Below are 72,089 nucleotides of genomic sequence, written 5' to 3'. Positions count from 1 at the left end.
CTTTGGTAGTGAGAGCAAGATAGCAATGACAGAAGTAATTAGTGGTGCTGCTCTGGGTGAAAAGGCACAGCATTCTTGTTTAACCTTGGTGTTACAGTTTATTGAAGGAATTTATCACTTTGTTTTGTGCTGAAGTTGAAAAGGAGAAATGCTATTGCAAAATTTTTGCATGACTTCTGAAAGAAATTCAACGTGAAAGTTCCTTCTTCCATATAAGCTGTTCAACTTCATGAAGGAAAAGGCTAAGATTTTACTGCAACTAAATGTAGTGGCAGCTTCTAACAGTCTTGAAGTTGTTTGTGAGGAGTTAGTCAACACCTGAAAAGGTGGCTGAACAGACCATAAAACTGTTTTTCAGAGGAACAAGTTATCATAGCATTTTCAGTCTCAGGTGTTATTATTGCTCAGCGTCTCAAAAACTGGACACCAAAGTGTTCATATTAGTATTACATTTGAAGATGGTGCCATTATGAAAAATCTGAAAACGGCAAATGTATGTGCTCCAAGATTATTTAGGTTTATATCAAATTTGAATTAACTGTGAGCAGAGGAGATGGAATTATAATTGCATCTGAGGTACTGTAATAATATTTTGATTCTTGTGTCTTTGCAAACAAGCCAATGTTTGTAATTTAGAGATTGAGAAAAAGAAGATTGTAAAATACAGATTGTATTGCATGCAGATTTTAAATCTGTAAAATACAGATTGATTTTTACAGATTTAAAATTTACAGTTGTTTACAGATTGTAAAATGCAGTCAGAATTTTGGTGGCTGTTTGATTCAGTCTCTATGCAAACATATGTATATGGGGCAGTCAAAAGCTGCTGGAGAGCTGGTATATCTGAAAAGTTCAATTGAGCATAAGGACTCTGTTCTGAAGAAAGAATTCCAGTGCTGATGGTGGTAGTGATGGATAGAGTGCAGGGGGAAAATCAGTTACCACTCTATCAGTGTTATTTGTCCAATTTTCAGTTCATGCTTCCCCATATACTACACTTCTGGGATAACTGAATAGCAAACACAAAGAATTCTTAGAACTTAAAACATATAGTGTTCCCTGAACTTTAAAAACAAGTTTTAATGTTATCTAAATGTACTTCCCCCCACCCTCTATATAATGTGGTTAGAAAATGGGCCAGGCTGAGAATGCAGTGTTGGTATTCCGTGGGCTTTTCCCCCTTCCATAAGTGTATTTAGTAAGTAGTTAATTTATGTGACATCAGTTGCAGAAATGCATGTAAATAAAAAAAAAGGAAAAAAAAGGAATACTTTTCCTCCAAACCGATGAGTGGGTATCATTCTGAAAAGATTAGAAATCATGCAGACCAGTTTTTGGAAAACGTGTGAAATCACACAGGCAGTATGGGGTTCTGTTTTGTTTCTGAGAATTCTCCTGTAATGATTGCAGCTGACACTTTGGATGTGTATGGATGCTCCTGTGAATGCTGATTGCAGAATCAGGATTTAAGTTAGGGGTGCAAAGCAGGAACAATAAGTCCTTTGAATACAGAAGGACTTAATTATACCACCAGTAGAACATGACACCCTGTGAGAACTTTTATTTATTACATTGTTCTGAAAAGTGCAGTCTGCCTGTGTTTTAAGTATTTCATATACAGATGAAATGGTGAGGTTCCTAAATTAAAACATGAACACAGTGTTCACATGCAGATTTCATTAGGATAAAAAAAAAAACACATACAATTACAAAATTTCTTTGATCTTGTTTTCCTCATAGACTGCTTTTTGGAGCCTTTAACTGTGTTTGTCCTAATAATGCTCTGTTTGTTTGGAGAAGAACATAGTCATTAATGCATTTACAAAACTTATTATTGGGATTTTTAAATCAATTTGTTATGAGGGATGTTCTGATTAGAATGAAGTTACAGACAAAATGTAATAGGTTTGTTTACTCTAAACTCCAATACTGATTGTTTTATAAACTACAGGTAAAAAGTTATGTTTCATGTCTTAGTTTACCATCCAAGCATTTTTCATTTTCTTCTGTAGAAATGCTTATGTTATCTCATCTTTCTCTGTTTTCACATAATTGGTCACACATTGTGACTTCTTCATTTCTATGGTTTACTGCTGTTTTTCATAAAAAAAAGAGTGTGAGAGAAAGTGGTCTTAAAAGTGAAATTTATTTTCTCTATTATATACTTAATCTGTATTAACATTGAATTGGTAAGGCTTAGTTTTGAAAAGGTTTTCCCTAAATACTCCAGCAGAATGGGTTTGTTGTGTAGCTGCAGAATTCAGCTCTTGCTGCCTACTTCCAAATGCATACACATGCACTATACCATTCCAGCTAATTCCCAAATAGTTGCTTTTGAAATTCTTGCAGTAAAAAAAAAAAAAATCTCCCTAACTCTAGTGCTTCAGAAGTTCAAATTTATTGTATTAATATCATGAAAACTCTTAAGAACAGCATCAAAGCTCTATCAGAATGGTCTGAATTCTGTGGCACTGTTTACTATATTTTGTTGCAATTTTCTTCACTTTTTTCCTTCACTTACTGAACAGATTTTCAGCAGTGACCATGCCTAAATGAGATCCAGTCAGAAAAAGTCAGTTTTAAAATTAATGTAATCTGAACTTTTGTCTGAAAAGGCTCCCTGTCCTACTCAAATGTCAGTAGCAGTTATCTGTAGAAGTGGAAGCAAGCAGCCATGACACTTCTAGATTACTTTCTGAGCTTTCAGGACTTGGGTTGTTCTAAGACAGATTCAGTATAGTATCCATGGATGGATTTTTGTAGAAAGAATATCTAAGTCTGCTTTCTTTAACATATCAAATTCTTTAAAGTCAAACATTTTAATTACAGTGAATTTCACAATCTAGTAGTGCCTTCTGAGAATCCTAATATTCTATATCAACCAGGTCTCCCTGATTCCATGCTAATTTAGTTTGTAAAACTTGGTCACCTTCTGAGGCATGACATCCCTCACAAAAAAAAAGTTTTCTTTATTTCCCAGTATCTAGTGTTAATTGATGGGCCTTTTGTTTCTGATGAGTATTGTAGTTTCCTAGCTGCAAGAATTCCTCTGTCATCTTTGTGAATAAAGATTTCAATGTAGGCATCAATTTAAGTTCCTTCTAGTAACTGCTAATGCATTATTTAATTTAATTTTTCTGCTGTGGTCTTGTACTTAATGAACTGTAATAATCAGTTCAAACATCATTTGCACTTACGATATCTATGTCAAGTCTCAGTTCCATTGTGCTTCAAAAACATTTAATATAGCTTTTATGCGTGTAAGAATTGGCTTCTCAAAACTTCTGTCAATTTAGTACCTTCCAATTAAGCTTCATCAACCATCTCTCTGTTTGGTTTATGTGTGTCATAGGGAGCAAAATCTTGGTCACTGATATTTTATAAAGCAGCTTAAAAATTGTATTCCAAAGACTTCTTTGCTGCTGATTCTGGTGATGTTACTGGAAGCGATTGTGGACTCGAAGTCAACAGCTCTTTCCCAGCATTTTCTAAAAGATCATCTAGTTTTCTTATAAAATTCTGTCTTTATACTCAACAGTCATTCCACCACAGAGCATTCACTAGCATCAAACAACTTACTTTCTTGAACAGGTCATATTTCATACCTTGCTGTATAACCTGCCTTCTATCCTTTAGAATCCCTGTTAGTCTCTGCATAAGAAGGATGTAAGTATCATCTACATTTGGGACCATTTCTTTTTTCAAAATTGTCTTGAGGCTCCCTTAACTTGGGAGCCCAGAGTGCTGAAAGTATTAAGAAATGTGTTTGGTGTACTTCTGTGTAGATGTGGCACTTTGGGACATGGTTTGGTGGTGGACTAGGCAATGCTGGGTTAATGGTTGGACTGCATAATCTTAGAGATCTTTTCCAACCTAAAAACTTTTATGATTGTATGAGTCTACTTGACTGTCTAGAATATTTTAATTTTGGCAAAACCAACTTCAAAAACCAGTGTTTCACTTCTTCAGTTCCTCACTTACCTACCTCAATGCAGTGTGTAATCATGTGTGTAGTGCAGCATGATGGGGTAGCCCCTGCCCTCTGATCTTCTGCTGCCAATTGTTATAATCATCATTTGCAATTTTCAAGTTGGGTAGCAGACTTAATTTTCTTGTTTCATTGTTACTTTTTGATTTTGTGAATAATTAAGGGCTGGAGATGTAGATCCTTTATGCCCCCCTTCCTTGTGAAACTGAGCTCTGAATGCCATCCAAACTCTCCTTTAAATTACTAGGAGATTCTGTCCTGAGACTCAATTTGCTAAAGCAGGGTTGCTTGCTTTAAAAAGAATAAAAAGATTTATAAACCAAAAACCTAGTGTCTGTGTTTGGACCTTAGCCAGACTCCTGAGTAAAAAACGAATTTGTGGAGTGTGTGTGACTCTGACAGGAGGTAGCTCAGAACCATGGAGAGCTCTTTTAAATTCCAGTATGGGGAATAATGGGCATACTTGATTTTTTGTTATTGTTGCTAAAATTAACCTGAGCTATTCAAAAGTGAAGGAAGCAGAAGGGCTAGAGAAAGCCTACACTGAAAGTAGGAACAAGAACATAATACCTGTTATAAAAGAGTAGGTGGGAAAAGCCTAACTTGCAAGATAAGGATTTGTGAGATACTACTGGAAAACAGCTAAACATAGGAGCCACTGGCTACAATAGTCACATCCTTATTATAATGTGTTCACCACAAAGGAAAATACTTCTTTGCTCACAAATAATGAGTTTATACACAATTATTCTATGAAGTAAATGGCTATGTGGCTATATAGGTTTGCTTAGGAAACAGCAAGAATAACATTATTTTAGGTTTTACCTACAAGTGCTTGACTTCCAAATTGATTCAAATGGTGATTTAAAATGCTGCATTTTGTTACTTATTATCAGTCTGAAATACTTGAATGGGATTTCACTAGAATTACCTTTGAGAACATACACAAATTTAGCATTTAAGTCTTTTGTTACTGTGAAGTATTAATATTGCTTTAATAATTACAGAAATTTTATAAGGAAAATGAATTTAAAATCTTATTTTTAGAATGATTAGCTTATAAAAATAAAGTATTCCTTGGTAAATAGCATCAAGCTTCCTTTAATTTCTGTAGAAGAAGTTATGTATATCTGGCCCCACAGATGTACAAAAATGTAAAAGAAAATAGCTCACTCATTAAAGCTGATAGTTGCTAACACTCACCATGGTTTGACAGCAAAAGTATGTATTAGTGATAGTTGTTATAAATATAAATGGGAATTCTGATTAACAGTGTAAACTTAAAGTGTTAAGTTTAAAAGGACATAAAAGGAGCTAAGCAAGAAGTTAATACTTTCAAAGGTGTTTTAAAGTCAGTAAGTTTTAAACTCAGCTGTCATTTTTCCTCAATAATGTGTCACACCAATTTTGAGAGGAAAAGGCATTGGCAGCATTATGTGAGGTTTTGACTTGCAGCTTCACAGCTCTGTTTTATTCATAGCCTTACTATTGTAAAAAGTGCATTGAGTTTTTAATTTCCTTCACTTTTAAATAAATGAAGAAATCTTAGATCATTGGTACACGTGAGCCATGGTGAGGATCACATGCAGAAAGCAATCAGCTTTTGGTGGCATGGAGCTCTACAAAAGCTGTAAACCAGTGTAAATTAGACAGCATGAACCTATATCCTAATGCAAGTAAATTGCTTCCCATACTTGAGTTAGCTCATTAGGTGCCTTTTTTGGTGCTTTTAAGTATGTAAAGTTCTGTATCCCAAGTAAAACAAAACTGGAGTGCTGAGGGAAATTTTTACAGGCTAGGATTCACACATTTTGGCACAGTGGAAGTAAAATTAAGGCAGATATTTCTTTATCGTATGGCGGCATTACTATCTGCAATCCCCAGTAAAAGTTGTGTGATAAAAGTACTGCATAAAACATGGTTCAATTTGAACTAGAAAATGGTGATACAGAGTAAGTCTGATTCTTTATTTTAATGATGCCATTTGACATTCTTTCCCTTATGTGGCCCACTCAAAATTGTATTCTGGCATTTCTGTCAAATCACCCAGTCTCCAAGTCTGCCATATATAAGAAGAAAGTCTCTTAGCTCTGTGACTCCTTCCCCCCCCATCTGAATACCATATAGCCTTCACTGTGCTTTGATTTTGCAAAACCTCCTGGTTGCAAATATCACTTCAGTTTTCTTATGGCTGCCAAGTGTCATGCATTTTTGCATAACTATTACAAACTCAGCAGCTCTCTCATCTGCCTGTTTTTCATCTTGATTTATAAACATCCAGCTGAGTTGTGAACAGAATGATGTTAAGTTTCCTGGTTATTAGATTTTTGCATGTTGCTTTGATGCCAGCCAAAAGAGAAAAGATCTTACCTCTGATCTTGCTTCTGATATTTGCAGCCATTAAGGAATGACACGGGGAAGCAAGTGGAAAAGAAAATAAGGTTTAGTGGAGTGCTTCAGCAGAAAGAAGAATGGAAAAGTCATATATTACCTTAAGGTTGTCCATTGTTTTTTCCCCTCATTCTCTGTTCCTTTCCCAAGGTATCCAGATTATTCTACTGATAGGGAGCTGCATTTTCCCCAGGAGCAGGCAGCTGTAGTTTGGTTCCACATGAAACAGGATGCAAGTGTTCTGTGAAGTTCTGTTAAGAAAGAGATGCAACATTTCTGTTTGTTAACTCTCAAATGACTAATAGGGCAGAAAGCCCTATTCTGTTCAGCTTCTTGATTCAATTACTATATATTTTTTAGGGCATTTTTGGTGCTTCAATTAAAGGGGAATGAGCGATTGGGAATCTGTTACTTAATGGATCATCTGTTTCAGTGGCTGTTTCCTTTATCTGTTTTGCACTTAAATGTTTAGGAACTACTTTCTCCTCTCTACCTCAGAGCCAAATATATCCAGGTGGAACTCCTAATCCCCAGATTTTATTATGTATTTATTTGTGAGTATAAGAAACATTTCAGTGTCAGAAATTCTCTCTTTTTGTAACATGTAAGTTATGTCCTTTTAACTTCCATAGTCTGTTCTTGTATTTCATTCCTTCCAAAGATTCTCTTCTTTTTTTTTTTTAATTTTTTTTTTAATGAGGCTTCTGTAAGAATTGTCAATAGATTATTAATTTACCATTATGGAGGAAGATCATGCTTGATGTTAGAGTTAGAGATTTGAATTTTTATTATTCATCAGCTGTGGTTATATTAGAATAGGATTGTATGGAGTCAATACAGTAAGTAAACAAGAAAAAATAAACCTTTACTATCATGTGATTGTCCTGCTCATTTTCTGAGGTAATTTTTTTTTTTTGTCTTGCAAAGACATTTCATTAGTTCAGATTAAACGAAGGTAGCTTCTCACTTCACTATGTTTCTGGTCGATGTATTAACTTAGTAGTTAAAAAGGACTGTAAAAATGAAGACTGCTTTATCCATTGCTTATTAAAATGAGTCCATATATATAATTTCCTTGGAGGAGTGCATTGTTTCTGCAATTGACTCTTTTATCTTTCTAAAAGAAGTATCACAAATAAGTTTTTGTCTGTTTGACAGAAAATCTTGTATATATTTGACAAGTATGCTGCTCTTTCAAGGTACAATTCCCTCTTTTGTTCAAAATAACACAAATTAAAAAAAAAGAGAATGTATCTTTTTTAAAGCTTTCAAATGCAGTATGTTACAAGAAATATGAGCACTTAGTTGTTACTGTATCTAATATGAAGGAGTTTTTCCTTCCTTTTCCTCCTTTTCCTGTTTTCAAACTTTGCTACTGTTAATGTACTGGTGATTCTCTTGCCTAGTTTAGAAAAGTAATTACATCTGATTAGATTTTTAACTCCTGATGAACACCTTCAAGGTCAATGTTCTATGTATAGATTTTGCCAAAAAAAGCCCCCAAGTGCTGTGGATATGGACTTCTCTGAGCCACTGCTGTTGTGATAACTGAAGCTTTAGATGTTCATATAGCATAGTTTTGAGGAATATTTTGTCTCTGATACTAAAAGTACCTAAATTGGTGTTTTGTTTGTTTTTTATCTCTGACCAGAAGCTATGTAGTTGAGGTAGGACTAGTACTTAACTCCATTATGTTTTTTGTTATTGTGTGTGTGTGCTTTGGGGTTTTTTTCTTCCATGAGAAATTTAGTAACTACAGGGCATAGGACTCTGAGCTGGCCATAATTTTTATGTGGCTCACCTTAGGCATTCTCTGTGTAATTAGCTCCTCAAAGGAAACCAAATGTTTTTTTTAATTGAAAAAGCGCCAAGTTTTATTAGAATAACAGGATAATTAACACTTTCAGTATTGCAAACTCAGTGAATAGGGAAGAAAGAAGTAAAGGGAAAACATTTTTACAGGGTTTTCTCTGCCCACATCATCATTGTGAGTGCACTGTTGTTTCTACTGCTCACAGTGAATTCAGTGCCTTTAAGCCTTGAACTGCATGAGGAAACCTTATGTTTCTTGTGAAGATAGAAGGAATTTCCTCGAGATTTTGGAAGTTGTATTCTTTTGCTATGGAACACTTTTGAAGAGCTGTTCAACTTATTTGTATTTTGTTTTCTCCAAATCTCCATATCTGTGATTTCTCCGGTGATTATTCTAGTGACTTTTACTGTTTTGATTGAAAGAAAATTCTTTCCAAGGTTTCCTTAACATATTTATTTTTTTTATAAATGATAAAAATACATACATGATAAAAGATGTAAAAGAATATATGAATGCTCTTCTATTAAATCTATTAAATTTAAGATTAAATATTCTATCTTGGATTTTCAAAGTTTTGCCTGGTATTTTGAACAGGGAGTAATGCTTAGAGATGGAGAAACAATTATTTGACAAAACTGCTAAATGGCTGAACTGCTTTAATTGATTATGTAGATTTATATCTTTCATTCAACATGTATAACATCTTTCAGCTGCAAATTTGATGGTATCTGTAAATATTAATGAATCAACTTCAAACATAATTTTGAAGTTGGCAAATATTAACAAGGGAAGTTGGGGCCTGGTGAGACTGACTTGTAAAATTTACTCACTAAATCAATACAGACCCTAAAATATTCTTTGATTTAATGCTTTGGTTGCTAGATCACATTGTATCTCATCTAGATATAATGAAAGATGATGGTTAAAAATATTCTGATTGAGTGATTGATCTTAATGGATAATCCATGATTAGCTAAATAACGAGTAGAAAATGTGGTATTTTAAAAGAAACCGTTAGATTCTTTCTCACTGTTATGATAAGGAGTAAATCAAAAGGAATTTGTTCTTACAGAATGCGAAATTAAAGGGACTTTTTTTTTTTTTCAAACAGTTAATAATTTCACTGATTGCTGGAATAGTGGGATTACATGTTAACCTCCAACCTCCATGATGCAGTTTTGTTTCCTTCTTGCTGTCACAGAGAGGGTAAGGTGTTCTTGATATGTGTTACAAAGTTAGGATTTTTTTAAATATACTGCTGTTTATGTGACCAATAAAATACATTGTACATTTATTTGCATGTTATGCCTTTTAGAATAACACATTTTACACACCAAAAGCTGTAAAAGTTCTTTTATTTCGTGGAATGACATCATAGCTGGCTTTGGAAAGTTTCTTTGGGGATCTTCTAGTCCAGCACTAGTGATCAAAGTAGGGTTGATTGCAGTGCATTGCTTGGGTCTTTGCCCAGCCTCCATGGATGGAGATCCACTGACACTTTTTGCTGCATTTTCACCAGTGTGACTATGTGATTTACTAAATGCAAGGAATTTAATCCAGTGTAACATGTTGCATAAAATAAGCTATCATGAGGACTTTTAATAATGAACTGGATTTTTGATCATGAAAAATAACTAGCAATTGTCCTGCAGTTTAATTTTTCTAGATATTTTGAATCCATGTTTTCTACTTTCTACTTTTTCAAAAATTTTGCATTTTTTGCATCAAGCATTTGCACTGATTATAACCACTCGTTTTTTCTGTTTTTTTGAGGAATCATTTTTGTTAACATCTGATTGATTGATTGATATTGAAACTTCCTAAGCATGTGGTTTTTTGTGGCTTTTTTTTTTTTGGCTTAATTTTTGTTTTGTTTTTGCTTTTTTTCTTAATGGTGGGTGTTTAGACTTACAGAGGATAAAACTCCAGAAATTTCCTGGGTAATTTGTACCATTTTGAACAGCAACGAGATAATGTAAAGGAATATAATAAAATAGAAAGTAATATTAGAAATTATTTTGGATTGAAAGAACTAAGACATTGTTCAGTGCTTCAAAGATTATTATTCTTGATAACAGCTCAGATATTTGTGGTAGTTAGGGATTGCTGATGGCAGAGGAGGAGGCTTATAGGAAATAATTGCATACATTCCTTAAGTACTCTCCTACATGGTTAAACTTAGACTTGTTAGGGAAATTGCACTTATTATTCTCTCAGCTTCAGTTTTTCTGCTACACACCACCTTAAGGACTTGAAAAAAGTAGTAGCCACCTTAGTTTGGTGATTTCTGTCATGTTTTCACTGTCAGTCGTTTTGGGGAATTTATTGATGCTACTTTGTTTGCAAATGCAGCAACTCGAGCTGTTGATCATCTCTCCATTTGTATTCTACCTGTGCTCATCCTGTTGATTTATTTTGGTTGCATCAGTAAATATTGACTTCCTAAAACAAAAATAAATTTGGCCTAAGATTACTAATTAGTCGTTTTGAATATTTGTCTGTTTATTCCTCTGCCTTCCATTCTGGAGGCCTTTTAATTTCATATTTTTGCAAAGTTGTTTTCAGGTATAAAATGCGATGCAGTTAAATTGAAAATAGTTTCTGTGCCACTCAGTTGAGCATTTTACATCAAAAACACACTGTAAGCTCCAAAATAATACCAGAATCTTCCCCTACATTCCTCTCCTTTGAATGTTTTGTTTGTATTACAATATGTATTCTGCTAAGCATCCAAATGAATCTTCAGATGAGTCTTCTCAAGCCGATCTTGCTTTTGGACTCGAGGTTTTAATTACTCAAGTCCTAGCAACTTAATTTCTTCATAATCTCTGTAAGTCTGAAAAATCATCAAGCTTCTGCACTCAGTGCCAAAACCTCTTCAGCGAAATTTCAGGAAGGATAAATCACATAGTGTCATTCTCCAAAGCTTGTTCTGGTTGGTTAAGATTTTGTTTTCTAACCAAATGTGTGGGCCTGTAGCTTTCACACAGTTAAGTCCCTCAGTACTATCTCTTCCTTCTCAAATGTTTAATTTGGGAATAATCTGCAGATTGTATCAGATGTGTAGACTGTATTTACTCATGTACAATTATAAGGGACTGTATGAAGAGGTTATCACCCAAATTGCTCAGAGCAATCAGTACAGTTATAAAATTAGACTTTTACAGAAAGAAACAGCAGTAGAGAGATGTGGATGTACGAGTAAATAGTGAGCAAGTCTAATGATTATGTCTACTTATGGCCTCTGATACATGTGAATAGAAATTAAGAAAAATGAAGTAGATTTCTACAATAATTATGTATATATATGGAATACTATGAATTTTGTGCCCTTGTTCTAGAAAAAAGAGGAAGTGGATAGTTTATATGGGGAGAAAAAATATAACTAAAACAGTGAGCTTGACTGGGAAACTAAATAAACTTCATTTTGGATACTTTTAGAACACAAACATTAATACATGGTCTGTGAATGGGTTTCTTTCTCTGGTTGAAGAAAACAATAGATATAATTTGTATGTTAATAAAGGTAATTAAAAAGTTATAGATGAATGAAATGCTTTCCAAATTGTTTCCACTCACGATTCTAAAAATGTTTGCAACTAAATGGGAACAGGTCTCTTGGGATTGATATATGTGAATGCTAGAATTAGAAATAATTACCAGTCCTGGCTTGATCAGAGTAGTATGCAAAGCATGGGAACACATTTCAGAGAAATGACGGTTAACAAAGTAGAGGTAGATAAAAATGGGAAATTAGATAAATACAACATAGATTTGTTATCAAAGATTTTTTGATCTGTATCATTCTGGCTTTACATATTAACTGTTTCAGTGAGGTCAATTTCCCATTGAAACACAGTTGGGGAGATAGTGTGTATTTATCCCCTTCAGCATTTCTTCACACATAGAAACTTCTATATTAAGTGAGAGAAACTGTGGATGAAAAATAGAATCATTTGTTGGAAAAGGAAGTAGCTGTGGGGATGAAGTGACAGGAACTTGTGCTGCAAGGAAAAGTATCAGCCTGGAGGACAGACCCCTATTAGTGCAGTGGCTTACATGTGCTATCCATCTTGGTGGTTTTCAGTAGTGACAATGTCACAAAAATGTAGTTGTTTATAATGAAATATAGGTCACAAAATAGAGGAGGGTTCTTATGGAGTCAGAAAAATATACAAGCTTTTTTTACGTGGGATACTGGAGTGGTAGAACGGAATAAAGTGTAATAATATGAAGCTAAAAGGATGAAAAATAAGGATTTCTGTATATAAGATAGGAGCTTATAAATTTGAAGAGAGAGACATACAAAAAGTTTGGAATGTATTATGTCCTTGTAAAATGGTTGCTGACTGCCAGAGCAATGCAGCCATGAACAGAGAAATCCTGTTTTGGGATACATCACTGTAGGCAGGTCCAAGACAGAAAAGCAAATATTTGGTTCCTATGAGAAACCAGCAATGCCTTGTGTTACATGCAGAATTCTGATTCAATTACTGTGTAAATCTTCATAAAGAATGCATTGCATACACCACGAATAATATTTGTAAGGTTTGCTTATTTTTATCAAACACTACAGAAGGATTTACTTGTTACTTTTGTCCTTTGATCCTTAGTTTTATTTTAATATCCTAAAAGGATTATTTCTTTGGGTTCTAATCCTTTGTCAGAGGCTGTGCCATCACATTATTCTCAAATAGGAACTGGAATCAGAAAGTTGGTTTTAATTTTCATTTTTATGAGCACACAACAGGCTAACATTACTTAGAGTAGAATGCTTCCCTAAGAGGGTAATTTTTGTTAGTGAAATCTTAAAAATACTAATTTAAGTTTACTTTTAAGGGAAACTAACTGTGTTGTGAGAATTCAGTCTAAGTTGTATGTCTGTGTAACATGCTTTTTGAGTGTTTCACATATAGTGGTAAGTCATTGTGATAGCTCTTAGAGTGGACTGAATTTCATGTTTTGTACATTGCACGATTTTAGGTGATGTATATGCCTTAAATGTAGTGCTGTGTATGTTATCTATAGTGATGTATGTGCTTTACTTCATGAGTAATTTTTTCCTTTTCAGCTTACATAAGGTACACTTTTTTGGCTGAATCTAGGCCAGTAGGTGGTTGAGCCAAAAGTAGACTTGCTTAGTTTGCTTTAATTTTAATCTAAAATAACTTGAAACTGTACATTGCCAAGAAAAATCATAATGCTATTCTGGGGCTGTAGTTCTGTAGGAAGCAAAAATACACAAGGAGAAAATACTCACTGTGTCACTGAATTTACTGTTGAAAGCATGTTTGAAATAGTACATGAAAAAGAGCCTTATTTAAGTCATAGAAGATGTCCTTCCTTTTGAAATTATGTAGTATTGGGCTATGCCATTTTCTAATTCTTAAGTACCTTTTAAAGCTTTAAAATAACTTGAAGGCTTTATGGGAGCAAGATGAAAGGTAGAACTTTGTTTTTGACTAATAATTTTTGCTGTAGCAAAATAACTTCAACCTGGATGCACATTATTTCTCATTAAGATATTGGTGCTGTGCATCAGTCTCTTTTTTTATTTATCATCCTAATCAAGTCTCTTTAATGTTTCATTTAGTCATCCTCACTTAATCATTTGGTGCATTCCATTGCATTGGAGCAGTGTTATTTTTTAACCAAATTTTTCCTATTAATTCGGCAACCAAACATTTTCACATTCTTACAATCAACTGTGGCTTACATGTGTAGTATGCACAATTTGATTATCCAATTAAGACTTGAAGCAGACCCTTATTTTTACGTAAATATTCTGTCTCCACTTCATAGACTCTAGGTAAGTTTGTGACACTAACCACATTTTCCGTGCTATGCACTTACAATAAATAAATTTTAACTTGAGTTCCTTTCTCACAGTGTTATTTTTCATTCAACTGATGTGTTGAACATTATGTATTCTAAATGATTTATGGTAGCCACTACTTACCAGACCTATTTTATTTCATTAGATAATGCTACACATTTTGTAGTGATTTTTTATAATAGACCTACAAGATTAAATTAAGCCTGAGGAATAGCTTACTGTACGTGATACTTTCAACTTAGCATTTGCTTTTAATGTTACTTCATTCTTATTCTACAAAACTTTTTCCTGATATTGGTTTGATGTCTTTAGTAGCCGAAGTAACAAATCAATTTGTAAGGAATAGTGGTGAACTTCTACATTTAAAAACAAAAAGCATTCATTTTAATCAATATCAATGTGCTGTTTGTTTCTCATTATGTTGAGAAAATTTTATAGATATCTGTAGTCTCTTCATCTTCTCTCTTAGGGAGCCAGGAGACCTTTTAAATTTGTGTATGGAAGGTTTTGCACTGTTAATGTCATACCAAATTGCTTTATTTCATGGCAGCTGAAAGTTGTGTCTTTACAAGCATACATTCAGGAATGACTGAAGGTTACCAATTTCACTGTGGCATCTGCAGCCCCACACTGACACTGGAATTAAAGCTAGCTTTGGTTTGCTATACTGGTGTAAGCTGCTTCTTATACTGAGCTTTGCCTTTCCATCCGTGCCTTGCAGCTGTGACTGGGATTTCTGTGGTTGGTAGCTGGGCTCTTATAAATGGGAGATGATTTACCTGAGGTATCAGGTTGAAAAGCCCTCTTAGCTGTGTGTAGTGATGAAATTTGTTAAGAAAATTAGCTTGAAAAATTGCTCTAGATCTGCTGGGGAGAATAAAGGGAATACATTCTTTTTCATTCCGTTTAGCCAGGGTAAGCTTTTTGAAAGACATAAGAGTTTTTTTAACATTATTTTAGAGAGTAGCATTGTAAAAATGTAGTCAACTGTTCTCAGGATCCCCGAGAAAGGAAACAAGAACTGATCTAAAATTGAAGGAAAAAAACCTAGCTAATTGCCAATATACTATGTTTTGATGTGCTTATGCCCTGGAAAATGCAAGGGTATGGGTAAATCTAATCAAATGTAAGATAAGCAATCATGGGAAATCTCAGGGGATAACTAACTACTAAATTAAAATTCATGGCTTTCTCTGGTAAAATGGAAGTAACATAATATTCTTAGATAAAGGACCTTCACTATATAATTATAACATAAAATTATAATAACACTAACGACTGCTATTTAGCTATTTTTCTGTCTCCTGCTTAATAAAATATATTTATTGGTACTGCTCTGCCCCACCTTTTAGATTTGGTGGGCTCTTATTTGGACATTCAGTGTCAGATGGTGTTAATAACCATGGTATGGTCCATGACAGGTTTGAATTGCTGCATTTCAGGGCTGCTGCTGTGGGTTGTTTTTTTTTTTTTTCCTAACTCAAGGCTCATATTTTCATACTTAACTTTACAGTATGAAACTTCATAAACACCTGTAGAAAATTAAAAAAGTATAAATATTGCCATTACATCTTGACTTTCGGTCAGGCAGATAGCTGTGGCATTTGTCTGCATGTGTAGATCTTTCAGAAACCTGAGAGAAGCTATAAAAATTGAACAGTTTTTAAAACGTGATGATTTTTACTTTAATTTGATTTATCTAAAGATCTTGTGTGAACTTTGAAATAATAAATCACAGAATGACAGAATGGTTTGGTTGGAAGGAACCTTGAAGATCATCTAGTTCCAACTCCCCTGCCATTAGCAGGGATGCCACTCACTAGATCAGGCTGCTCAAAGTCCCATCCAGCCTGGCTTTGAATTCTTCCAAGCACGAGGCATCCAGGGATACTAGATGTCTCATCCCTGGAATGTCAAATACTGTGGCATAATGTCAAATACATTGACATTTTGCACTCCCAGAACAGTATAAAATGAAAGAATTAATGTGAAAGCCACATTACAGTACAAAGTTGATAGTTAAGTGTTGTTGGAACTCCTGTGTAATTAGATACACCACATTTGAGATGCAGGCTTTTTAATGTTCTTCTTATTCATTCAGCTAGTTTGGCATCTGTATTTTATATTTAAATCTACTGTGACCTAACTTATGAAAAGAACAATGACATCTCCAGAGATTTATCAGTGATAAAACCTGTGAGGACTTTGTTGCATTTAGCCCAATGCTGAGCTGATATTTCATAGAATTACCAATCACAGCTAAAGTCCATTCCTAATGGGCCTCAAAGGTCTTCTCTACACTAATGAACTGATTTTTTCCCCGTTTTTTATTTTTTTCTTATTAAACATCTTTATGACCTCCTGTTCATTGCTATCAGAATGTTTAATCTTGTTTTCCAAACACTTATGAATATGTCAAGCTGTATGAAGTCTGCCATGGGTGCAGAAAGGTCCCTGCTCACTCTTTCCACTTAAACCATTTGTCTGTTCTTACGGTACATTTCTTCTCTTTCAGTGGGGACTCATGATGATCTTTCTTCTTCCATTCAGCTTAGGTTTTTTGGAACATTTTGGGGACCTTGTGGAACGCCATTTGAAAGTCCACATTGACTAAATGAGTTATGTAACAATTAGAACTGGTTCTGTCTTGCCTGTATGTTTGTTTGTATCTTCAAAAGAACTTCAAGAAATTTATGGGGCACAATTTGTCTTTCTAAAAGTAGTGTTAGTACTTTTTTCCTTCGTTTGCTTTCATCCTTTTGTCGGCAGATTTATTTAATCTTATTATTTCTGCCAGTTTGGCTGACACAAATATTTTTTTTTTCCTGGCCTGTAATTGCAGAGTTCCCTGCTGTAGCCCTTAGAAATAATTCTGTTTACTTTTTAAATTTTGCATTCCTGTGCTACAAAGTCGTAATAAGTAAGAGGTTGCACAACTCTGTTAATAATTTAACTATTGCATTCTTATTACATTCAGAACTGTTGGAAGAATACCCTCCGTTCCCGATGACTTGTTATATTGATTTTGTGGATTTTGGTTGTCTGATCTACTAACACTGTTGTTTGAGACAGACCAACGCTGCCCCTGATAAAGAAGATACCTGATCTGTAAATCTGCTTAAGCTCATGCTTTATGAAAAACAGACTGAAGAAAAAAAAAAAAGGTCAATATTTTGCTTGCTAATTATTCTGTAAACAATTGTGTCCCATCTTAACAGTCATAAGTGGGTTTCTTTTTTTGCCTCTTTTAACCATATACAAACTACCCTTCTTCTCAAAATAACAAGAGAAAAATTTTCAGCATTTTCAGTGCTGTTGAAAACGCTAAGCGTTTTCAAGGTTAGAGTTGCTGTATCTGGAAGTGTGTGCTCCAGGCATATTTCCATAATTGGGAGAGTTTGGAAGTTATTGCAATTTGGGAAGATTTTTTTGCTCTAGGCTTTAAATGAGTTGTAACAGAATAAAATAACTAAATGAAATTAAAAAGAAGTTAAGGTGAAAGAAGGGTGAAACAGAAAGGAATAATTTGGGAGAAGGTAGATGTGGATGGTATCTCAGAGGAAATACAGTGGATTTAGAGATTTGAGAATTCAAAAAATGGGTTGCTTTGAAAATTGAATCAGATTGACATATATATGCCCTTTAAAAGGTGGAAATGTTGCCTTGCTGAGAAAGAGGAAGAGAGGGGAGAAGTACTTAAAGAAGGCTCTGGACATGCTGTCAGTTAAAATGTGATCTAGATAGATGAGGAAATTTTTCTCTAATCAAATAATATTTTGCCAAGTAGAAAAGGAGTTGAGGTGATTTTGCACTTTTTTAAAATGGCATGGTACTTTTTTGTGAGAGAATGTATTACCTTTGGAGCATTTTTGGGGTTTTTTAAAATAGTTTTAATACTAACTTGTCAAAATGGGTTTGATAGGTTTTAAACAGCGGAGAAGTGTTTCTGAAGTCATGCCTGATTTTTAAATACTTGCAAATAGCAGAATATAGTGTTAAAATGGCTATAACTCTTTTTTTAGAATGGCAGTCATGATAAAAAATTGGACAAGAAAGTTAATAAAAGTGAAAAAAATGAAAATGTATTTGTAATTAAATAAGAGCTTATTTGTTGATAGTAAAGGGAAATGTTAAGCTTATCACAGAGTGACTTTTAAACTATTTTCATGTCTGAAATGACACATGAAATGGTAAATATTTCTCTTACAAAAAGCAGCATTTCTTCTGGCCATTTCAAAGCCAGGATTAATTGCAATTCTTTGTCATTCATTTGTGAATTCAGCATAATGTTCTGTGGAAAGTTAAAACCTTTTTTCTTTGTCTCTGTGACAGAAAGTAATAACACTGTCTGTTGTCGTTCTTGGATGTTGATGACAATACATTTAGCTCAGTTGTATTTTTACATATCAGAATTATAATTTCAGATTTATTTTTATTTCTTTCCACAGAGTATAAATGAAGAATGACGCAATATTAATGTTTTCTATGTACAGCCTTACAAGAATCTTCTTCAAGGAGTTGCAGTAAGACAAATACTGAAAAGAATTTTTCTCCGGTACAATGTGTTGAAGCAGAGGAACTGGAATTGTGCATCTTTGTATAAGCTAAGAAAATGTTTGCTATTTTGTGAGTGGAGGCAGCTCTGGAGTGAATTGAACTTCTGAAAATGCGGCCATGGACTGGTTCCTGGCGTTGGATTATGCTCATCCTCTTTGCTTGGGGAACTTTACTCTTTTATATTGGTGGGCACCTGGTACGAGACAGCGAGCACCCAGATCACTCCAGTCGGGAATTATCCAAGATCCTTGCTAAACTTGAACGGTTAAAGCAGCAAAATGAAGACTTAAGGCGCATGGCAGAATCTCTCAGGTAGGATCTCAAAGTAATTAAAACTGTTCAGAAAACGTTGGAAGTATGAAATACCAGAATTTAAATTGTAAGGGTTGTTTGTGGGAGTTTTTGCAAAATTATATTTCACATTTAGAAGTATATACAAGTGTTTTAATCTATGCTATAAGTAGCTGAAAACACATTGCAAAACCTTTTAATAAATAATGTGCATTTAGTTATGGTCTAATGTAATCATTACTTAAGAGTCGTCTAATGGTGTGGCCGTGTTACTGTCACACGGAGTTCTGTAGGTGATTCACCCCTCAATGCCAACTTCAAACAAGTGCAATTATTATGACATTCATACAAATTAGAACATCTAGCTCTTTATACTTCTGCATGCAGTAATTGGAAGAGCTCATTTTAAAATTGCTGAAAACATGTGTACAGCTTGTTGGAGATAAATGCTGACTTGCTGAAGATGATCTGCAATAGATTGCTGCATTATACAAATTCTTTTATCTAAGTTTTCTTCCTTGCCTTGCTGCTAAACTTGTAGAAATACTTGTGAAACAGTAGGATCATTTATTTTTTTAAAATTACATGGTCATTGAAATATAACCCATTCAAATTACACAGTGACTAGAAGAGAGTAAATGATTTTACTTGTGGCAGGGTACTGTTTGCCTCTCAAGACGGAGGCAGTAGAGACACAAGATGCTAAGTAGAGACTAAACTTTATTTTAGGCAGTGATGATTTTTCTAATGATGACCTTTCTATATTTCACTAACCTTATCTCTGTTCAGATAAATAATGCATTTTTGGTGGGCAAGTTTTAAATAATAGCTTATACTGTTGTTAATTTCCCATGATTTATAAAACTAAAAACATCAGTTTATATCTACTCTAAAGATGCTACAGTATTTCAACATTCCTTCTCTAAGATTCCATTAATGATGTCAGGATGCTGGAATTAGATGCAAAACTGTGTTGACTGGACTCTCTTCAGCTTTTTTGTGAATATGTTGTTTAATAATACTTCTGAGACCTTTCCTCAGAGTGTTTTTATATCATAACCACAGGAGAATCTGAAATTCTAGCATAAGAAAGCCTAAATGGCTTTAAATACCAGTTGAAAAGCCATACATGTCCAGGTTCAGTAGTCAGTGCTCTCCAGGAGTGAGCCAGCTTGAGACTGGAAGATCATTAGGTATAGTTTTTTGCTGGAAATAATTTGAGACTGGTGAAATACTGGACTTTGAGGGACATGATGCATGACATGACAATATAGGGCCTTCTCATTATTTTTACTGTGCAAAATTCATGGTACTGTTTACATAGAAATATCACAAATAGGTTTTAGAAATACCCTGGTCAACCTGTGTTTAAGTATTAAATCATAATGTGGTACAGAATTTCAGTATCTCATTTCTTTGTATGTCAGATAGAATAAGCTGTGTTGAAAATAGCTCTTAGCTTTAAAACTGCCCCATTTGTAGTTTCGTAGCAGTGTGCCTTTTTAAAACTAACCAGCAGTCCATGGATTGAGTATCTGTGTCCTGGAAGAGATCACTGCTGCTGTGAGCATACACTATAGCAATAAAATACCTCTTTAACTTCAGAAATACAATTAGATGGAAAAGATTACTTTTGCTCCAGTTTACATCTTACAGTAAAGACGAAATGTATTTTAGGCTTTACTGATCAATGACAGAAAGATTGGAACTATTATTTGAATATGATTTAGTTGCTGGAATTGTTTGTTTTGTACTGAAAATTCGAATTACTGATAGTGGCAGTTAAATTGGAGCAGGTAGGACAACGCTCTACATCAGTACAGCTCATGAAGTAAAAGCTTGGTTTTGCTGCCCTTTTCCACTAAGAATTTATGTCTAGAGAACAAAACAGCACAGGTTTTGTGGTTAAAGCATAGAACATATTATTGTATGCAACAGGGCTAAGATACTGCCTGAAATTAGGAATATTCCAAATAAGAATTTGAAGTTATTTGTGGAGCAGTTTATACAAGATAAGAGTGCCTACCTGTAAAATTGGAACAATAAACATCTGATTAACTGTACTAGTTAACTATACTAGTTAGAGTATTTTGGCACTATGAGATAAAACTTTTGCATGGTAAAAAGCTCCAGGTTAACAGAATTTACCTTAGTGAGCAAAGAAGTTTTTGTGAATATTTGAAAATTATCATAATGAATAGTTGTGCTTTTATTAATAGCTAGTAAGGGCAGGCAGAAAGGGGCAGAAGGCAGGTATGGTTACAAAAATTAGTAACTTAGTAAAAATGTTTAGTTGTCTTTTAATTTCCATTTTGAAGTTAGAGAAAATTGGCATTTAGTCTTTATTTGTTAGTTAAAATGGTAAAATGCATTTCAGTACATTTCTATTGCCTGGCCTTTCCCATTGGAATGGGTTCCTGTGACTCCTCTGACTTCCTTATCACCTGATAAAGGTGTCAGTCTTCTGGGATGGATGAAAACAGGATCTGCACTGTGCTTGTTTCCATCCATGTCTCTATGAATGCCAACATAGAAGTGATCTTTCCACCCTGAGATTCGAATCCTCCTGTGCTGCCAATTTATGTAGTGGCTCCTCATCACCAAAGACAACAACTAAAAGAAAATTTGCTCTGTGAAACATACCTTATGTGCATGCAAAAACCAACCATTGAAAACTTGACAAAGATCATATCTGTGAAGAGGCTTTATAAAATCTTGTTTAACCCTTTTTTGCTCTTTGATACTTAAATAATATCTGATTTCGTAGTTTTCTCCTGCTTGCTTCTTTTCACACAAGATGTGTCAGGAGTAGAATTAAGATTTTAGGGCAGGGATAGGTACTTTTTTGGATTATTCTGGTTTATTTCCCACCCACTGCAACCACTGTATGTTTGATTTAAAAATATATATAATATTTGTATGAATTTATGATTTTTAAAATGTCTTTAATTTATTGTCGATATTGGTCAAAAGTAGTCCGTATTTTTGCAAGGATTTTTGATGAGCACATTTTTTGATACTTATTTTCTAAGATGTACCTTTGCAGGAGTGCAGGTTGGAACAGTCACATCTTTTAAAAAATGGCCTGAAATAAAAATAAAAAAATATTCCTTTAAGAACTGAGTACACTTTTGTGGTGCACTTCTGATTACTTGGAATTACATCAGGTACCACATAGTTTTTATGGTGTATTTAAAAAGCCTTAGGTGAGAAGTTACTGTAGTTTTTCTTTTGTCAATATGATGCTTTGTAAAAATCTTGCTTGTGGGCTAGAAAGAGGCACAGATGTATATTAATGATGAAGAAGATAAATAGAATTAAAGGTGTTATATATTGTCTGAGCTTTAGAAATTATGTGCATGAATATTGCAGTATAATGAGTTTGGAGAGCTGCCATAGTCTGTATATGATTATAAACAATATTGTGTGAGCAGATCTGGGTTGGTTTTAGAAACAGTCTAGATTTCATCAGTGAAAAATAGTAATAAATTGGAGTTTTTTATAGGTTGATGCTTTACTGTTCTATATCTCGTAGGCCTGGAAGAGCCCTTTCTAGGACACTTACTACAGATGTAGTAGATGTCACAGCAAAACTGGAAATCTTTATTACATTTTTTGTAGTTACTTAGGGGAAACTTGAGAGGGAGTAATAATTAAATCAAAGTATTAAATAATGTTGTTTCCTAAAACCAGTAGTTTTGCCTAAAAGTTTTAGTTTCTATTAGGATTATGAGATGACTGCTAAAGACTGTCCCTGTTGCATAAAGATGATACAAGGCTGTTAGGAATAGGAGAGCTTAAAACTGCAACCTTTGTAATGTCCCATTTTCTTGGATGGAAACTGTGAACCTGTGTATGCCTTCATCCTTGTCCTAGGCATTCTTTATTTCTGCAATACATTAATGCTTCAGGTATTTTTGTGCTTATTTGTGTATTACTGGGTGATGGTCAGATTTTTATATTCTAGGGTATTTTGGTGGAAGATAAACCTGGCAGTTTAGGAACCAGTAATTTCAGAGTTCTTCTCAGGGGAGTAGAGAATCTTGTTAAATGGATTCATACTGTGTTCATGTTATGAATACATCACATTTGGACTATATTTGCTTCCTAGAGTCTTTTAAATATTGCATTTTGTAGAACCTGCAATTCTTTTAATAAATATGATAACCTGTTTCTTACTCTGAATTACGAGAACAGAGGTGGAAAAGGGCAAAACGTCTTCAAACGCATAAAACCAAGTACCAGTGTCTCTGCACATTATTCTTACAGTTCTGAGTGTAGCTTCAGAAAGAAGAGATCAGATTTTAATTTTGAAGGATCACTAGAGTTGCTTTAATGTAGCTGGTGCTGACGCTGGTGGAGAATCCAAACTCAAGATCAATTAATCATAAGCAACTGTATTAAAGTACTTCTTTCAATTACTCTGGGCAGTTTTTGGGTCTGTTAAACCTGTAGGAAGCATTTAAGGGGCTTGGATAGAAAAATAGCTTTGAGTTGATAAAAATTTAAATACTAAGGTGCAGTTTTCTACTTCATGTATTTGAAATATCTCAAGTTTGAAGCTGAGGGTATTGCACAGGCCAGTGTAGGAAGAATGAAGATAATTAAACTAAATGGTGGCACCTCTGCTCCTTTAACTGCTTTTCGTGCAATTCTGAGTTAAGGGAAGAAATATGTGCAGTGGATGTAAATCAGCACTGATCAGGGCTCTTCTGATCTAAATTGCTAAGGGATTCTTGCTCCTTATTTGAAGATAATATTGACTCTTTTCTTTCAGTTTTATTTACTGAGTAGGTTTTTTCTAAGAAGGATGAAGTGACAACCTGTATTCTTTTTGTTTGTGTGTGCTAGTGGTCATTAATAATTGAACATGATTTTCTTGAGGAAGAGAAAAAAGTGAAAGAAGAAAAGGCAATCATAATGTGACTTCAGTTATAAACTTTCTAGCTCCATACAAAGAACTTGGATATAAATGAAAGAATGAGAAAGTATTTGAGTGTGAACTTGTGAAATCTTACATTTTTCCTTTTGCTGATAAATTAGTGTAACCTTTTCGATATCTTGGAAATAGGAAAAGGTTAGAATGGTTTTTATAATTTATGGGGTTTTAAAAACTATTTTTACAATTATTTTATACAGTATGGCAGTTCTCCTAGCTAAATTGAATGTCACTATGATTAATTTTTAAGGGATTCTTTTTGCCTTCGGAGATCCAGATGAGAGATCATTGCTTTGTCATTGCCTTTGTCACCTGAAGGTGATGAGAAAGTGGCCTCAGTCATATGGATTATGTACACAGAATTATTTTTTAAAAATCTGAATTACTAACAAGGGACAAAGCAGAAACAGGTTATTTCTGCAACATAATCTTTGTGATGTTTAAAGTTATACAGTAATATCTTTATTTGATGAGTTGATTACGGAAAAGATTATTTATATTTTTTATAAGATGATAGGAAGCAGAATGAAACATCACATTTTGTAACTACTGAGAACTGAAATAAACCTTATTTTATTAGCTTGACTGACCATTTAAGTGGATTATAATGGTGTTTGCTTTGTGTTCATAACTTAATTTACAGTTTTACCATAGTAATAAGTAAGGGATACTCTGTACTAGATGCTTACTGATGTGGTTTTTTATTGCTGCTTAGAATCATCTTAGTTTAGATGAACTTACTTTAAACTCACTTCTCATATTTTAGGGAGTAAAACAGTTGTCAGGACTTCGATAAGAATTTTTTTGGTAAGAATTCAATTTTTAACAAATGTTTAATTTCTTCTGATTTTAAGGAAATCTGATGAAGGTTTATCAGTAAAACAGTATGAAATAAAAATGGGAGGAGAGCTGAATTGTTAATGCCAATAATTTATTAAATAATTCTTTGTATACATCATGTAATTTCTTTATTTTCTGTATCCTAGGATACCAGATGGTCCCGTTGATCAGGGACCAGCTGCAGGAAAGGTACATGCTTTAGAGGAGCAACTTCTAAAGGCCAAAGAACAGATAGAAAACTATAAGAAGCGGAGAGGAGATGGTAGGTAGATAAGTTTTCTTTACTTCTAAAACTAGTTTTGGTGTTTTGGTATTTCATATCACAGATGTACTGGCTTCTTAACAAGTAATTCAGCCACAAGTACTGATACTTTTATGCTTTTTTTTTTTTTTAAAGTAGAAGGCCTTGGAAAAGACCATGAAATACTGAGAAGGAGGATTGAAAACGGGGCTAAGGAACTTTGGTTTTTCCTCCAGAGTGAACTGAAGAAGTTGAAGAATCTAGAAGGAAGTGAACTGCAGACACGCATTGATGAATTTCTGTCTGATTTGGGTCATCAGGAAAGGTACTCACAATAGTTGGTTCTGACCTTTAATTTATGTTCTTCAAAGATATGTGGCAATTATATTTTTCATTGTTGTCAATCATCAGGCCTCCTTATTGTTGGAGTACCTTTTGTATTATATTGAAATATTCTGTATGAGTTTTGTCCGTGCTGAGCAAAATTAATCCAGGAACTGTTAAAAGTTCAGTGACATTTGTCTTTAAGTATATTATAACTCTGTTCCCAACAGGATTGGAATGACAGTTTGTGTCTCATCAGTAAACAATTATACAAAAATACTTGAATTAACTAAATATACCACCCTAAATCAATATGCTGAAAAAAGCTGAGATCTCCATGTGTTAACATCAGTAATAAAGCAAGAGCCTTTAAAAATAACAATAAAGGGAAAAAAATCATAAGAATTTTCAATTCCTGAGAAATAATGCAAACACTATTTAAAACCTAAAGACAATATGAATTTGATTATTAATACGGGCAAATAGTATAGTGCAATAAATTTTGTAATTTAATATTCCATAATTCCAAAATCCATTTTGTCACAGATTGATTGAGTTGAAAGTGAGAAGGGACTATTCAATTATTGAGTTATTATTTATATGAAAGACATGATTAAATTCCATCCAATTAATTCTCTGCCAAGTGCAGTTTTATATATTTGACTGAAATAAAAATAGTGCTTGGCTGAAGCAGAACTTTCCAAAAGGCTTGAGGTCTTCACTTGAACAGTGAACTGTCAGAGAAGCTGCCACTTCCTGGGCACTTTGTTTCAATAACTATCTCCTCTCAGAAATACTCCTTCTCCATAGCAGTTACTTCAGTCTGGGCTTCTTTTTTACCTTTTAAACTATCTCTGCTAAAAATTGGAGCAAGTAGTTGTATACCAGACTTTCTGACATCTGTCATGGTAACAAATTGACTTGTGTGCACATTATTGCTCTGTTTATAAAGGCAGGATGAGGCAGTCACCACAGTGGAACCTTGAATAATGTTGTGTGTGTTTGATGCCAGAAGGATTTTATGTTGCTACCTCCCAGGATGAATCCTCTTCCACGGTCCTTTCCGTTCTACACCAATGATTATTAATTCATTAAGGCTTAATCTGCCAGTTTCTGCATTTTTGACACCGTTCTGTTCACATCTCTCTATACTTCAGGATGAGGTGAAACCCATTCTGAGGTGTATAAACTCCTTTGCACTGAATTATAGAACTGCCCTGTAGACCTTTGGAATTTACGAGATGAATCTCTCTGTGGTAGTGAAGGAAGTTTTTATATGATGCAAGCAATCACAACTGCTCTTTTTTTTTTTCCTCTGAGAAAATTTTTGTGTTGAGTACAAGTGTTCTTTCAGTTGTCATGGTGGTTATTAAATATAAAATAATCTGAAGACATTTTAGTCTTAGAAATAGATCTGCGTAGACCTTCCTGTCTGATCAGGTCCTCAAAGAAGACTAAGGTCATTTAAGCTAAAATTAAACAGCCATAAACTGGTTTTTATTAAACTGGATCTAGACAATCTGTTTACAGTACAGAAATTCAACGGAATTGCATTAGAAAAAAACAGATACAAAAATGGTTTTACAATGTTCTGCCTGTGTTCCTGCTGCGTTTGCAGTGTTGCCTTCAAGCAGTAGAATTATCTTGTGTTGCTGAATGCTTCTAGTCCTGAGGAAGTTTTTCCCTGCACCTTTGAGGTCAAGCTGTCTCCTTCTTTTCCTTTAATCTTTCAGTCTTGTTGTGTGAATTGCGGGGAAATTCCTTTGTGTTCTTTGTGTGCACATCCTTTGGTGTGTGATGCAGTGCTGTCTCTGGGGTGTTCTTTTCCCTCACAATGCACAGAGGCTCCCCAGGGAAGGAGCCACTCATCTTCCCTCCACACTGTCCATCTGGTTGCTTCTTGGAAAGGAACATAGCATAAGTTTGGAATGAGCAAATCAGATGTTCACTCTGAGCAGCACAGGGTTTTGGTGTGGGTTTTTTTTCCCTTTTTTTTTTTCTTGGTTTGTTTTTGTTTTGCTTTTTACTTACTGCCTGTTTTGTTTCTTGGTTTGGTTTGGATTTTTTTGAGTGCATCTGCACTTTTTGAATTTTTCAAAGGGATTAAACTGTTGCCAAATGCTCTTTTGTTTACAGTGCTGTCTTAAAAAGCTATATATTAGATAAATGGAACACTGCAAGTGCAGCTGGTATTACTTACTTTTATAAATATATACACGCACATAAATATACATAGATATCTCAGGAGCTTTAATATATATTGTAATCTAATGTTTGGATTAGAAAGATTAGTGTTAAGTACTTAAAAGAGTTTTTCATGCTGTCCTTATGTAGGAAAACAGAGAGGTGGGTATAAAATGATGAGAGATATGTAAGGAAAGAAGCTAATATTTGTTTTGTTTGTGAGGAAAGCCGGCTGTGTCGTAGATTAAGACTTGCTTTCTAAGAGATGATAAACTTTAGTTTCTGTGGTTTTGGACAAGTTAATCTTGGTGATGTAAAGCAAATTGTTTACTATTCATCTGATAGTGCTTCTTGTTGTATGCCTTAATCACTGTTTGGTGGGTATGCCCTAGGAGCTGTGTGGATTTTCTCCGGGAGAATGCTGGTCTTGCATATGTGTTGGTCAAATATTTCAGTATTGATTCTGTTTGAGTGACACTGTTGCCCAACACAAGAGTTTCCTTGAGAATTAGGTCATTGTATTCTCAAAGTTGCTATAGGGAAGAGGGCTGTTGTGAGTAAATTCGTCTTAGCATTGGAAATATGATTTGATACTGAGTTACTAAAAAAGAGCAAATTAGTCCTCGAGTTGTCATGGTTGCTTCCTGTGTTGACAAAAGTTGTTTGCAAGGTGGCTGTTACTGAGTTAGTTTCATTCCTTTTCCTGGGGAGTAGCTGTCATCAGGGATTTTGTGGTAACTGGCCAACATTTGATGCATAGTGTTTGTACAAATTTTCACATTATTTCCTTTGAATTACATATTTTCCTTTGAGTTTTTATTTGTTGATATAAAGTTTTTAGGAGGTTTGAATTTTTTCATATGACTGGAGTAAATGTCTAGACTGATTGTTAAAACACCCACCCTTCCCTCTTTTTTTTGGCAATCAAATACAGATGAAACACAGCCAGATTTTTTCCCTCCTCTGCTTTCAAGGAGAAAAATGCTTTTAAGTGCAGCTCCGTGATTTATTTTATGGAATGAAGCAACAACAGCAACAAGTTGATGTTGCTGGTTAGTAACCCAGTGAAAGCCCAAGTTTGGTGCAGTAAAATCTGCAGTGCCACTGTGTGAAGTTTCCTGCCATTTTAGCACCTGCAGTAGCCTCTGGTAACCCTGTGCAGGCTCATCCTTTGTCTGCACTGAGCTATCTTGGGCTCAGGGATCACCACTCCCTGTGCTTTTACCTCTCTGCATGGAGCATGACCATGCAGAGACTTAAAAATACCGTGGTCTTTGGTATTTGCGTCTCTTCTAAATCTGTATTAATAAGTTATCACACTGATCTGTCACACTCAAAAACACCCTGGCAGATGTAGCTAGAAAATGCACATTTCTGAGCAGTAACAATGAAAGAAAGGAGGTCTCTGTGATTGTGTCTTAAAATAGTGTTGCCTTATAATAATTTCTGTGTGATAAAACCTGTGAATTTTTTACTTCCTGGTTTACTTTGGGGTTTTAATTTTTTTTTAAAAGAAGATTATGGATACGGTTTAAAAACTCTTTCATGAATTTGTAACATTTTCTGCAAATAATTCCATGCTTTTTATGGTTTCTACTGAGCAAAGCTGCCCTTACCTAATGTGGTGAGTCACTGAGGCTGTGTAAGGACACTCTCACCATTTCTCTTACCTCAGAAATTATCAAAGTAATTCTATTTCTATATTCTATTCATAAAGCTGATTATTAAAACTAAGATACTGCCTTTTCTTTGTAGTGGTCACCATGGCCAGTAATATAAAAAATAAAATTTGGGCAACTCTTTTTTTTTCCATAGAAATTGGAAAAATTACTTAAGACCTGGAAATAATGAATAGGAAAATATATTTCTATACAGTATAGGGAGAGTACACTGATTACTTACATCGCAAGTACAGAAAAGACCTGAAGGCTAATGGAAGAGCATTTGAAAATGGTTTAAAATGTGGTGTGCTATGTGGCTGCACAGCTGCTTTTAATGACAGAGGATGTTTTTTTCATTTTTTAATATTTACCTTAACTTCATATTCTTTTCTTTAAACATCCAACATGGTTACATCCTGATTGGGAGGAAAAATATTTTTAAACTCCCAAGAAAATGCATTGCTTTCCTTTTGCAATATGCCTACTAGCTTATGTGTTTTCTATAAATAGGGAAACTGTCTTAAGAGGAGCATACTTTATCTGTTTAACTGAACTTTCTGTTCAGTTATCTATATATATTCCATTGTATTAGAACTAGTCCATCATAAGTTCTGTTCTAATTCTCTTTAAACTGTGTGTGCATGTTGCTGTGAATAGTGTCTTTAATTGTTACTGATTTAAAACTAGTTACCTGGTGATGCTTTAAATTAATTTTTATGCAAAGCTGCAATAGGGTGCTTCAAGCTCAATTACCTTGTAGAAGAAAATCCAGTTAATATCGTTTCAGTTTAGAATGTAGATAAGTTTCTTCCAGTTGATTGGCAGAAGGTGAGGATTACTGCTGCTGAATAATTGGGTAAAATATTTAATACAACAATAGTAGATGTTACAGTCAGTGTCTCTGTTACCCTGGGTAGAAGCATGGAGATAAAGATCAAAATGATTGTATGAGAATAAAACTACATATCCGTAAATCCAGTTACTAAATTAGCAAGAAAAGTTTGTCTGATAACTCTGCTGATAAAGATAGGGCTGTCCTAATTTGATTTATCTCGATGTTTACTGCTTAAATACTGTGTCATTGGAAATAGTTTCCTAGTAAGGATAGGCAGCCTGTTTCTCTCACTTATGTGCAAGGGCTCCCTTATGTAGCCTTGGCTAATGGAGTTTGTGCTTCCCGTGCTAGCAAGTGCTGCCAACAGCCTGACAGGACCACTTCAAATGCTGTTAGGAAATGTATTTGTCTGACCCTCACACTGGTTTTTGGTCACCTCCCAAATTTCTCTGCCTTTGTTCTGTTGCTTCTCTTTCTAGTGATCAAACTTGTGGTTTATCAACAATTTCAGACAATAAATAGCAGCATCTGAAGTTCAGATGAAAGTATTAAGAAAAGTGGTTCAAATTTACAGGTTTAGCATTATTTTATGGAGAAATGTTTAGCAGTATTAAATATTCCCAATCTATGAAACCAGCTCTGAAATAACTGGTTCCAAATTGAACAACCTTTTAGTTTTAGAATAGCTATTAACATTTCTAGAAACACTTTGAATAGTTTGTCTCTAGTTTTCTATTTCTTCCCAACAGCCACAGAGATGGAAAAAAAAATCTTTTCCAGAGTGGTACTGTTTGCACAAAATCAGTAATTTGGACTATTCTGCAAATCTTAACAAAGAAATGTAATATAACATTTTTGTTTTCATGATGATGAATTCTTCATTCTCTTATTTGGTCAATGAAATGTTACAACCCTAAGGAGAGAATCTTTAATGTATTAGATGATCTCAATTTAGTATTTGATAGTTCCTCAAAATTAATGTGTTGTTGTATGGACTTGCATGGCCATGAGTCTGTTTAGAATTGTTAATTTTGAATTGCCAATGGGTATGGAGTATTTGTTAGATGAAGGATGCAGTCTGTCTTAGCTGCTGTTTGAATTGTGCAGTAGGAGGTGGCATGAAGAAACTGAGTTTGAAAGTACAATTGAAGTATCTCTTTAATTTGTCTTTGATGTAATTTAATCCTCCAATTTAATAATGTTAAGATTGTTTTCCATTGTTGTTTATAGGTCAATAATGACCGACTTGTACTACCTCAGTCAAACAGATGGAGCTGGAGATTGGCGAGAAAAAGAGGCCAAAGATCTAACAGATTTGGTACAGAGAAGAATAACTTATTTACAGGTAAGAGGATAGAGCTTTTGAGTCAAGGTAAACATTTTCTTCTTATATACGTAGCATGTAGCTAAAACCTTGCAATACAATAATTGCATCGCGGTTTAAAATGAATGTTGGGGTATGAATGAACTGTGTAGAAAAGAAATTATTACATTTGTTTCAAACATTATTTTATATGTATATGGAAGGTAGTATTCCAACGTAATAACTGGGGTCTGTGTTTTTGTTGTTTATTTTAGTTTTTTTGTTTCTTCAATTGTGGGGTTCTTTTTGGATCCGTGGTTTTTTTACTGGGCTGTACTTACCTGTTTGAATTCTTCACTTCATTGTAAAAGATAATTCTCTGGTTGATTATTTTATTCTTTAGAGTATCAAAATGCATAAATATGTTCACATAGTCTTAAAAAAAAAAAAAGTCCATGTATAAAACTTTATAAAGTCCTTTGTAAAACCTCTGAACTAGCAGCCCATTTTTAAAAGCATAAGGAAGCAAAATTGAGGTGCTTGTATAGTGTATTGTCTAGTCCTAGATTGTTTCAACAGATGTTTGAGACTTATCTAGGTGGTAATTTTTTTGAATGCATAAGGCCTTTTTAATATATGTGCTTGTATGCATGTATAAAATTTAAATAAAACTTGATCTGAAGTTGTTGGGACTTTTTCATGACTGAATGCATGCAGCTATTTATGTAGTGATCAAAAAGATAGTTAATGTAGTCTGTTTTATTTGTACTTGTTTAACTTTTCATGGCATGTCTGCAGCTGTTTTGTATGGTCACTCCTAATGCCTGATCTTCTCTCATGTGTAAATAGCAGAATTTTTCTCAGATTTTCATTGTTTCACAGTTCAGGTCTTGAAACCTTCTCTTCTGTGACCAAACTATGTATATTTGATGCTTGTTACATAAAAAGACACCCTTCTGAGGAAAAAACATCTCTCTAAATTGTGCAGGAGTCATCACTTTATTGTACTTCTTTTAACTCCTTTCTGAGAACTGTTTCTTATTTTTTCATTTTGATACCTCTGTTTGGCAGTAGTAAACTGTAACTGCTTTTCATGCTGATAAATATAGCCTTTTTCTACCTTTCCCTTGTCTTTCACTGTCCATTTGTTGTCCTGTTTAGTAATATAACTGTGAAAGTCATCAAAAAGAGCACAAAATTATTTACTTTAACAAGTGTGCACCAATGTAAAGCAGTTAAATGGTTCTAAATGATACACATTTATATACCTCTATTAATAATAAAACTCTATTAAAAATAAAGTAAAAGATTCGACAACTCTTGCCCCTCAAGTCGACACCAAAAAGAGTTATATAGGACACACTTGCAGTTGTTTTTTTTTTAGTTAAGTATGAAAGTATTGCATAGGTTTTTTTTCTGGTACATGTTGAACAGTGACAGCTGCATTATTTTGGGATATCTCCCTGGGAAGTCATTTAGCTGAATGATTGTGAATAGTGATGACTGCTACTTCATTTGGATGACATTACCATAAATTTGATTTAATGAGGCTACACATAACTAGTTCCCTATAGTTGGAGCAACATTAAAAAAGCTAGGACTTTATATTTAAGGAAAAGGCCTTATTTTCAGAGATGTTTTTTTATCAAACAGTTGAAGAGAATGTGCAAGAGAAGTCAGATAAGAGCACCTGTAGTACTGTAATCAAGTGAGTAAATGATTATGAAGGCAGCAGTTTTCTGTCCCTTTTCTTTTTGTGCTTATTTTTGTTCTGTTTATTTTAGGAAGTTTATGATTCAGCATGCAGTCTTGCAATAGCAGAATATTTTTGCCTCTGATTTAAAAAAAGCCTTAAAACTTTTTATTCAGCGTTGAAGGTTAAAAATAAAATCAGGTGAGAAAGGTTACTAAGTGCTCAGCAACACATCAATTATATTAGTCATAGTTTGCCGTATTCTAGACATAATCTGCCATACTATGTAGTTGGGGCTTTGTACATATGCAAAGAAAAGAAAGTTGGTCACAAGTCTTTTTTCTGAGCTTTCTGGACTTCACAGTATTTTTGGTGATTTCATGTGCCATTTAGATTTTTTGTCTTAAAGTGTATTAAATCCTCTCCCTCAAATTAAAATTACCAATTCATATGTTTAATAAAAGTGCTCATGCTAAAATGACAGCAACAATAAAAAAGGCTTTGGGCACTTGGCATACATGCAAAGGGATGCATCTGGTACAACTGTAATCAGTAAAATCAAAAGTACATTATATGGTTTTAGTATAATAACCACCTAAGGAAGTGTGATCACTGCTGATATCTGTGTGAGGTTTTCTCTAGGATTGAGGAACACAATATGTTAAACTCTATCTGCATGCTGGGATGTTTTACTCAAGATGAAACTTTGTGTGGTAGGAGGGTGCAAACTGGGGGAATTAATATTAGAGGTAGGTTTGTCTCTCTCTCTCTGTCTCTCAAATCTACTATTTCTGACTAGGGAGAGAAGAACATTTTCTTCCATCAGCTAGAAGAAACTTCTGGTGGTTTGTTTTTGTTTTTGTTTTTTTTTTTTGTTTCTTTGGATTTTTTTCTGCCCCCAGAGTCTTGAGGGGAGCTGGTATGAAATGGAAATATTACAAATGACATCAAAAGAAGAGGAATAGAAAATGGTGTGAATTACATTTGTGATAACTAGGGTGAGAAACACCCATTTTTTGCATTATTTCCCTAAAAAAATGGGATTTTCCAAAGACTTTGGGTAGGACTCTCTTCTCCAGTACACTGTGTAGCATCAAATAATAAAATATTTATTGAAAATATAAAAGAAGAACAACTTTGTTAATGAGCATTATACTGTGTTTATGAAATTACTTAGTAAATGGTAGCAGAGTGCTTTTCCACTGCACTCCAATCTGTTGTAATTTGTTGGAGTAAGTACATTTCTCTGAATTGTCTTAAAATCATTAACAACACAGTCATTTCTAATATAGTAAAATACGTTAAAGAGCAGGGCTTACTTTTGCCAGTTTGTCATGTGTTTTGAAAGCACTGGAAGATGGTGAGGCATTGAGGCAGCACTTGGGACATTATTCCTATCTGAGCCTACTTTCTGTGAATAGGGCAACCAAGAGCCCTGAAAGAGGAATGCAGTGGAAACTCTGAATTTTGTGAGAGCAGCAGTCTACGTTCGTGTTCTTTGTGATGAAAGACCATTATATCCGTCCTGCCAGTTTCAAAAATCTACTTTCATTTTAGATGGTATTCTCTTCCATATAAATATGTAATTCTAACCATTTTGCAGTTGTGAAAATTTGTTATTTTTTTCAGTTGCATTGATCATACAAGTTATTCTGAGGAAGATAAAAGGTGTAAACTCTGGAATGGCTTGATGATCTAATCTTCTATATATTGAAGTATGTTTTGTGTGATTGGTTGGCTCTAGGTTTTTTGTTTGCTTGGGATTTTGTGTGAGTTTGTTTAATTTTTGTTTGGATTTTTTGATATTTGTTTTTACTGCTGTTTTATGGCTGTTACATTAGGGGACTTGACATTCGTGGAGGTTCCTTTCATCCCTCTCTTGATTATGTAGATCATTAAACTGGAGATAGGAGTGTGATGAGCAGTGTCATTAGGGTTGAGAACAGAATGTACTACCCATTCAGATCAGGGATTTGTAATCCTTTTCTGTGACTTTGTGCCAGGAGGAAAACTCTTTTGTTAGTCTTAATTGGTTTTGAAATTGACTGTTACCCTTTATCAGCTCAATACTTGTACTGTACTTGCTTTGGTTGGCAGTTCTGGTTATGAACACCAAAGCTATTCTGATGCCTGAAATGTAACTTTTCTTCCTTATCAATGGGTAATATTTCCACCTTTTCCTGGAAACACCTGTTGAAACTGCCATATATCCAAGTATCTCTACTTCCCTTTTTCTTTTAAAATTCTCAGTAGACAATTGAAGCAGCTCAACTACTGCTTTGGCTTTTTGCTACTTGAGTATAGCAATTTTAAAAAAACCCACAGTCATAAAAATATTAGTTAAATAGCTTCCTTTTAAAGTCACAAACTAATAGTGATATATATAGTTTTAGTTAAGTCTACAAATAATGATAAAGCCGAAGTAAGCGCATTATATTGACATTGGTAAGCAGTCACACTATCAAATATGTTTCATTGTGTGATTACTACTTGATTTCCATAATATTGTTCATAAGCTATTATATGAAGCATGCATTTGCATGAAAGAAAGTGAGAAGGGCACACCTTGACAATACTTCAAATATGCCATCGATTAAATGCTTTCATTTTAGAGGACACAAGGATTTGGATGTAATGGCAAGTGTAGAAAGCATTGTCTAAGGGCATTTTCTAAAAATTCACAGACATATCCCTTTCAAAAAGAGTAGCATTGTGGCTTTACCCTAGCTGGCAACACAGTACCCTCAGATGCTCACTCCTCCTCCCTGCTAGGACTGGGAGGAAAATCAATGGGAAAAAAACCCCACAAAGAAACCCCATTCTGAGTTGAGATAAGAGCAGTTTAATAACTGAAACCAAGCAAAATATGATAAAATTAATGACAGTATTAATAATAAAAATATAATACTGCTGATAATAATGCTATGAGGAGGTATTTTTCCATGGAGTTCTTTCTGTGTGGACTTGTAAAGAGTACTGGGAAGGCCCTCTTTGTCTTCTGGAAGACTGTGGGAAATGCATTTGTTATAATTTCACCAGATACCTATTAGGTTTAGTCTCAAGTTACGCATTAAATTTGTGATGACAGAAGTACTGATCTGAGGAACAAAAATTGGGAATGAAAATTTTATGTCATTTATTGCTTTCATACTTAGTTATGCTTTGAATCAGGTGTATTTAAAATGAAAAAGAAGTGCTGAAGGTAAAGCACATGTTGTAGAGTTTTGGGTTTGTTTTGGATGTTTTATTTTTCCCTCCTCCCCCCACTCTGCTCCCAGTCTGAATTGTTGTCCCCTCCTTTACACAATTGAATGTACAAATTGATTTTATTTAAAAGTATTTTAGGACTCAGAATACTCAGATTATCTTCAAGATCACTTGAAGGATGGATCTCAGTTCTCTAGGCAGGGGCCATTGTTTTTTGAAGATTTGATTTGATTGATTTAAATTTACAGAAAATTTTATTTAAAGTTGTTTAGATGTGAAAGAAGCAGAATTTATATTGATGCTCAAATATCAGAATTCTTGCACCTTATCGGAAACTTTCGTCCTAGAGATTTGTGGAAGACCTTTCTGGAATTTAGAAGTATGTCTAGAGCCATACAAATATGAATATGTACAAAAAAATTAGTGTCTTTTACGTAAAGCAAAACTTCTGTTGATTATGATGTTGTGTTGTCCACATACCTAAAAATATTTATTAGTTTTTGCTTTTAAACATAGCATTCATACATCATGGGCATTTGCCCTCTATCTTGTGGTTTCCTGGTTTGTGGATGTGAAGTATGTTATTTTATGGAAAGTGTATGCAGATTAAAATTCTGTCCTTTATCAGTCTGCTCAGGTATGTGTTTTACTTTCTGGATTTAATATGTGGTCAGTTAGCCTGGGAAGCAGCCCATTAATAAACTTTTTTGTTTTACTCTGTACCATTTGTTTTATTCTGTACGTTGTAGGCAGGCGGAAATTTTCTTTTATTGGATGACATTCATGCTTATTAAAAGAGAACTAACAAACTTGGAAAAGTGCCAAATGAAAAAGCATTCCAACACTGAGAATCACATTAATGAAATGTGAACTCGGAGTCCAAATGTTGGCTTATTCTGACACATTTACAAATGAGAAAGTAATTTAAAGTCTTGAATGTATTGTTTTACATTAGGATAGTGAAGTACGTTCAGTAACTGTTCACGTTCACAGTGAAGAATTCACATAAAATTTTCATGGAGCTGACGCTTTTTCATCCATTTGAATAGGAGATGTAGTATAGCAGGACGGCTTCTGTGATTTATGACATTTGCCGGTTTTTCAGAAAAACACAAGCCTTTGGTGTACCTCCTCTTCAGCCCCGCTTTTTCACCCGTCCTTGCAGAACCCGAAGGATTGCAGCAAAGCTAAGAAGCTGGTGTGTAACATCAACAAGGGCTGTGGCTATGGCTGCCAGCTCCACCACGTGGTGTACTGCTTCATGATCGCGTACGGCACGCAGCGCACGCTCATCCTGGAGTCGCAGAACTGGCGCTACGCCACCGGCGGCTGGGAGACCGTGTTCCGACCCGTCAGCGACACCTGCACCGACCGAGCGGGCTCCACCACCGGCCACTGGTCAGGTAAGCCTTCACCACTCACACCATTCCTCCTGGCCTTTGGCGGCTTCGCTCCCGTGGAGTTCATCTCTTGTCGCGTTCACGTTGCGTGGAGCGTGAGAGCTGTGGCAGCGGTTGTGTATATAAGCACCTTTTGCGTCTTACTTGCCCGTTGTATTGAAAAAAAATTCCTTGATAAGGTAGCTCGGCATTGGCAGGGTTTTTTGAATACAAATATTTGTATTTGAGATTTAAATGATAATTTTTCAGCAGGCCGCTGCTGTGATCTCTGCTAGATATTAATCTAATTTTAATGGGAAGAGAGTATTAAATGGAGGCTATTGTTAATTACCTTTTTAAAAAAACAAGGGATGTTGCCAATATTAAGCGATAGAACTGTAAAAGAAGTGGTATCCAATAGTCATTCACACCTCAACAAAATAAAGAAATAGTTGAAATAATTCCTAATGCAAGCTGAACAGATCCAAAATTCATATTGTAAAAAAAAATGAAATAAATAATAATAAGTTGACTAGTTTTATTAGTATATCAGCAAGTTCTTGTATCATGCTGAACAATTTGCCTAGAATAAGTTTGGAGGATCAGGTGGATTTGCTTGTGTCAAAGTAAACAACGTTTGTTTTAAATGGCATCTTTCTCAATGTGTTTGATAGCCAAAACGTATCAACATCTTCAGTCTTTTCACTAGGGCACCACATACCCAGTGCATGTATATGGAATCTTAATGTAACTATTACAGTTTTACCGGTCTGAAATTAACTTAATCAGATATACAAAATCCAGTTTACGGATTGCTTGTAAACTTGTGTGTTTACACATTGAAACAACATTTGCACAGTGAAATAGTATCTCTTCTTCAGAGCTTCAAGATGCTACAAAGCTTAGCTTTGAGAATTCTGGTGGGTTTTTTTCCAAGTGAGTTTTTTTTTTGCATAAAATGTTTCTTAGAAATGGTTGGATGTTTTATAAAAGCAACTATAAATGGACAACAGATATTGAAAACTCCAGATGAAGTTTTAGTCGTGTTTGGCAAAGTTAGTATGTGAAATGGACATGGCTCTCAGTGGACTCCTCTATATGACTCCAGAATTCAGATGCAGGCAGATTTTTGAGCAACTTTTGAGCACAGTAAGCTGGAAAACAGTGCGCTCATGCACACATGGCTTCGAGAGATTATATACTTTCATGAAAATCTATTTAAATAGATGATTATTTCCTGCAATATAGGCTCTTGCTGATGAAAATACAAATAATGCTTCATTTTAGGTCCCTACAGTTTCTGTTCTTTTTTTCTTTTATTTTTTTTTTCCTTTTCAGTTAGTTTCTAGATCAGGATGAATAGTTGAAGGCAGAGCACATGAAATACTCTGATGCAATCAAATATTTTTTAAATAATGCATGCCACTAATTTGAGTTTTTATATTCTAGAGCTGGAGGACATTGAGCTGTGAAAGACATTCTTTCCGTAGTCAGCCTGTTGGCCAGCCACACATGCCATAAACTGTGTTAAATTCTGATTTTGTGCAGTGCCTTGGTCAGTGAGGAGGAATGATACTGACAATTCATCTCTTTACTGGCCTCAGTGTGGCTCCAGTAGGATATTCACTGGATACTTAATTTTAAAGACAGTTTATGTTGCTGAAGATTTCTCTGTGCTTTATATGTCTTCCCTAAATCGATAGAGATTTTTATTTACTTGTTTATTTATTTATTTATTTATTTTTTCCCTGTTCTTTTTTCAGGGACAGTTAAGTCTGAAATTCTTAACTCCGGTTAGGAGCAGTTTGTTTGCAAAACCATACCTTTAATTGTTTTTCTCCCTTTTCAAATTCTGAAATCAGCATGGGATTTTGTAGATTTTCAAAATAAATGTATTAGTGCATTGACATTTCTAAATTTTAATTTTTTCATAAACAAATCATTTCTCCTATGTAGTGTAGGATTTTAAAGGTTTTTTTAAAATTATATTTCAAAAATATTCATACAAGTGAATAATTTTAGCAAGTGTTCAATATAAATTATGGAAATAGGCCAACAATTCCAAAAAATATATCCTCTAAGAGAAATGCTTTCATGTAATTTGCAGACCTGAATAGATAATAACTTAGTAAAATATGCTTCATGACAAAATTGTTTAAACTTATGCACCTATCTTTTTACTTTTTAATTTAATTGCTGCTGCTTGACAATTTTTAGTTTCTGAACTTTATCTTCAGTGAAACAATTTAGATCATACTACCTTCTCCAAAGAATTAAGAGGCTTATATAAGTTGAGAATACATATAATTCTGGAATTTTCTTCATCCAGTCCTCTCCTAACTAGGTATAAAAGCTAAGTGGTTTTTTGGAATTGGGGAAGTAGAGCTGATAAGCTGATACTTCTCTGCTGATATCAAAGCTGTTATTTGCCTGATAGCAGAAGATTAGTAAAACCTGTTCTCATCTGTGAAGAATTAAGGGTCAGCTCATCCCATGTCATGTCTTTCAGGAGTTGTTCTTCCTGTTTGACATGGTAGTTCTGAAATGAAGTTCAGCTTTTCTGGTTTAAACATATTAAATGACTGAGAATTCTGTTGCAGATTTCTGTAAATACAACACTTACTTTACACTGTGGCATAAGTTTTACTTGTCCTTTGTTTCATTCATACTGTCATTCTAGAGAAAAAGTTCTGAAGGCGTGGTTGTATATACGCTCTTTTTAGTTCCAAATTTATGTCTTGCCTGAAATTGCATCTTTCTTGTAGTTCATTTTTCCTTTGATATCTATGGTCAAACTGTTTATGAATAATTTAGGTAGGAATTTTTATAAGAAGCATGAATGATTTGCTAGCACTAAGAGCCAAAATGTAAAGAACTTGTGAGGACATATTTATAATGAAATTTTTGATTAGTTTTCTTTAAATAAATTAGTTAGTTAGGTCATAATATTCTGTTGTCATTGCTGCATGCTAAAATGGAGCCTCTTCTTATATTTTTTGACTTGCTGATTTATGATGTTATGGTGACATTCCCCAATAACAAATTGAAAGAAGTCTATAAAATAAGTAGACAAAAAAAATCATAAAATAAATGAAAAAGAGAGCAGATTAATAGGAAGTATAGGTTATAGAAATAATATCTGCGTTTCAAGCTTGAGAATGAAGAGATGTGGAGGTAAAGAAGCCATCTCCATGCTTTAAATAACAGTATGTGCTCCTTCCCATAAAACCTAAAAACCAGAAAGATAAAAGATAACTTGAAAAGGGAAACCTGAAACAAAGTTTCCTACAGTTATCCTTGAATATTGATTTTGCTGCCTCTATGGTTTGATGAATTAATGCTTTTGAGGAAGGGATACCCAGGGGGGAGAAAATGGCAGAGCTCTTCATTTGTTAGCAGTGCCAGCTTTTAAGTATTAATTGAACTACAATCTTAAAATATGAATTAACTAATATGTTTGTATGTATAATTCAAGAACGAGGATACTGTGTGTGCACAAAATGAATGTTTAATTTATTAACGCCTATCTGGCAACAGTAATCAAAAAGACTAAATAAAAATTGCAAAATCAAACCATAAAAAGTTGTACAGAATTAATTGCAATAAATTAAAAACTTTAGCTTCATGAACTAGATATTCCTTGACAGTAGATTTTTTTTATGGAAATCAGCTGAATATTTAGTACTGGTCCAAAAAGCCTTTTAACTTGCATACAACTGTATGAATTATGTTTTGCTCCCACATCTCACTCTTTGTTTATGAAATCTTGCAGAAAAAATGGGTTCATTTCTAGTTCTAATTATTAACATTGTTTTTATACAAGGACTTTCATTATTTACATTTTAATTCAAGCAAGTTCCGTTTCTGTGAAGCAAACTGGAGAACGGTGATTTGAGAGAACAGTGTAACAGCAAACTCTCTGAATTTTCCCTTTTTTTTCAGTTATGTTAATCTTGAAATCAAGTTACTGATATTGTGTAGATTTTTTTGTCCTCAAGGTGCCTTGTAAGATACTCTGTGTAAAGACATTTGTCTGTACAAACACATAAATATATTTAGGAAGTGGTTACTCTTAAAAGGACCTTGGAATTCTGATGAGCTAGGTCAGAGTTTTCAGAGCAATGCAGTAGCCTTAAAGAGCTAAGTGTGATCCTTATTCATTTCTAAGTGGAGGATTATTGAATAATAGCAAGAAGAGCAAAGACCAGCTGCAGGACACTCTACGTCTGTTATCTGGCCTTCAAAATGAATATTGATAAATATGAAAGGATTCTGAGAAATACCTACACTGATTCAAGGATATAAAAATCTGCTTTACAGTGGGAGATTATAAACCATAATTATAAAGCAAGCTTTAAAAGCTTTTATAGGTATTTCTATATGGGAAGTATTTCTACTTTTAGACAAAGATGTGGCTGGACAATTTTAATTAGAGATGAAGTCAGCTTTTTAGCAAAAACTCATTGCTGCTGTTGACCCCTATTACGGCAACTGGTCCAGAAGTAGAAAAGCAAAAAAATAATTGCATGATCTGAAATTGGAATTACCGGAGACGCTGTCTTTTCTTATAACTAGTTTTATTTCTTTTGGGGATTTTTAACACAGAAGAATGTTTGCCTTTGGTTTTTGAGTGGGTATGGGTTTTTAAAAATTTGTTTTGTAGTGATACTTTTAATATTGTCTTACAACTTGTGTCATGAAATTCACTTGTGCAGTCCCAAATCTGCCGTACTGAACTAAATTAATTTGTATTTTAAGGAGATTGTAATAAAATACATCTGTGTGTTCTTTCATGCTATAGTCAATCAAGCCAAGTTGATCCTAATTAAGCCATTTATGTGGCTCAAATGTACCACTGGTTTTTATCTAATTATATGAGGAATTACATCAACTCTATTCTTGGTAAAATAAGGGTATTGGACATTGTTTTGCATGTCAGTAACATCTTTTAACCGGATAGGAGACAAATGCATTTAAATACAGCCATTGTCTAGTAAATTTTCTGATAGCATAAGTAAGAATGTCTATGTATCTTCAAAGATTGATGCATATAATTGTGCTATCTGTCAAAAAATGTTCAAGAAACAAAAATGTTGGGATTGTATACAGTGAATTCTTCTTACATCATTGCCAATTTAGGTTAAGATTTGATGCCTGTATAAAATGCAACTGAGTGTTTGATAATAGTTCCTTGCATGGGCAGGACCATAAGCAGATTAGCAATCCATGAGAATTCTTCAGCCATGCTGAAATGAAGCAAGGTAACCTCAGTGTGCCTGCTGAAATAATTGCTTTCCAAATAGCAGGGGTTTCTTTCCCTGCATGTCTTGATAAGGGGAAGCTGAAGCTGAAGGTTTAAAAATCCAAAGAGTGCAGGGAGGCAGAGAAAAGAATTCTTGGCGTTGCTCTGTTCTGTGGTAGGAATAATCGATTGCGTATTTGATCACAGATTTCATGTTGTTCATATGAAATACTACACTTTGAAGCATAGCTTTCCCTTTTTCCTAACAGACTGATGTTGCCCACCTCCCCCCCCCCCCAAAATGTAGTAGCAAAAATAGTACCTGTAGGTTAGTGGTTAATTGCAAACTTTCTCACGAGCATTAAATCATGGATGGCAAATTACAGATTGGTAAGCAAACTCTCCATTACAAACTGTAATAAAAGGTTTTTGCTTAACTGTCACCCTTATAAGAATTGTTTAATAAGCAAAAAAGCTACAAATTGGCTTATTATTAGAGTTTATTTGGTTTAAGGTAACTATTTTTTACTTGAAAAGTACTCCAGCATGCACAGTAGGGAAAAATAGTGTGTCTTGTACTCAAATTAAAAAAACAGGGTTTTTTTTTTTTTTTTTTAGTATGAAGAGATGGCCTGAGGTAAACTAAGTATGTTAGGTGTCAAACAAGCTGCAAAGTTTGAAATGTTAATCTGAGTTGTTTGGCTGCATAAATTTCAATCCAAACTGAAGCACTGTTAGGTTTTTAGGGAATTATAACCTGCATTCAAGTTTTGAATAACTCTCTAATGTATTACACTGGTCATTCCAATGTTCTAGCTAAGTAATATTACTTATTTTTAAGTAATCTTTAAACAAGAATAACCTGAACTGGCAGTTGTGGAGCTGAATTCAAGTCATCCAAACCCTTCCTACGTTTTGAAAATGTCTACTGCCATTTCCAGGTGGGAGACTTCCCAGAGCACTGCCAGCACTATGGGTTATGGCTCTGATGTTTGGGAATATATCAGTTATTATGGTGGCCATTCTTTCTCTTCATGCAGCTACTTTCAGTTCTTTACAGTAGCACAAGGCTGGGTGTTTTATTCCTTTCAGTGTAACAGCACCAAGTCCTGAAAGGATTTTGTCTTCTTGCATTTGAGTAATGAATTAAAAGAGAACCTTAAACTGTCAGCTAATTCTTGAGATGAATCTTGTCGAGATTTAGAATGTCATATTGAGAAGCTGCTTACAGGCACATGGTTTTGAATAAAGTTTTTCCACCATGTGAAATAACTGAAAGTTATACTAAGACTTTTAAGGCAGAAATAATTTCTTGCATTTTTTTATTTTTGTTTCTCAATCTTTAGGCCTTTAGCCCACTGATTTACTTCTAGCATTGTGAACAGATAAGAAATTTGAAAAGCTGCCTTTTATTGCACTGATCTCCTACCCATATTTGAAGACACACATTAATTTTAGTATTGAATTTAATTTAGGATTTTAAATGAAACAATAAATATTTCATATTAAAAGAAAATATTTACTGTAATACCATGTTTTTGGCATTTCATGTTCACAAATGTGATTGTGCTGAATTTTTTTAGAGAAATCTTTGGAAGATGCTTTCCTTTATCTGGCATTACATAAATCCTGTGACAAACCTGAACAAAAGAGATATTTTTTTGCAAGTACTCTTAACTAAAGTAGTTGTTTTAAGTTTCTAATAATGTGCAAATTAATAGTAGTTTATTACTGTAATAGTTATGGAGAAAGTATCTCTTGTGTGATTTATCTTGGTTTTTTTTCTTAATACTTCCATTATATTTTCCCCTATGACTGAAGATCTGAAAAATTTCCTTTTCCGTTATTGCAGGCTTACACTCTTGATTTTCTCCTTTCATGTAGGTAGACCATATGAAGTAGAATGCATCCTTGTTTCTTTCAGATGCATTGTTAAGGTGACGTGTGCCTCACTGCTATGAATCTCAAACAACTTAGGTTTATTCTCTCCTGTGTTATTTATGGGTAACCAAAATGTCCTTTTGTCTACAAATACCTTGAGAGCTATGTTCCATCTGGACTTGCATGTGGAGGTATTCTTTTACTAATTCATTGAAAGAGGAGTCCTCCACGTGTTCAGATTAGAACAATACAAGATTAGGAGTAATAAACCACTGTCTCAGAAAGACAGTATATGTCTTGTCTAAACTGGAAGTACTTCTCTGCTAGATGCCTGGACAGCCAGCTGCAAATATTAAGCTCCATTGTCACGACTTGTTGGAAACTTCTAGGTCATGAGATATTAAGTACTGCCTGCATGTTGTCTTGTTTTCTACATGCTTATGCATGCCTGTTACAGGCTTGAGTGTATGTCCACTCAGTATATGCATGCAAGAGATAAGTCCTTGAAGCTGTTGAAGGATTATCGTAAAAATAAGCTATTTTCTATTAGAGAAAAGATAACCTAATATTCAAGGCAAGTATTTGGAACTATTTTCAAATACATAATAATTAACATTAGACTGAAATAGAGAAGAAGCTTCAGTGGAGTTGTTTGAAATCAAATCCAAAATTGGTTTTTCATCAATGTAGCTGATCTTTTTTATGTATTCCTGAGTTATTTCAACTATCCTTACGTATGATCGTACTTACAAAATATCAATTCTGTTTACTGTTTACCTGAATGACTAGACTTGGAGAACGTGGCAAAACCCCTTTGCATTTATAAAAGTGTATTTGCCTTTGCAAATACATTTCATGATAGTTTCTGGCAGCCAGGGAATTGGAGCTCCTCTTTAACTGGTACCCCTCTCATATTGGGTGTTTAGATGAAATGGGGCATTGTTCAAAAGCAGTTTGAATATATTAAAAGAAAAGGAAAAATAAATTGCTAGTAAACTGCCTGATTTCTACCTAGTTTGATGGTCTTCTAACTGTTCTGTGAAGTCCGTTTGTGCAATCTCTTAATCTGCAAACTTTCCAGCTGACACACTGGGTATCTAAACAATTGAGAATGGGAAAAATCTTTACTTTTTAATATTCTCTCAAAGCAATGTGACAGTTTCCACATAAAGCTTCTAGTAAGTGATGAGAAGTTTTCAGTCGAGTGAAACAGAAATACAGGTCTTTATAGTGCAGCTCACCTGAGCTGCTAAAAAGGGAACAGAGGCTCTAAAGGCACCACTGCTTTTGTTTTTTGAGAGACAGAGCTATTGCAAATGCAGAAATTGTTACACTCAGTTGAGGCCCCCATCAGATCAAAAAGGAAGAAATACACTGGAATCTCATCACTTGTCAGGACAGTAGGAGCACTGTTTATCTCTATGCTGTGGTTTTGATTATAGGTAGGATAATCAAAGAACTGGAATAACATGGGAAAATAAGTATTATTGCAGTCACTTGTGTTAAAAGACATGTTGGCATTTCAGTAGCTCTGGACATTACAGTTTTTGCAGGAGCAGGAAAGACTATCATTAAGGTTTTATTTTTTGGGAGGGAAGTGTTAAAGTAGTGTCTTTACAGATTTATTTTAGACGCGTTTCTTGTGAGAGCAAAAGTTTTGTCACTGTGCTTTACCTTTCTATGTGCTCTTTTTCTTCTTAAGCCTAACTTAGTTTAAGCCCTGAATATTGGATGAATTTTGGCCAAATTTGACTAAAATAAATGTCCTGTTAAGGTCTCTCAAAAGTCCTCAAAATAGACAAAATGGGTGTGTGTAAAGAGCCACTGAAGTCAACATTCAGGCCAGTGAGGAAGTGAGAGGCAGTGACTGATCACAGATGCCACTTTTCAACATGCAAACAGAACCCCGAGAAGTAAGGGACGTGAGAGCAAGTGAGGGTAATTGTAAGGGTTGTGCAGGAGAGGATAGGAAAGAATGCAGGAAAAAAGCCTTGGAAGTTCTGGGTTGAGAAGAGTAATAGAAGGCGTGTTGGCATGTTTGAAAACATTCTGGTTTATTCATTCCTGGAGGTATTGAGGTTCAGCCTCTTGGGATGACAAATGGGACAACACTGTCCATATGGCATGTGAAACCTGGGGAAAAAAGGACTGTATTTTCAGTTTCTTTAAAACAGAATTGCACCAAATTTATTCAACACCTGTCTGCCTTAAAAGGCTTGGTTACATAAAGGGTGATTAAAAAATTAGTAAGTGAAACACTGGCGAGAAATAATTTAGAGACCAAGTTCAAAAATGCTGTTTTAAAATTGTACAAAGCAAAATCTTAGAGAAAAAAAAAGAATTTTGATGCATGAATTGTATTCTACATTGACTACGTTAAAGGAAAAATATGATTTTTACCTCATGTCAATTAAATTTTATAACTCAACTATGGTATAAATCTCTCTATTTAAGCTTGAAAATGCCCAGAAGATAGTTATAGGAGGTGCAGTCTGCATCACAAAACAGATAGAAGCATACTTTTACTTTCTTCTGAACTGGTTGACAATTCATAAAGAGCACAACACGCCATAACTTTGCATAGTTTTCATTTTTTACTGTGTCTGAAGAGAAGAGCACTGAAACATCATTGATGAGCCCTGAACCTGCTGTCCTTTGCACTACGTCACAGGAGCCAGCAGGACCATGAGGAGCCCTGAGAGAATTCAGCACAGTCCTCTTACCATACCCTGTGCTAATCAAACAGCTTTCCCAGCACTCTGACATATCTCCTGTGGCTGAATGTAGAGTTGTTCACTTGGGTAAGGTTCCAAATTGGCAGTCAGTCTTTTGTGCTGTAGAGCCTGGTCAAGTAGATCTGTGAGAAGCCTCTGCAAGTTGATATCAGCTTAATGAAGTATATTATAGAAACAGAAAAGCAGGGAAGAGATTACATTTTTACATCAGTTTATTCAGTTGTGTTTCTAAAAGACAAACTGAAATTAAATTGAAATTCACAGTCACAAGACAGGGATGTTCTTGGTATGGTGTTCTTTGGCGTACTTTTAAGGACTTCTTGAAAAAGTTGAAATTAGCTGATGAATTTTGAACTAGTAAGAAAATGAATAATCAGGTTTTCAGTTAACATTAACTGATAGCAGTGATTTCATGGTAAAATGTCATTCTCCTTTCAGGTAAGAAATTAATCAACACCCAGTGAAAATGCCCATCCAAGTGCAGGTATGAGCCAGTGTTCAGATGGCAGAAAGTAAGCTTACCTAAAATGACAACATTCCAAATGTCTTTTTGAGTCAAACTAGCATTTTTCAGAATTCCAAGAAAAAGAAGTTGATAAGAAAGATACAAATAGCGAAAGTTTTTAAATAGGCTTTAAAAGAGAGTAAATTTGAAAAGTAGGTGGGATGGTAAGGTTATGCCAAATCACAAAACTTATATAAGTCCTGAGAGCTATAAAGTGATTAAGGTACATTGGGATACTGCAGCAAAGATGCAAAATGCTTTTTATGCCACACAGAGCTCATGCCCGTATTTAAAAAGTATTAGTTGGGTCTCCTGGAAATTGAAACTGTGTTACTGATTTATTAGTGATAAACATATCCAAAAACTGGTAATAAATAAGAACTAGATGGTACAACTGGCATGGGTCAACTGAATTAAAATCAATTTCAGTCCAGGACCTTCCTCCAGAGCATGTTGTGGTGAGTGTTTTCAATATTGCAGTACTTTATGACTCTTGCAAAAACACTCAATCTTTGGTTATTCAGTGAAGTAAAATGCAAAACAGGATTAAGTTGCAGAATTCTGGAAGACAATTACTTAGGTAATTCCAAACTGAAAAATGGCACCTGAACTCATACGAAAGTTAAGCTATAAGTAGAATTATAGTGACAAATTTTGACAACTGTAAAATAAATCATACCAGAAGTAGTAACTTGAACTACTGCTGACATGTAAGTTATGTATAGCAACTCCAAGAGGTGTCTTCCAACCTAAATAATTCTCTGATTCTGTGATCAAATATCAAAATTATACCACCACTGAGCAGAGAATTGGACCTCACTGGCGTGATGATGCTGTGATTTAAACTGTCAGCACGAGAAAAATACGTAAACATTAGTATGGATTATTACCTTTTATGGCTTATCTATTACTTAACAAAACAGATCTGTGAAGTAGAAGAAACTCAATTATATTACAATTTAGAGAAAATGTAGTGAACAACTGAAATGTGGATTAAAAAATCATTATGTATTTTAACTTGGTTTCATTATCGTCAGTTGCAAATTCATATGAATGAGTGATGTGACTTATTGTTCTCTAATGTATCTGCTTGTCTATTGGTCTGACTGAGTTTTGGTTATCTCCTATATCATTGGTTTTGATTGCAGCTTATTTCTGAGTAAATAAAACAATTTTTTTAAAAATAAAACAAGGGTTTTTTTTTTTAAACTATACCTGTTGAAAACAGGGCAAGTTCATTGCATATCAGAAATCTTTTCATGAATACTGAAAAAAAAAAGTGATCAGTAGGGTAAGAATGCCGTCTCTTGCCTGTATGGCTGTTGCAGAGAGTTGTTTACTCCTTCAGGGTTACTAGAGTTGCTTTACACTGGTTCTGTCCAGTGCAAAAGCAAAAATTTGCTCTAAGTTTTCCTTTCACTGCATCTATTTTCTCATGCTCTTAAAAGTGATTAAAGAATAGTGGGGAGTTTTTCCTTCATTCAGATATGATAATATAGGTAATACAATCGGAGATTTGCCATAAGGTTTTCTGAAATTGTACACATATATGTGTTTGCTTATGCAGATGACGTTTGTATATAAGCAATTAACACACTACAACATCATTGAAATAGCCATGACCATATTTATGATTTGATTAGTAATTTTTTTTAAAGATAACACTCGACCTAGTAGTTAATTTTGAACAATCAAATTGCTTTTCCGTAATGAAATACATTTTGTTTCTGATCTTGATTTGCAGCAAGTCTTGCAACTTCATTACTATTCAAACAACATATCACAGAGTTGAAAGCTGAAATATGATTCTTTTTTCATGATCTTCTTTGATATTCTGTGATTTTAGTATACTTTAACATAATTTGCTATATATGCTGAGAATTTGCTTTGTTATTTCTGGCCAATCTCATTTTTTTCAAAATCTTAAGACAGCCTGTGGAAATTTTTAGAAGCACATTCATTGTTTAAATAGGATGGAACATGATGGGATGTATTGAGTGCTTTTCAGGGTAGGAATGTCAAATAGAAGTCAGATTGCTCAGTCAGCTTTATCAATAGCAAGATTATACAAATGACTGTCTTTATAGACCAACATATATATTCAGTCACAGAACAAAATATAAAAGCTTGTCAGTGATGCTGTATTTAATTAACATTCACCTTTTATATGCAGCTTTGCATCACCCACTTTTTCCCCTCTAAAGGGGAAATTTGCAGCAAATTTCCTTCTCTAACTCAAGATTGAAATCTTTTCTTCTCTTGGCAAAGACTGCTCTTGTTTTTATTTGCTGCTGCCCTGTTTCTTCTCCCATTCTCAGTTGAGGGAAAGAAGGTAAAAAGGATGGAACCTCAAGCATTCTTTCGTACTATTCCCAAGCTAAACATTTCTTCTTCTCCTTCTAAACTTTTGCCTGATACTTCACATCTGCACCAGATTTAGCACTTCCCTGGCTTCATGCTGCCCTTCTTTATTGCAGCTTTCTGAAGTTGTACTAATAAAGTATTATCCATCATAAGAAGATTTAAATGCTCAATATTTTTGCTGAATTTATGAACTTGTGTTAAATCTTTTCCTGTGAGTGTGATATTATAGATGGTAAAAATATGAACTGGCTTCTTGAATTAAAAAGAATCATCCATACCTGTAGTATGGGAAATTCTTCTAAAGAATCCCTTTCAGTGATGATATACAGTACAGTGATGAAATACTGACACATAGATACATCTTGGAAGATAGATTTCCAAATCTGGTAAAAATGAATTGAAAATATACCTGAGCATAACAAACATTCCTTATTTAAATAACTCCCAGAGAGTTACTGCAGAATTTTGACTAATCTTGCTAAAGTATTCTTATCTTTGGTATCTTTAACTGTTCTTATGCTCTTAAACTCACTATTCCTTCCCTGAATTGATTTTTTTCAGCATTAAGGTTTACTTAGTCATAAACAGTTACATGAGTTTGATTTGCTTATATTTAAAGCAGTTTTTTTTTCCTGGCTGGTGAGCACTAAAGGGAGAACTAACAATCTTTGCCAGTAAATGCTAGAGACAATGGAAACATTATTTTGGAGGAAATGAGCACATGAGAAATATTGTCTGAAATGTTCATTGCTTTAAAAATGTAATGCTTTGTTTTATGTTGTCATGTATTATAATTTATTTCAGTATGTGAACATAGCTTTGAATTATCAGTTATGTAGACAGTTGTATTTGTCTAATTTGAAAAAACTCTTACAAGATATTTGGTGGCTATTATGCCTTGATTTAAAATCCCATCTAAACCATCTGTATATTCTTCTGTAGTTAATATTTAAAGCATAACAAATTCTTACCTGTAAGTATATCACCCACTTATACAGTATTTAATTTGCTACTTCATTATTTAATTTCTTGAAGACAAGAATTGTATTCCTCCTCTTCTAACAACAGAGCAGCTAATTTAGTAGTTACAATGATGTCTGAAATGCTGAAATTCACTGCAATAAAATGTGGTCAAAAGAGCAGCGGAGTTGAAGTTACTTTTTAAATGATTTCTTATGCCTTAAAATATTTCTTTGTTAATTTTTAAACAAGTAACTGAATTTTAGACATTTTAGATAACTAGTCTGTCCAGATAATAAACCTTTGCACACAGTAATGGTAGAGTTTTATGTAAGAAGGTATCAATATATAAACAGGAACACGTTTTATAATTTATTAAGTACCAGGTGCTAAGAATTCAAAAACCTTCAATTTTGTTCTACTTGGGTGCATTGTTCAATACAACTCTTATTTCAATCTAGTCTAAAACTATGAATTTTATTAGACTTGTTATTGCTGTTTTTTGGAAAAGTAGAGCAAGGGTTAGGTAGTCATTTTGAAATTGAAGATGCAGATGAATTGATATGTTTGGGATATTATTTGGCAAAGGTAAAGCTTATTAATAAAGTAAACTACTTGACTCATCTTAGTATGTGTTTTAAAACAGGTGAGGCTAATGATAAGGATGTTCAGGTGGTGGAACTTCCCATTGTGGACAGCCTACACCCACGGCCACCCTATTTGCCCTTGGCTGTCCCTGAAGACCTGGCTGATAGACTAATTCGTGTGCATGGGGATCCTGCAGTGTGGTGGGTCTCACAGTTTGTGAAATACTTGATTCGTCCACAGCCTTGGCTAGAAAAAGAAATAGAGGAAGCCACAAGGAAACTTGGTTTCAAACATCCAGTGATCGGGTGGGTATTTAGTTTTCTTTTTAATTGTCTGTGCTTTAATATGTGGATATAGTGATTCCTGTTCAGGAAAAACTGTTTTACAATGATAATCAGAGTCTCAAAGTATTCTGTGGGGTGTGAGGGTGATTTCTAGATGAAGCTCTTATTTTTTTTAACTTTGCATAATACAAGTTGGTTGCAAATACTTCTTTGGCACACTTGTCTACCTGTAGTTGGACGGATATATAAAAGGTAGCTCAATAGAAGGTTTTTTAACATGTCTTTCCACATCTGGTAATACAGAATTTCATTAATTTAATTGCCTTAGAGCTTATATTCCAGGCACTTTACTGTTTATGTCTTCTTTCCAGTGCCTGTGGCTTTTAAATTTGAGGATAAAAGGTTAAGTCTACATATTACATGCCACAATTCACAACTAATTTTATCACTGGCTGCATAGGAACATGGTATGTGCCTTTTCCTTCCCCGCTGGTGTGTTTGCCAGTGTTTTTTCTCAGCAGTCATGGTGATTTGGAAAGGTCTGTGTGGGGAGATAAGGGGAGAAGGAAGAAAAGCAGTAAAAGCAACTCATGGGAGAAAGGTTTTTCCACCATGTAGTGTGAAAAATGTTACTTCTGATGTGCTAGAGTCTTCTTCCTTTGCCTGAATTTCCTTCAGTCCTTAAACTTTATGTCTAGGATTATCCAGTAGGTTGTCCAAATGTTAGTTGGCTTTTGACCTTGACCTGGTAGGGCACTTCATTGCTGCTGTATCTGAATAATTGTTACTTTTCAAGGAGGTCAAAAAAATGCATTTGTAACTACCTTAATTCAAACTGCATTGTATGATGCAAATATTCCTATTTTCCTTTTGGCCTGTATTGATCAAGCATTATCTCTCTACAGCAGATAACTTAACCTTGTGCACAAAAGGAATGCTACCTTATATGCTATAATTTAATTTAATGTTGTTCATTCCTTTCTTTCAGTTACCCTTTGCTTCCCTTGTCAGGTTATTATATTACTTTTGAGAACAGACTAATTTCATATTCTCAGGGTGTCTTGATGGACATGGATGAGTTGTTTGTTGTTTTTTTTTTTTTTTTTACTCCCTCCTTATTTTAAATAGGGATTGAATTTAAAATTTCATTTGCTAAAGTATGAATAGTATTTATAAATGTAACGCCTAGTTTCTCCCTTTTTGCAGTGTTCATGTCCGAAGGACAGACAAAGTGGGGACAGAGGCAGCATTTCACCCCATTGAAGAGTACATGGTACACGTGGAAGAGCGCTTTGAGCTTCTTGCTCGCAGGATGCATGTCGATAAAAAAAGAGTGTATTTGGCTACTGATGACCCTTCATTGTTGCAAGAGGCAAAATCCAAGTAAGATGAATTATGTTTATATTGCAGTTCCTTCCTTACAGTTAGCTTTACAATTTCTGGCTATTGTGCATCACAAGTTTTAGTATAATTATTTTTTTAATCCTTTATTCCGTTAAGACTGCATTTCATTTTCCAGTGATGTTGATTTTTCTCTCAGATACGCTTTTTTGGGATTTTTTTTATCTCCCAAGCATACTTTTTCAAAGCTTAATGTTAAAAATCTAGAAGAGTTGAGCAAGATACCTGGGACTATGGAGAAACAAATCAATGGTATAGAAGGGAGGTAAATAAAAATAATATACATATAAATAATAAACACACACAAATTACTTTTCAACATCCATATCCAAAAAAGCTACTTAGAAATATTATAAAACCTGGTTAATATATTAAGAAATATATAAAAACTGTCCAAAAAGTATCTCTCTGTGAACAGTTGCCAGTGGCATTTTTATAAGTGGGTTGAAAAGCTTAGGATGAAGCTCTTCCCTCTTTCAGAAGGACTTCTATATTGATAACATGGAAGACTTTCATCATGTAGAATAATTTTCTCCTTAAATATAAGTGGGATTCTCAACTTCTTCCAGTGTCTTTGTCCCTTTTTTTGCTCTGTATCCTCTTCTAGCTCCCTAGAATGTGGATACACAGTAAACATTCATTTACTCCTAGGTTGCCTGTATTTCCTTGTAAATTAATATTTCTTATTAATTAATTAATACTTTCTAAAATCAAAGCAACTTGGTACCAGCAAATTTTTGAACTGTTCTATTCTTGGTAGCATTCTTGGAAAAATATATAAGATACTACGTAACAGATTTTCTTTGGTATATGCAAGGTAAGCAGAAACGTCATTTTGTAGTAGAAGAGTTTTCTTCAGCATTGAAAACCTGTCTGTTTCAACTGTGCTGTTTTTGTTTTTCTTTCATATCTATGAAAGGCTTCTGTTTAAAATTACAGTGTTTTGTAAAAACTAAATGAACAAACTCAGCTCCAGATGATGGCAACCTAATCCTTCCTTTTGTGTGTGTGTAGAGGCAAGAACAAAGGCAGAAACAATTATAGCATTTAAAGTGCAAATCTAAACAATGAAAAGACAGGTAATACAAAGTTGAGGTTATAATATGTAATTCATTATATTGTCCTAAATAGCTTTAATAACTGTAATAGAACAGAATTCAATATTGATGTAACAATCTTAGCTATGAATTTTTCCTTATTTTTGTTTAACTTTCAAACCTTAGCATTTTCAGTGAATAATAATAATGATGTGATGCTCTACCTGTGTAAACATATTACCCCAAATTTGTAATGGCAACAAAAACAAATTCTGTAATTTTAACTTACTCAGTAAAACAATACTGAATTTTATTAAGAATTGCAGCTCAAGTCCATTCCAAATCACAATTTTACTTTAATATGGTAAAATACAGCTCAGCCATACAGCATTAATTTTATGTTTTCTTCATAAAAGGCATAGAATCTCTAAGTGCTGAAGAATTTTTTGTGTTTTACTGCTGCATTTTCAGGTCACAGCCTACACTGAAACATGATTTCCTACATTGCTTGCACCCTACTGTTGCTTGCAGCTTCAGAAGCTTGAGTAGAAGGCATTTGAAACTTCCTGTGATTTCACAGAAGGCAGAATGCAATTTGATGTTTGGGCATTTAATAGCATCTGAAGGCAGGTTAAGGTCATGTTTTGGCAGCAAAGAAGCTTTTCCTTCTCTTCTTGTGAAATCAGCTATAAATTGGTTTACGTTTCTGACAAAAATGTTCTAGTCACATTGAACTACCAAGCTTTGGTGAAAACAGCTGTCACATTGCAGTAGCTTATGTTGCATTCATTATTTGGTGCAATAATATTAGTAAGTACTAGGTACTGTATCTCTCTACAACAGAGTGACTGGCTGTCAAACAGCGTTGGCATTTAAGTAAAGAAAATTTAGCCAACATTCACATGAATAGGCATGTTGTTTCTGGCAAGAGAAGTATTTTAAGATATTCATAGTCATGAAAACAGGAGTGTTTTGACTTAAGTTTCAGAAATTTCCATGCAGTCAGATGTCTACCAACTGCAAGTACAGTAGTAAAGATGCAGTAATAAAGTAGTGAAGTGCAGTCACTACCGCTAGTTTGTAGAGTGTTTGTGTTCTATTACCAAAAGAAGGAAAGAAGTGATTTATTTTCAGAATTAGGATCATGTAGAACAATTTTAGTAGAGAGTAGCAGGATTGAGAGTTCAACAATTTAATGATCAGAGGATTAAAGCATTTGACAGCTTCTGGTAATCAGAGGTTGTGCTATTTATCTTGGATAAGTGATGTGTTCGGGATGGTGTAAATTGCTTTTTCTTTGGCTGATTTAATAGTTTTAACATGCTAATTTTTGAATGTCTAGTACATGTGTTTCTAGTCTATAATACTACTTACAGTGTCTTCACTTCTTAAGGTATTCAAAATAATACAGATGATATAAACATAAATTCTTAAGAGACCATATTTAATATATTTCTGGTTTGTATATGAACCTATTTAGGTGTCTTTCTTTTGTACATGAGCACAAAAATTGAACAAATCACATTCTTCCTTCTAGAATGTTAACCTGTAAAGTCATCTCTATTTTCTTTTTCTCCTTTTTTTACTGTTTATTTACTTCCACAAGCAGGTTAATGTCTTTCCACCCTTTCTAATATCTGTAGTTTGGCCAGCACTCCCCATCCCCCCAAGTCATAGTATGCCTGATATATAGAATTCAGCAGTGCTTCAAAGTGCTAGAATCTGATGAGCAGCCTCATGTATTTTCCAATTGTTTTAGAGCAAGACCTGAGAAGACACAGTATTTTTTACTCAATCTGTTTACACATATACTCACAATCTTCTTTCAGAGGGAAGAAAATTTTTGGTTCCTGTTCTGGACACTTCCACAGGCTTAGCAATTGAGAACAGGAGCCTGGACCCCACCTTGCTTTGCACCTGCTGTGATAAGCTGTAGTTACACAAGGAGTTGATCAGCTTCTGAAACCCATAGAAACTTGAAACACTCCCATTTCTGCGCTTGATTTGTATCCTTATCTGAGGCTGTTTGGTGCAGGAAGGAAAGATTTTTAACTCTCTCCTCCTCACCTTCTTTTGATTTCTCATAAGAGGGAATGAAAATAAAATCCTTCCTGGCCAGTACATAGGTTTCAAGAATCTATTAGACAGCTTTAGAAGACCTGGGTATTATTTTTAGATATGTGGAAGAGATACACTAAGTAGGTATAATCCAGTACAAAGAAAACAAGAGTTGTGCCAGTTTCCATTATTTGGTTTTATCTTTGAGCAGGCTGCCCAAGGAAGTGTAATACCACTGCCTCTGGAGGTATTTAAAAGTCATGTAGGTGTGGCACTTTCGGGTGGTGGTTTAGTGGTGGACTTTGCAGTGCTGGGTTTTATAGTTGGAGTCAGTGATCTTAAAGGTCCTTTCCAACTTAAGCGATTCCGCGATTTCACAATCTGGGCCTTTCCTGTTTCAGAGAAGAGACTGTGTGAGTAAAGATAGAAGGCATCCTACACAACTTTGCATTTTGGTTTTTCTGTCAGTAAAAATATGACAGTTTATTATGTATGAATCATTTTCTACACATTCAGGAATCCTAGTAATAAGATTGTGCCTAAGTTCTACTTAGAAAAGAAGAAAGTAATTCCCCAAAAACTTAAAATGTAAGCCTTACATTAATCATAATATAAATACAGATGGAAAAGGGAATGGAAGTAACTTTGGTAGTTTCATTTCCTTTATTTGTAGTCATTGTGACAAGAATAGCTTCAAATACAATCTCAAGCACTGTAATAAATGGGAAGGAGAAGTAAACCTCACCTGATGCAGGAACTGAGTGGGCCACATACAGCTTGAGAGGACTGTGCACTTGGCCTTTTCCTGTGGTTTTTTTGTATGGTCTGCTTTCAGCCTGTGTTGGAGACGGCATAGTGGACCAGAAGATTCTTTGGTCACACTGAGTATGGCTGCTATTTCACTCACATTTTAAAAGAAACCTCTTTTCCCAAGCATTGTGTGTGGGAGACAACATAAAAGTGCTTGTTTGAAAACTTAAATGCGTGAGTGGATAAATTACAAGCTTTGATGATTGTTTTGAAGAGTGGGCTCTGAAACCGTTGGTTAGATGAATTTGGATCAGCTTTATAAAATGGAATTGAAGACCAGATCTAAAAGCATCTCAATGACTGTTTCCAGAATAAAGGAAAGAAGGAGAACATTTTAAATGTGTGCATAAAAAAGATGCGTAAATAATTCTGACCTTTTGTTTTCTACCAGATTAAATATGACACTTTTTTTCCTTATGCTTCATTCCCTAAAGTTATTGAAATGATCTTCTGCTAGTAAGAAATCAGATTTGTCAGGAAGAGTTCTTTTGTGTCTGCTCAGCATATGGATTCTGATCTTTGAAGTCTAAAGGAAGTGATTAATTTCAGTGATACTCTTGATACCAAGAACTTGCAAAGGAGTGTGTAAATATCTTTACTATGTTTGTTGTCCCTAGAAATGCCATCTTCTGTTAAATGTTCTTTGTGTTGCTCCATTCACAGTTGTTTACTGAGATAAGACTGATGCTTATCTCTGTTTCTCAGCTAGTTCTCAGAGTAGAGTATGATGTATTTTCATTTGGTCTGTACTTTTCTCTTCCTTAAAAAAAAAAAAATCAAAACCAAATATGATTAACACAATGGAAATCATAACAGAATATATGACAAATATTGTGGTGTCATCTGTTGTGTTTTGAGAGCTGGTTAAATATTGACAAAAAATGTTAGACATGAAAATATCCGAAGTAAAATTGTAAAAGAGTTCTTACTGAAAAATCTCTTTTTAGCTTCATATAAGCTTCTGTAATTCCTCAGAAGGGGTGTTATCAGTTATTCTAATACTATTTCCACCTTCTCTTCCTTTTTTCTGTTGGTTTTCTTTCGTTTTATTTACTATTGTTTGTAATGTAGTAGGAAATTTCCCTGGATTTGATGATCAGATACACCCTTTAAAGCTGTCCCATACATTCCACATCAAAAGTGGACATTTTGAATACAGTTTTTTTTATTTGCTCTTGAGAGAAATTTGCTGATTTGGTAGTTACAAAAGGCAGCTATATTTGTCCATTTCACTTCTGAATACAGTTTCTCCATACTTTTAATGTTAAAATGAAATAAGTTAGCTTGTTCTTATGAATATTATATTGGCTCTCTTGCTCTCTTATATAATGTGTTGACTTATATTTGCAATGAAGTTAGAAATTCGAAAAAAAGCTTTTATATATCGTTTTTATATATAGTTTTGTTTTATAATAAGCCGCATAGTGAAAATTCTGTAGTTGGCTGGTTAGTCATGTGAGTTGCACTTCATGATTGAAATATAATTGCTGTGTAACAGCAACGTAGTTACCACCTTTGTTACATCTATAATAATTGTCTTTGATAGGAGGCTGACTGAAAATTTAATTAATTTGTGCTCCTTTCCAGTTTCTTTCAGATTTCAGTTCCCCACTACAGAAGTGTAAATTTTTTTGTGAAAGACCATTATTTTTCAATATTTTTAAAAACATTTTTAAAATTTTTAAAGTTATTGTTACATGATGGAATCTTTTATTTTACTATAATATAAAATAAGGTTTCATATTAAAAAAATATATATTTTGGCTTGCAGTAGTACTACTTCTTTGTTTTGTAATAAGGCAAGAAAAGTGTATTGGCATGGAATTTTACATTTTTTTCCTTTTCACCAGTGAATTGCAAAATTGGTTCTCCATATGACCTTAAGAACTGTGAAGGACTTTTTTTTCCCTTGTTTTCATTAGTTTACATGCATTAATTTAATATGTCCCTTTTACAGGTGACTGGTTTTTTGCACAGTGTCCCCATCGGTATCTAAGAGTAGGGTAATAAATGTAGCCTAGTAAAGTCACAATCCCATATCCTATTTAGCAGTAGACAAAACTTAGTGGTCCGAGTACATTTTGTCTAAAATCAGCAGCATTTGTAGAATGTGGCATATACTTCCTGATATTTCTTTCACTTCTACTTTGTTATGTATCAGACAGATATACAGGATCTTTTTTATTTAATTATTTTTTCTAGATAAAGAGAGGTATGCTTGGAGGCAGCAGTGACCTTCTAGAGGGTTCAGCAAAATTGTTTTCTTGCAAAGCAGAAACTCCCTTAAAATGAATTAACAACCATTGTTGTTAATTCTTGCAGCAGAGGTAATGCTTCTTAGAAAAGATAAACAGAACAATGCTATTAACTGTGTATTGTATTTTCACAGGTATCCAAATTATGAATTTATCAGTGATAACTCCATATCCTGGTCAGCAGGACTCCATAACCGATACACTGAAAATTCCCTAAGAGGTGTCATTCTGGATATTCACTTTTTGTCTCAGGCAGACTTCCTGGTCTGTACATTTTCATCCCAGGTAAAGTGCAATGCAGAGACAATTTTGATTATATGTACCAGTTTTAAATCTTAGTTTTCTTCATGCTTCTGTTTGTAAAAATCTCTTTTAGGATTAAAAGCACAGCAAAAAGTCATCAAGGAGTATTTTGTGGCTAATATGCCACCTAATTCACATATGGCAAGATATGATTTCTGTCAGGTTGAATGTTCTTTTACTTGCTGTTGTTATGCTCTTAGGTGATGCAATCACACGTGATTATACTGTTAAGATGGAAGTGGATGCAAAACCCAAAATTTAGAATTGACTTAAACACTAAATGCTTTCCACAGCATCAAATGTAAATTTTCTTCTGCACTGTAATGACAAATAGGTAACAAGCAAAATATTAGTATTAATTGATGGTGAATACAGTGATATATTGACCTTGACAGGCAGAATTCTTAATAAAGTTGAAGTAGCAAGAAAACAGAAAAACTAGGGAAAGTATAGAAAAGCCTCTTATCCCTCAATCATGCTTGTGCATGCACTTTATTTACCATTCACCACATCCTGTAGAGAGAATGACATTTTATAGCATATTTAGAAGGTTATTAATCCAGGCTGTTTCAGACCTGAGGCCTGAGTAAAATCCAAAGTAAAAATCCTCAATAAATAAGAGCTGTGAGGAGCCATCCACTTTCATAGTATTGTTTGATTTAGCTAGAGCACATCCACTGAATGTGGATTTGAAAGAAACAGTGAAAGAAACAAAACCTACGGCTGTATGTCTGAAAGGCCACACGTGCATTGGTGTAAAGACAGTTCATAGTCTGAAGGAAGAACTATGTAGTCTTGGATAAAATCATAATGAAAAGTCTGTAACATTTTCTGCTGTTATTGTATTCAGACAGCTGTGTTAATAGTGATAAATGCTTGCTTTAAATAGAGCCCTGGGTATAAACATGGTTTAAATATAGTTGCAAATAGCTTGGCCAGAATATATTGCAATTGAATTTTAAGTGTTGGCATAATTTTGAAAGAACATGTTTAAAATACATCAGCACAGTTAAGGTGATACAGTTTCTTCAGGACCTCTGGAGGGCATCTGATACAACCCCCTTTGAGGGTACCTTTGAGCTCAACTCTCATTCACTTTCACCATGCATGTCACAGTAGACTTATTTATTGGATAACATATTTGGTTTTCCAGAGTTACAGAAAATTCTACTGAAGTATAGGACATCCAACATTAGAGTGTTACTGTCAATAGCTGGACTATGAATTTGGTCCAGTAATTTACTTAATTTATTCTAGGCAATTTATTGTGCTTTAATAATTCAAACTCCTCAAAAATAATTTTATACCAGTTTTCCTGGTCATTCAACAATGTGGATCTGTACAGAATCTTCATGTACTGGGTTTTTCTAAGATCTGTTGCAAGGTTTCACACTATTCATAAAGTTTCCTTTTAAGGGGTTTAAAATTTGTTTCTCTTGTCTCTAACATTTGAATTGCTATCCCCCCAGTCCTTTCATTGATTGAATAAACTATTTGATAGTTACTTTGGCGTTGAAGGTGAGCAAAATAAAGGAAGTAATGACCACCTTTTGTCCAAGGTATGAAGAGAAATTAAGGTTAAAAATGTATTCTTATTTCTTTCCATTGTGGTTTTGGACTTTCTCATTAATCAATTCTATGCTGACTTTTTTTTCCCCCATTTGTCCCAAAAGACTCTAAACTTCATTACAGAAATATTAAGAGAGAGTGGCACTATATGTGAATAAAGTCAGGAATTCCCCTGTATTAATTGGGTTTTATGGTGCTGAAACTGAAAGAACGCTGGTACAAGTTGAAGAATTGGTATTTCCTTAAAATACTCTTGTTAAGGAATTAGTTCTGTCATATAATGGAGAGTCAAGGGAAACAACCTACCTTGGCACTGTGTTTCAGCAATGTCGCATTAATGGAATAGATTAATTGATTCTATTTAGATAAAATAAATTGATGATAGATTAAATGATTCTATTTTCATAGAAAAGCCACATGGGAGTTATACAAATCATAACATAGCAGGAGAATTAAGATTGCACATTAGAACAAACACTATTTTTGTCTTTTCAGTCTTCATTTAGATGAAGGCACAGCTCCATCTGACTGACATAACTTCATTTCCTTACAGAATTTATTAGTCCTTGTATTTTTCATTGTACAGGTAAATATACAGGCTGCAGAACAAGGGATCTGGGAGTAAAAAATAGGAGGCTGGCTTTAGGTATATTTCTGCATGTGGGTATTTTGCTTGCTGTCCTCGACAGTTTAGAGTCTACAAAGAAAACTTTGGTGCTACAAAGAAAAGAATTGCTGAGAGGAGATACTGAATGTTTTGTGTCAGACAGTTGCTAAAAGCATTTATATGGAAAAGATTTAAAATCTTTATAGTGCGCATTATGTGTGTCTGCTTCCTGGGGTAAACACACAGGCAGAGAATAAAACAAAAACAGTCACAGAAGCTATAAAGTAAATAGCCTTTTGCAAGTATATGGGTAATCAAATTTGTTTCTATATTATGGTGTGTAGCATGTACTTCGAAATAATTAACTTTAGCCTGATCTTCTGAAAGGTACTTCTGAAAAGTTATTTTCAAGTTCAGATGCAGAGGGATAAAAGGAAATCTATTACATTTTTAAAGCAAATGCCTCTCTCAAAGGAGCTAAGAAAGTACAAATACGTCTTGTATGACTGATCAAAGTTCTATTCACTGTGTCTTCAAAGGAAGAAAATAAAAGTAAAATCAAGCTTTACTATATTAACATAGACTGAAAATTATGAAAAAGCTCAAATGCTTCTTCATATTGAAGAAATCTGTTGTATTGTTAATCAGCCTTTATCAAACTTATGCAAAATTAGAGAAAGGTACAGTAATGGAAGTCAGAAGTCAGAAAACCTACAATAGAGCCAAGTCAGATACCTGACAGAGAACAGCTTTCCAGACAGTTGAAAAAAACCGTTTTTTTAATATAGTGGTAGGCTTTTTGTGTTTCTGGCAACTCTGAGAAATATAATTCTGATGTGGGAACATGTGTTCAGTCTGAAGAAAATTCCATAAATTCCATAAAATGGGGTACAATGACAAGTAAAACTGCATCTTCCATCTCACCAACATAATTATTGTCTTGATGGAATTCAATTTCATTTATTTGTCTTCTAAGTTGCCAGCATCACAATTCTATCACTGTTCTAATATAAACAGCCTTTTAAGACCTTGGACTTATGGAACTGTTTGGTTGTAAAAATTTGAACTTCCTTTGGAAAGGTAAATGCAAGGCCTCATTATTGCAGGATAAATTTGAAAATGTAAATTCTGAAGGTTCAAAGGGAAGTAAAATACAATTTTTAGTAGTAGTAGTAGAAAAAGAAAACTCGTTTGCTTTTGCATTTGATTGGCTACAGATCATTAATTTTAAAAAGCAGAATTGCTAGTGTTCATACAGATGTTTTCATTTTATGAAAAGTAGACTGTACTAATTATTTATCTAGCTATTTATTTATTCATTTGTCTACCAAATCTGATCACCAGAGGCCTAATTAAGATTCTGCAAAATTTCATACTTTTTAGTAGCAAATATGCAGGGGGATCTGTGGGGTTTTTTTTTAAGTGGGTATTTTTAGTTTGGTTTTGCTTGTTTTTTGGTTTTTTGGGGGCTATTTTTTTGGTTGGTCAGGTGTTTTTTTTTAACCCAGACCCTGATATTCTTGGGGAATATTGCTATACACGGGTTGTTGATTTCTGTGGTATATTTCAGTCACACACAATATTAACGACTTCTGGTTTTGTTTCTAAGGTTTGTCGAGTTGCCTATGAAATTATGCAGACGTTGCATCCAGATGCTTCGGCGTATTTCCATTCTTTGGATGATATCTACTACTTTGGGGGACAGAATGCTCACAACCAGATTGCTATTTATGCTCATCATCCACGAACTGCTGATGAAATTCCTATGGAACCTGGAGATATAATTGGAGTAGCTGGAAACCACTGGGATGGTTATTCAAAAGGCATCAACAGGAAATTAGGAAGAACAGGCCTGTACCCATCCTATAAAGTTAAGGAAAAAATTGAGACAGTCAAGTATCCTACATACCCAGAGGCTGACAAGTAGATTAAAAGGACGACATTCAGCAGTTATTATAAATAAACTATTTTGATTGGTGCAAACCAGTCAACAACACACTAACTATTGGTTTCTATGGGATTTGAATTTGCATTTTGTCATGCGGTTAAAATCAAAGCCTTTGCAATGAAACTGGAGAAGAAGCTGAGAACAAGTGGATGGGCTATTGTCTGAACTTACTCTTAAACATTTTTGTTATATGCACTCTCACACATGCACACACAAACCCACGTACAAGAGGAAAACTGTTGTTTTATACTTCTTGTCTCTTTTCAGGAGTTGTCCCCATCATTAGTCTTACGTGAGCTTTGGGCTCTTTTCTCCGCCATTAATTGACAAAAATGTTCAGACTTATAACACTGCCACATTGTGTAATTTGAGTGACATGAACATATTTTGTATGTGCAAAATTTGAAACATGGTGCCTATATTTGAAAAGTTTGTGACCTTTTTAGAAGAGCCATGCCTGTTTCACAATGGGCAAGAGTCCACTTCCGTCTGGTGTTACCGTGACCACTGAACTTGCTTCAAACAACAGATTCAGATTTCAGACTAGATTTCTTTACAAGTTTGGGGTTTTTTTAGCATTCCATTGATTACTTCTCATCATTAATAAAATAAAGATTACATTCAACAATAAAGTAGTCACTGTCTCTTAGGAGCTTTTGTAAACAATTCCACAAACAGACCCTTTAGTACTGGTAATTTCTGGACATTGTCTTTGATTGAAAAAATCCACACCACCACAAAATCCACAGAAGAGAGAGAAGGTAGCTGGAGTTTCATTGAAGTTTAAAACACTTGTGTAGTACAACAGTTGTGTAGGGCACAGTGCTGCTCAGCTTTGTGGACAGTAGGTAACAGCAGGATTGCTTCAGTGGCTAAATTGCTTACATTTGCCCTCTGGCACTATTTTCTTACCTTTTCTGTTTCTCTTCTGAAAATAATTCAGGGTTTAGGATATTATAGATGGCCACTTAGTGTTTTGGCATTCAACGTAATTACTTTTAAATAAAATACTTGAGGTTATCCCATTTATAGAACTTGTCAGTCTGGACTACTTAAAAACATCTTACAGCTTACCCAAAAAATAGTAGGTTGCAAGAAAATATACAAGGATGAATTTTTATGCATGTCATAAGATTGTTAGTAATTCTTAGTGTTTTGAAATCTCTTGCCAGTCAGCTCTCATTAAGAGATAATTTGCAAAATAATTTTGCAAATAAATTCATAGATTTGATGGTTGTATATAGAGATACATGTAATATGTAAGATGACAAGAGATTGTTTCTAAATAAAAAGAATATTTAATAATATTTTATAACTTATAGTACAATCCAATTTGGATTGCTGGAAGTGCAGAAAATGTTTACTGTTCAGAGACTGAGGAAATGCTACATGAGTAAAGGTTAAAACAGCATGGCAAGTTGACCTTAGCAAAGCATAAGTATATTTAATTATGTTTATGAATAGACCATAGTCTGTTAGTGTTAACATAATGAATGGATGCACTTGACCATGAATAAATTTTAGGCTGAAAACTAAAAGGAAATCTCTGGCAATGTGCAGTTCAGCAGCAAGCTTCCAATTGAAACAGTGGTGAGATGGAACTGGATTGGTATGTGAAGGAATTACAAAATAGTATTTTCTGACATTACTTGAAGAACTGATCCTGTAGATCCCCTCCAGTAATGTGTCCCTCAACTGAAAAATTATTTTGTGTCTTGAAGAAGAATAACAAAATAAAAGTTGAAAAACTCTGGGGGGAGAAACATACATTTATCATAGTGTTAAATAGATGTGTCAGTGAAAATGAGCTTAGATACCAAATGAGATTTAAAGACTGGTTGAAGGTTAATGGAAAATTAGTAAGAGCAGTCAGGAAGTACTGAAGATTTTTTTTTTTCTTCCTCTGAAAGGTGCCTAGAGTCAACTGGTTTTTCTGTATTTTGGATCTGCTAGGGAAGTGGATTTATGTTAGTTTCCTGTCTAAATGATGCTGGTACATTTTCCACTAATTTCAGCAAATGTGGTGTTTCAGAGGTATGAATGTAGGCTAAATAATAACTTTTTTTTTTACTTTATTTTGAATCGTACATATAAAGCTACTACTATTTTCCTTTTCAACCAGAAAAAAAAAAATCCAAACCCTTAAACATTCCTTCCTCATTTTAATTAAGCAATTAAGTCAATGCATTTTAATTTTGGGAAAAACTAGTTTAATTGTTTCTCCACAAATACTACATTAGCAAATTGATATAGATTTATATTTTTTGAAAATGTTTTATTTTTTAAGCTATTTACTTAGAGCCCATAATTTCTATCTCATTTTTTAGGGTGTGATTCAGAAATAGTATTTATAAATAAATTAACACTAAAATTTTTCTGTAGTTGAGTAACTCAGTTAAAAACATAAAGAAAGAAATAACAGAATGGCTGAGGTGAGCCCAAAGGCAAAAGCAGATCTTCTGGTGTGGTAATGAGAGAGCTGAAAACACTGATGTTGTAGAAGCTGTGCCTATATAATGTGGCAATTCCTCAGCAGACTGTATCTGACAAAACATTGGCAGGGTGCACATGCCTCCTTACATATTCTGAGTACCTAATGAATAATTAAGTCATCATCTTTGAAAAAATGATCATGAAATGGTACAAAATTATAGCATTACTGTTCATAATTCAGATATGTGTTAGTGTAGATGCTATGATCTTATTCCCCAGGGTCATATGATCCTTTAGGGCCTAAAGTTCAGTTCTTCTCTGAGGAGGAAATCTAGCAATACCCTGCTTGCTAGATGCATGTTTCTAGAGATTTTTTTTCCTTTAAGACTGCCAGTTAGTTATATTTTGGAATTCTGGGACATTGATACATTAAAACTGATTTTGTTTTATATTAAACAAAATGAATATGTGAGGCTTTATTCTCTGTGTACAGTGGGGTCCAGGTAATGTAGAAGGATCCATGGGTACATGGAAGAGACCCCTAGATTTTTATTGTAGCTCATAGAAAAGTGAAATAATAGGAAATAAAAATTTTGTCTTTAATACCTGGGAGAAAGCTGAATGTTTTGGAGGCTATGAACTCATTAAGTTACTACCCAGAATGCTTGTGAGGCAGCAAGCATACATCATGTTTCTTCTGTTTACCTTGTAGCTCTGCAGCAATCTAGTCTTGTAATTTTTCCCTCATACCAAACCACCTCCGATATCCGTAAGCCTTCAAACCCCCTTAAACAACTGCTGTTTAATTAAATTTTCCACTCTTAAGAAACTTTGGTGCGTGTGTGTGCATATGCATGTTGCAGACATAAAACCCAATATGAAGATCACTCTTGTGTTCTTTGCTGTTTTACATTATCACTGTCATAGTTCTCTGTAAAGTCTTACTTGCCAGGTAAGTGTAATCCTTAGAAACCTCATATTCTACATGTTGCTTGGAAGCCAAGAAATTTATTCTGAGTGACTAACTGATCTTCTGTGATGTTGATGTACCACCGACCGGAGTTCTTGATTTTCAGGCCAGCCCACAGTCAAATGTGTGGGATTTACGGGATTTCTCTACCAACTTCCTGCCCATGTGATCTGCTGAGTATTATGGATTTGTTAATGAAGGATGATGTTTAATTTTGAAGTTTTTACATATTTTTAAACATTTACCTTCAGATAAGTCTTTTTTTAACCATTCTGTCTCTGAATTTTAGCACAACATTGCGGAAAACAGAAAGATTTTTCTCCTTTACTAATTTTCTGAAAGGAGATCTGGTGGTACCTTTTTTTTTACAGAGATGTTCACAATGTATATGTTTCTTCATAATGGGTTTTATATTTCTTTGCTTTGCAATTATAAAATAAGGGTCTATACTTTATAAATTATAGCATAAGGGTCTTCTGAGCTACATAATAGAGGAACATAATAGAGGAACATAATAGAAAATAAGTGGAAAATCTTCACGACAAATTCTTGATAGGGGTGGGGCGGACGGAGAGATTTTCCTTCATGCCAGTGGAGTAGCACCTACCATTTGGAACCTTTTCATAACAGTGAATTGAACTTGGCTTTTCCAGATCATTAGTTTCTTCACAAAGTAATCTCTGATGTGACTGAGGAACCCAGATAAAAATAATTTGCTTAGTTTGGGAAATGGGAAGGAGAGAGAGTCTAGTAAGACATGATACTGTGCTTTTAATATGAGTTGCTGTATCATCTTATAAATCTACAAATAAAAATACCTGTACTGGGTTAAGGACCTCTGCCAGTGAAATCATAAGTAGAATTTGCAGCCCTCCTTTTGATTTTGCCTATTACCAGTCTGAGTCATGTACAAATATCATGGCCATATTCTGATTCTTGGTTGTTATTTTACTACAGTTTAATTCATATTTTGATGGCATGGGAGCAGGTTGTCAAGGGGCTCAAAAGGCTGTTTGGTTTTCTTATAGTATGGAATTAAAATTGCATTTAAAGCTCACTTAAATTCTACTTCCCTAAGGTGCCCCTGGAATTGTAATTGTAATCTCTCTATCTACCTGCAAGCTTACCTGGAACAAGACTGAAGCAAAGAAAGTTATTTATAAAAATGGATTGCATACAGGTCGTGTCTGACTTCATAGTATCCTGTTCATTTCTAAAAAGCATTAAATGTGTCACTGCATGATACAAATACGAGGATAGTATAAAATTCGCAAGTCTGCAGAAAAGAATTGCTTGTCTGTTTGCCTGCATTGCTGGTTGCATTCACTGTGTTCAGGATTATTTAGGAATCTAAGTACATAAGGCAGAGGTCTTTCAGAATTACTACTGATCCCCTTCCACGGATGTTTGCAGGTCTTTAGCCCTTCTGGTACTGTGCACAGACAATGCTGGTGGTATTTGCTGATATTCAGTGGAATCCCTTTATTTTTTATGCTTGTTTCCTTTGACTCAGCTTGTCAGCAGAATCCTATTGCCACTGCAATTCAAACAAGTTTGGATTAATGCAAAGGCATGTCAGTTGTTGCACAAAAATGTCTTTGCCATTGCTCAGAATAAACATCACGCTCAGGCTGGCTCCTTGGGAGGTGCTGTTGAGGGAAGGAGCCATCTCCACTGCACTAAGCTGGACATGTTTTGTAACTGCTGACAGTACATGTACTGGTTTTACTTTCAGTTTTGCATGATTTTTACTCTTCTTCCAGACTCAAGGTTTTGTTTTCCTCTTAGTATATTTATGATGGGTTTTCTGGAGGATGGTGAGTTGAAATCCCAAATATCCTACATTTTCTTCAAGGGACCTCATCCCATTTCTTCTTAACTGTCTTAAAGGCGTACTTCAGTTGCACCATTTAAGTAAAGGCAGCTAGATTGATGTTTCCCAAAAACTGTGATTTTTTTTTTTTTGCTCTTTTTTAGCCCTACCACCTACTTGTATCTGATCCTGATCGACTGTGGTTGTATGAACCTCCTTCACACCTTTTATGCTTCACATATTTTGATTTCCTTACCCAGTGGTCATTACTTGACCAGGATTCCAAGGGACAAGTCTGTATTTGGTGTTTCATAATAATATGTGAAATTATATTTCGTGAAAAGTGCATGTTTGCATTTTTGTTTTTATTTTTTAGAAATGCATTTTTGTGTTGTTCCTCATTAGTATAGTTCAAGGATTCAAAGAGGAAACACTATAATCTGATGTGCCTGATAAGTGTTTTGGAGACTTTCAAGGCATAGAAATGCCTTTAATAATAAGGTTTACAGGTCATACCACGCCAAGTATCTTGGCAATAGCATTCCCTATTCATTTTTGGCTAGTGCTTATTGTACACTGATGCCTGCAGCTTAATTTGCAAGAGACACAATGTGGATGCAGTCTTTTTACAGGACCATGCAGATAATTCTACTCTTTGGCCTTGGAATCCTTTTTTTTAACTTAGTTTTAATGTTCCTCTCTGGCAGGTTGGGACGGGTTTTGTATAATAATAGGTGCACCATTCTCAGTTAATTAGCCCACTGCAAGCAGAGCCATGGGGATGTTGCTGTGATCAGCTGTGAGAAGCCACTGGATGTAGAGATTGCTGTCCAATTTGGCTGTCTACAGAAGATCCATCTCTTAAAGAAGCCAAGTGTATTTGATGACACCTTTCCAAGCATTAGCAAACTGGAAGAATGGGAAGAGACCAAAATCCAGGACATCCTACTCACTTCTTTGTGAATGAGAAGGAATTGGGCCTCTTTTGTGTTGGTGGGAGCAGTTTGCTTCAGTACTTCAGCTTATTGCTGGAGAATAATGTGTGGTGTTGAGTTTATAATTCTAAATCTCTGGTCAGTTTGTAGCATCTATAACATTTTGTTTTCACTTGGGAATAAAAGTGTTATACACAGGAAGTTCAGACTTGTGGAATTAGACAATGCCATTCTTGCCTCAGATGGTGTGTTAGCTTTTCTTGAAATGATGGTTGCTTATGAATAAGATTCAGTTATTCAGCAAAGATTAAAAAATCTTGTTAGGCTGGTTTGACCATTTTTTAACCTGTATATCACTAGAGATTATACAGGGGCTAGAGAATCTTTATGTAATAGATTTAGGATTGATAGATTCATTCCCTTAACTGTTCCTTTTGTTTATAAACAACAGAAACATTGTTTTGTTAATATTCAAAAACTTATAGTTGCAGTGTATCTCCCTTCCCAAAAATGTATTTCTCTAGGGCTGGTGATGTTTTATGACTACTTTTTATAATACTGATTCATATTAGCTTGTTTTTATGTTTCTGAGTGTATTGCTCATTCCTTTTGTCCAGTGTTTGGACTATAAAATTTATGATCCAGGAGTTGCCTTTTTTTGTGTTTCCACACTTTGTCCCAGTGGGATTCTTCATTCAGTAGGATCCCTAGACAGTGCAGTAATACGAACAATAATTGTTGCCATAAAATGTAATGCTAAAATCAATATGATCTTTAGTGCTTGCTTTTATGTATGTAACATTAATATTTTGTTTAGTTATAGATATTGCTTATTTGCCATTATGTGTGTATGAAAAACATTACTTAAACCTCAAGAAATCCAAGTATCAAAAGTCAGAGTCAGTAATTTATTTTAGGTATCACCTACATGCCGATGACCTTTGTCATTGATAGTATATTTACATCTTTAGTTCTGAAACAGCACAGTGATGCAAGAAATTATCTTGTGTACTTTTTGTGCTGTCATTCCTTAATAACTTAAGTGAGTTAGTAGCTGACCGACCATGTGTATACTACATCTATTTAACTCTGAATTGAAATAGGTTCATTTTTGTGCTAATTGGTCTGGTATATATTAGTCAATGATAATTTTAGCAGTAAGCATGAGTGTATATCCTTCATTTCAGTGCTTTTAAAATTGAGTAGGAGAATAACAGGCTTTGGAATAACAGGCTTTTCTCACCTTTTGATGAGATGTCTGGATCTCACTCATGCCCTTTTTCATTCTTAAGGTGCACACATAGACAGTTTTGTCTTATACAAAGCATCTGAAGAAGCCTCAAGAAGATGCAGCCAAGGATGCAGCCAAGGTAATGTTTGTCTTGAGATGAAGGTGTGCTACTCTTGTAATTGTAACTAGTGGTCTTGTTCTTCTCTTTCTGGGCTGCCCCTTCAGGATTCATTTAACAGATGGACATTATTTTGTTGTGACTTCATGCTGGATGGACAGTGGTTCCAGAACGTCCTGTTTCTTTCTGATAAGATGTATCATGTTAATACAGGTGCTCTGTAGCAAGAGAGTCTGGATTTTCTCAGTGCAGTGTTGATGTTTCTCCCTCTTCATAGTTTCTCTTGAAGGGTTTCCTTTTGGTAAAGCCACATGCAGTGGTTGAAAAAAAGAAAATAATATCATTCTTTACTGATAAGAGTCTGGTATTTTATTCTGAAGTATCTGTAATTGGTCTTGCTGGAGTACAAATCCACAAGGAAGATTTTAACTTCTCTCCTGCAGCAAGTAGCTTACTACTGTTAGCTTGTTACTGTTACTGTTTGACAATTTGGTACTGAAAGTAAGCTTTAAGTCTCTGAAAATACTTCTGTCTCTTATTACTGTCTGAGAAAGAGTGGT

The 72,089-nt window shown here is 34.4% G+C and overlaps 1 protein-coding gene across 4 annotated transcripts; it reads left to right on the top strand.

Annotated features, from left to right (window-relative positions):
- The first annotated feature begins 18,694 nt into the window (after window positions 1-18,694).
- FUT8 (fucosyltransferase 8) lies at window positions 18,695-64,031 on the top strand. 4 transcript variants are annotated; one of them, XM_062494705.1, is made up of 10 exons: window positions 18,695-18,897; window positions 24,802-24,917; window positions 25,059-25,221; window positions 25,451-25,528; window positions 31,107-31,245; window positions 37,269-37,506; window positions 51,816-52,062; window positions 53,248-53,424; window positions 59,737-59,887; window positions 63,691-64,031. In XM_062494705.1, the coding sequence occupies exons 1-10, from the start codon at window positions 18,695-18,697 to the stop codon at window positions 64,006-64,008; spliced, it is 1,830 nt and encodes a 609-aa protein (XP_062350689.1). In that variant the 3' UTR covers window positions 64,009-64,031. The 4 variants fall into 4 exon arrangements, with proteins under 4 accessions (XP_062350689.1, XP_062350692.1, XP_062350691.1 ...); XM_062494708.1 differs by lacking the exon at window positions 25,451-25,528 and having other exon boundaries at window positions 31,131-31,245; XM_062494707.1 differs by lacking the exon at window positions 25,451-25,528 and having other exon boundaries at window positions 25,056-25,221; window positions 31,131-31,245.
- Window positions 64,032-72,089: the final 8,058 nt, after the last annotated feature.

Source organism: Cinclus cinclus, chromosome 6, assembly GCF_963662255.1.
Source record: "Cinclus cinclus chromosome 6, bCinCin1.1, whole genome shotgun sequence".
NCBI lineage: Eukaryota > Metazoa > Chordata > Aves > Passeriformes > Cinclidae > Cinclus > Cinclus cinclus.
The sequence above is the reverse complement of the archived record's forward strand: the minus strand, read 5'-3'. Positions and strand labels throughout refer to the sequence as shown.

What these genes read in the sequence shown, in the direction of transcription:
- FUT8 (XM_062494705.1), top strand. Translation starts at nt 18,695, where the DNA reads ATGCGGCCATGGACTGGTTCCTGGCGTTGGATTATGCTCATCCTCTTT. An exon ending in CGCATGGCAGAATCTCTCAG is followed by an intron (nt 18,898 to 24,801) that starts GTAGGATCTCAA and finishes TCTGTATCCTAG; the next exon opens with GATACCAGATGGTCCCGTTG. An exon ending in CACCACCGGCCACTGGTCAG is followed by an intron (nt 37,507 to 51,815) that starts GTAAGCCTTCAC and finishes GTTTTAAAACAG; the next exon opens with GTGAGGCTAATGATAAGGAT.